Raw genomic sequence first — 68,817 nt, forward strand, 5'->3', positions numbered from 1 at the left:
AGCAGACTAATCAGATCTTGAATTCGAACACTATTTCTATTAATTTACTATTCGTTTTAATATATTTTATGGGTTGACGGGTTTTACCGGCTTATTAAAAATAAAATTTGAATCTACACGTGATGGATGTTGAAGCTTCATCCACAAAAGCAAAAAAAATAGAAAAAAGAGGTCCCTTTATCCGGAACAAAGAAACTGTTATTTTAAGTCTTTGAGATGCCACAACTTTCTAGTTTTGTTTGTCCTATGCAAAAAAACAAAAAAAACAAAATCCAACAGCCCCAAAAGAAAAACAAATCCACTGTTCTTGAACCAATTAACTTTTCTTTCTCATATCCTTCGTCTTTTCTAACATCTATCCTTCTTTGTGATGAGCTTACTGCAAGTAATAGGTGAAGAAAGACAAAAGGGAGGCACCGACCAAACCAACAAGGGGCAAGGTGGCGGTGGCCCCATTGGATGGGCCGGGGGCCGGAGCCGGGACCTCAGAGAAAGCCATTGCCACGCTCATGGAGGTGGCGGCGGCGATGACAACAGCGCAGGAGATCTTCTTGATACCCATGATGATGATGATCGACGACTATTTTATTTTGTTGGAAATGGGGAAACAAATAGACGTTTCCGATCGAGACCCGCCTTGGAGAATAAAGAAACAATCTTGGTTTTCTTTAATCTCTTGCGTTTGCAGGCCTGAGGAATAATGAAGGTGATGGGAGGAATATATATATGCTTCTTTGAGCAAAAAATAGTATGTGATTATTGAGCAAGAGTTTTACGTGTATGGCTTTGCGTGGGGTGAGGATTGCCTATTTTGTGGGGTGCATGCATGTAAATACATGGTCCATATGATTTTATGAATAATTCTGTGGTAGAAACTTTTTTTGCTTTTGTTTTTGTCAAAAACATGTTAGAAAGATGTGATTAAAAAATTAAAAATTCAGGTCTCAATCGATTATCTTGCTATATAAAGATAATCGACATAAAGATAGTGAAGATAGTTACTGCCCAACACTCCTCTGCCACTTTCCACGTTAACACTAATCCAAGCATTTGGGATTAGGTTTCCTGCTTCTAAGACTCCTATCAAAATCCCAAAACCTAACTGAAGCTAGATGTAGGTGGCAAATCCTGCACCGTACCCTGATTTTGACCATAAAGCCAATCCCATTATTATCTTAAATCAATGAGCCAATTGGATAACAGAGCAAATATTAGATCACCGGACACAACTTTTGGTTTGGTTATTAACTTATTATAAAAAGTACCCAAAATCAAAAACCACAATTCCAGACCTTTAAAAGCCTTGGGAAAAAAAAAAGACCGACAAGTATATGAAGATGAAATATCATTGTTTATGTGTTTCACAAAGAGCAGGCACTAGAATATGAATATCAGAATTAATGTGTACTAGAATATATGTTAGGGTTTGGTAAGGAGAGAAAGCAAGAAACTTACATTAAAAGTCCATTAGTGAGGACAGTGGGGCCCGGCATATCATACTTGAAGTTGGAAACAACGGAAATACACAAATTATTCTTCTCGGCCACAGGAGAAACATCAAATAGGATGCACTGAAGAAGACGACGAGGTCGATCACAAACAGTTGTAAATTTTATAATGTAGAATCTTTCCTTCTCCAAATGGAATAAACGAGGAATAGGGAGCGGATCATCATATTCACGATCAGGAAGATCCAGACCTTTAATCCTCCCTGTTAGCCACAAATTCAACTCGAAATCGTACGCCAGCAATTGATAGTCTGTTGTAATCCAATATAAATTATTTCCTACTGCCACAGACCTCCCCATAAAGGGTCCGATAGGAAATTTGCGAAGCTTGCGACGGGCAGGGTCAAGCATTTTCCAAGAACAACTCTGCACTTCGTAGATAAAGAAATTTGCAAAAGAACGAAAATGAGGGTCACGTATTCCACCTTGTGGGTACACTGGAAGTGAAGCAACGAGAATCCTGTTTGGATTCTCAAGAGCTGCAGAGAGAATTTGAAGTCCCATGTAACATGGAGGATCCGGCAAGGCTTCCCATAAATCGGTGATGGGGTCATAAACCTCACCGCCCGGGGCGAAGGGAGAAACGCCGGAAAGAGAAAAATGGAATCCAGATAAGACGTATAATTTACCTCCCAGGACTAAGATGTGAGGGAACATTCTTGGAGAAATCATGGATTTAACAGGGATCCAACTACCGGCGGGATGCCTAATGTTCATCTTATACACATCGTCAATTAAAGATGGAGGCCGATCAGAATCGACGCTTCGGCCACCAACAGAGTATAGATCGGAGCCTAGCAATGCAAAGGTAGAATTAGCCTGTGGAATACGATGTCTCCAAACTTCAGAGATGGACCCCTCAGCACCGTCGACCGCGTCCGCATGAATCTTCATGATATACCACCTTTGGACGCCATCCAGCACCCCCTCCTCAGACAGAGGCATAGAGATGAGGACTTCGTAAGGAGGCGATGATGATGATGATGATGATGATGAAGAACCATCAGTTTTTCTTTTTTTTTCTAGGCGAGATGGAACATCAGTTGATTGAACGACCATAGCTCCCTCCAATTCCATCGAGTATTTGTTATAAGGGCGGTTGGTTGGAACTTGGAAGGTGTAGAGAGAAGAATTTTATGTCAGGCGTGTGAGGCGATTTGGGATTCTAGCAGCGGAGAATTTTAGGGTTTAGAGAATAATGTTAGGCACTCTCTTTTTATCCTCCTAAAATTATCCTAATTAAAGATGATGTGGTTTTTTAAATCACCATTAAATTTTAGATGAATCATGCATATTTGAATTTTGATCTAATGGTAATTTTGAAAGCCACATTAACTGAGAGTACTCGCAGCAGCTTTCCAACCATTTTTCTCTCAATTTAGGGAATAAAAGTATTTTTTTTATTCCCTATAAAAAAACACTTCACAATAAATTCTTTTATTTTTCCTTACATGAATTAAATACTATTTATTTTTATCATTGCAACCAATGAGAGAGAGGAGAGAGGAGAGAAAATTGTAGGGGCATGTGAAAGAGAGAAGAGTGAGAACGAGATGTTTTATAATTTAATAATGCATAAAAAGATGTTTCCCAATGCATTGAAAAACACTGTACCCTTTGATGTTGGTTAAATTTAGGGTTTCTGATGTTGATGCTTTTTTGTAATTTTTTTTTTAATTTTTCATAAACATATAGAAGGAAATTGGCTATAAAGAGTCTACTGCTAGTGCCCTTAGAGGCAATCTCAGATTTTAGGGTTGGATAAGGAGAATTGGGGAATTTGCCAAACTCGTTGGAGTGAGGTGTCGATTGATAAAGATATGCGTAGATAGGTTTTTTTTTTTTTAAGCAAAGAGGGGAAGGGGGAAAGGACTACAAAGGCGGGTCTCTCCCGCTCCTAATCCGAAAGGAGGAGAGAAAAGGAGAACAAGCAGGAATGCTTCCAAACACATTGTGGGAAGCGGCCCATTTAGCAACCGAGTGTGCTCTTGAGTTAGCACATCTTGAAACTTTCGACGCGGTCCAATTAGCAAACCGCAGCAAATGCAAGCGAATATCAGCAATCACGGGGGCACAAAGCCAATCTGAAAAGAGATGATCTTTGTTGATGGCAATGATGCAAAGCTGAGAATCCCCTTCAAGGAGAATAGAGGAACAACCAAAATTAGCAGCAAAACTAACTGCCAAGAGAGCAGCATTGGCTTCCCCAACAGTGGCATCTAGATGGGGTAACTTCTTAGTATAGGCAGCCACGATAAGACCTGTGTGATCACTAAGGACCACAGCTGCAACACTAAACAAGGGGCGAATGGCAACATCAAAATTAGCTTTCAAGAAGCCAAGGGGAGGAGGAGACCAAGCTTCAGGGACAGAAGCTGATTCAAGCCATGCTTTATGATGAGCTTTAACGATGGAGTTAATGGACTTCAAACAAGAAACTGGATCCGGAACAGAGCCATTGTGAATAAGCTTGTTTCTAGCTAACCAAATGCAGTCCATAGTAACTAAAGCAGAAATCTGAAACTCCCAAACTTGATCCGAAGGGATGCCAAGATGAGAGTTAGGATTAATGATAGCTTTAGACCATTCAGCAATAGGCAAATTGGAGAAAACTGAGACGTTGATGGGCCAATCAGTGTTTCTCCAAATGGCCCTAGCAAAAGGGCAATCAAGAAACAAGTGCTGCAAATCTTCAGGAGGACCATTACACATAGGACAAGCAAAAGATTCAGGATCAATGAAATGAGAGAACCTGAAAATGTTTGTTCTGGTGGGGAGGATATTCCAAGAAATCCTCCAAAGGAGATGCTTGAGCCTATGTTGGATTTTAAGATTCCAAATCCCTTGTTAGGTGGGTGAGTTGGTGATTGACGTGCGGACAAGGCTTTTAATTGCAATGTACTCATTTTTACGCAACCAAAATTGTAACAAAATATAGGTAGTTGGGCTTTTTGGCCCAACACGTTTGTGATCCAGTTGTGATCCAGTTGTGAGTGTGTATAAACAGTCCACAATCATACGGTGAAGTGATCATCTCTTGTTACTTGAAATTACTTAGGCTTTTGTCTCCAATGGGTAGTTCAATTAGCTGGAGACCATGCGGTCCACTTCTTATGAAGCAAATGTTACTAGTTTGAATCCCTCCTCTTCCTCTTATGTGAACATATCGAAAAAAAAAAAAAAAAATTACTTACGCTTTTTTGGGTGTGCAATTTTTATTATTCTTTTTAAAATTGTGAATAATGATAATAAAAACAAAAAAGGAATGCAACACGAGCAAGATATAGTATAATTGCAGCAGTTCGGTTCGGAAAAGTCATCTTCCGTCGGTTAATCAAAATTGTCGGTTAAATCGGTTAATTCACTGATTGAATTTCAATAACAAAGTATTTCGAAATTTTCATTAATTTTGGTAGCCGGTTAATTGGTTAACCGTGGGCCTTTTTAATTGGACCAATGCTATTTTTAAATGGGCCAAAAATTGGTTGGTTTAGAAGGCTAAAAAGACGAAAATAACTTATTGAACATGTTTTTTTGGGCTAAATAACAAATTTACTGTACAGACCTAGAGCTTTAACGAAGGTTTTAAATTGGTTTTTTTTTTTTTTTTTTTTTTTTTAGCCCTAAAGTGTAAAGTTATTTTTGTTCTCATGATTTTAAATTGGTATGCAGTTCACAAATTGCTTATAAAAATAGGTAGATTCAGGCAATCCCAATTTCCCAAACCTTGGCAAATGGCAAACTTATAATCCGTCAAAGAATAATAAATAAAGTCTCAACTAAGCCAACTCTAACATGAATTACCTTCAATTCCTTAAATTTTCTTCCTTCAATAATCAAACAAATTAAAACATAAACATAATGATCAATAGAAAAGAGTAAAATACCACAAATAAGTAATACCAAGTAAGAAAGCAATATAAGATGCAAAAAATCTTAATCAAACAACAATCAATCTTCTACCTAATGGTCCTAAACAACCAAAACCTGATACAAACAGAGAAGAAAAACAAGTGCTCAACAACAATACAAATTTCAAGAATAATTACAGCAATTAGCAAATGCTTATCCAAAAGAATAAAATTTATTTGCAGGAAAAATCAAGATAGCGTAAATCAGATCAAGGTTGCGTAAAATACTAAAAATCTATCATTTTTATTCCTAAGTATTCCTAAATCCTAATAATATAAACAAACTCAAAAATAAATGCAAAATCAAAGAATCAAAATCTAAACCCTCAATTAGTTCAAAAAATAAAAATCAAAGAAAATGAAGTAACTCGAAAAATCTATACCTGAAAAGATGGGAGACGAGAGAGAGATACAACGGCTTGCCGCTTGCAACGAGAAAGCAAGGGAGACAATGGTGAAGTTAAGCCACCGGCCACGACAGGAGACGAGAGAGAGACACAACAGCTTGCCGCTTGCAACGAGAGAGCGAGAGAGTCGACAGACAGCCACAGGTGGCGAGAGAGAGAGAGAGGCAACTAGAGAGAGAAGGCAGCGCGGCATGAGAGAGAGAGAGAGAGAGGAGGCAAGGTGTAGGAGACTAGAGAGTGGAGAGGATAGCAAGCTGCGTGAGGAGGCATTCACATCCGACTCAGCAAATATTTGGCTAAATTTTAGCCAAAAGATCATCTTTATCTATTTCAGCTACCCACTTTTTTAAAGCACCCACATCTGGCTCAACATTTTAACTTTTAACTTTTACTATTTTATTTAAATATTATTTCTCTATCATTTAAATATTATTTCTTTATTCATTTTTTTTTTAATTCTTTCTTTCTTTCTTTATTTTTTACGTCAAATAAATTATTAACGCCATACCCTTAAAATTTTTATGCTTACGCTCTTGATGGCTACTGGCTGTGTTTGGCAAAGGGCTGGACCAGATTAGACCAAAAAATCAAAAAAATTATTCTCAAAATCAATTTCAACATTTTTACTTTTTACATCACATCAATAACTTTTTATTACTATTCAAAATAAAAAATCACTACAAAATAAATTTTTTCATTTTTTTATACAAAAGATTCTTAGTTTTTATACAAAAAGGAAATAACCCATTACAACAGGAACAAGAATATATACAATGAAATTAGGATCTGGTCTATATTAATATAATTAAGTGCTTCGGCCCAAGTGGGTAAATTTTTATTTGAAAAATTAGTTATTGGGACAACTATTTTCGCCAAACAACCTACGAAATTTGGGAAGGCGTGACGACGACGGTTCTCGCGTTTAGAAATAGCGCTCAAGTCGAGCCAACGTCGGATGGTGAATGCAGAGAGCAGAGACAACGATGCTGCGACCACCGAGCCATGGATGCGAAACTCTAACACTCAGACCCAATCAGTCTGCAAAGAAGACAGTACCAAGGTCCATCAAATCTTGCGCTTCCAAACAGGACCTTCGAGGCCAATCCGTTGCTGTAAGAGCTTCTCTCTCTTCTGTCTTTGAAGTAGAAAATTGAGTGACTGTGGCAGTATGCATTCTACTATGTAGTGTGTGAAGCGCTTGTATTGTATATATACATATATGTGCATATGTAAATATGATTCAATTAGCCTTTTTTCTGGGTGTGGTTGGGAAGTTTGAAGCATTGGGCAGTTGTAAGAAACAAGTTGGTTTAGTAGATAGGCCTTGTTGTGATAATGAAGTGATGAATTGATGAGATGATGAGTGGGTGACCCAGAAAAGGAGAAATAGACAATGAGTAAGAAATGCATTTGTGACAAAACAAGAAATAGTTTTTAGTAATAATATCAGGTTTAAATCAATAATATCGTCATACAATTGCAAGATTAGCATGCAAAATCAACAAGATGGGATTGGAACTATGTCAAACTAAAAGAGAAATGGACACTGCACACTTTTTTAATTGGAAGTAGAAAAAATTATGAAATATTTCGAAATAACCTTTTGATTTATGTCATGTGGTCCATGAAAGGTAAGCCCATTTTGCTTCCTAGTACGTATTAGCTGGTGTTCTTTGATATATACGTATTAGCTGGTGTTCTTTGATATGCGCGCCTGGGAAGTGATTACATTTACATTGCAGGTTGTTGGTCTGGGAAAATCTGGAAGAGCTGCGGCTAGGCTTGCTCTTGCAAGAGGTGCTTCAGTTCTAGCAATTGACCAGAATGAGAATTTGGGTCTGTTAGAGGTTAATCCATGTCTCCTTCTTAAATATGTATTGTAATTCTCTTGAATTTATGCATAACCTAAACTCTTGTGTGTGTCTAGCTATATTTACAGACGCAAACACACACACACACACATCATAATTTTAATGGCACAACCGTACAATTGCTTGTTGGTTGCAGCAAGATCCTCTTTTTGAGAAGCATAGTGGTCTGAGAACAATCCTTGGAAACTTTGATAGACAGCTATTCAAGGATGTAGATATGGTGGTTGTTTCCCCCGGAGTTCCGCTCGAAAATTACGGTCTTTCCTCGTTGTTGGAAGCAGTAAGTCAATTTTAATAATTTACTCGAGAGATAAAAGAAGACATCATATTTCCTACACTTGAACAAGAAAATGGAAAATGCACTCCCTCCTCTCCACCCCTGGGCAAATAAAAATTGCTTTAAATAGTTATACCATGACACACTTTTGTTACAGTTGTGCACATTGGTTTTCATTTAATAGAATTTGAACCCTGTTAAATACTTCATTACAATGCCGATCATGTAAGAAAATAATCAATGACACTGTTTCTTTTGAAAATTTTGATATGATTTGGTTTACTTATGATGTCATTCTTACCGACTAGGCTAAACTCTCTGCCATGAATATTTTATATTTTATTTTTTTGAATAATTTTGTAATAATCATCTGTTATGCTTTAAAAATGCAGGGAAAGCTCGTGATGTCAGAGCTAGATTTTGCTGCAGAAGTGCTTCCAAAAAGTATCAAGATTTTAGCAGTGACTGGAACTAATGGAAAATCAACTGTTGTTACTTTTGCTGGACAGGTTTTGTATTATGTATTCTCTCTCACTGACTCCCCTGTGCAGCTCCATACGCACACACATATATGCACGTAGGGATTTACATATATATCTATATGTTAGAAAATTATAATTTGAGGTAAATATTTCTTATTCTAATCAATATCAACAGAAATCAGGGCCCATTGCTGCTTATAAAGATATACTTCCATTTTTGGGAGCTAAAAAGAAAGAAAGAAAAAAAAGAGACAAAATGACAAATGAGATAGATGCTAACTTTTTCTATAATTGGTCCAAAGAGTGAAGTGGCCACCAATTTTCGAAGCAGGCGTATGTTCACTATAATGGATGAATAAGCAGCAGCAGAGGTTAAAGATAACAACTATCTATAAAATCACCTTCAACTCTTGTTGGACCAAATAGTCAGTCATTTGTCAATTGATCTTACACATTCCTTTTAAAGCTATCCTGCAATTAAGAGAAATATTATTTGTTATTGCTAGAATACCTTCAGTTCCCTATTATTCTAAATTCATCCTGTTGCAATCTGTATTCATATATTCTTTCATTAATTTATGTTTGTTTGATCATTTGAAGTCAGATGCTTAAGCATTTTGGCATCGAGGCATTTGTTGGGGGAAACCTTGGCAATCCACTCTCGGAGGCTGCATTCCATTCCTTAAAATCACCTTCTATGAAGCCAAACTTTCAAGTAAGTCTAATTGTGCAATTCATTTCACTTACCATTTTTTTTAATGATGCGATTATTTAGAGGCACCATTGGAAAGTGTTTTTTATATATGGATAAGAGACTTGGTCGGACTTTTTTTTTTTTTTCTTCAGGTTGCCGTTGTGGAGGTTAGCAGTTATCAAATGGAGATTCCCAACAAGTACTTTTGCCCTTCAGTGAGTTGGTTTGAAATTACAACTGCCCAAGCAACACTTACAATACTCTCTCAGTCTCTTTTCCTCTCTCAATCTCTTCCCCCCAACACCCCTGTTGTTTTTGTTTAGTGTTAAATGGGCATCTTTGCAGGTTTCCGTGGTGTTAAACCTGGCCCCTGATCATTTAGAGAGGCACAAGACAATGCAAAATTATGCAGGGACTAAGTGTCGTTTAGTTTCTCACATGACCAACACCAAACTGGGACTTCTATGTTTCGGTATGTAATTTGTCATTTCTCAAATAGACATGTTGGATATCATATGTAAACTTATTTCATACCTTTTCTTTTCTGTTTCAATAAGATTAAATTTATTTTAGATTATAGCAAAGTTATCGAGAATTAGAATAGATACAGCTTCAACGTGAGGTGACACCATGTGGAAGTGTGATGATTTGGTTCAGTCCCCATAGAAGTTGTGCCCCTTGAACTAAAAATGAATAAGTGCTTATAATCCTCTTCTATACTGCTTTTGTACTTTGGTTGCACCCTCTTGGCATCTCTAGATGAGTTTATTACTTAAAAAAAGAAAAAAAGAAGTAATATGGGGCCTGATCAAGATTACCTAAACGATGACTTGGAAAATAGTAGTGAGATTTATTATTGAAACTGTTAAAGTAGTTTTATCTTATCATTTCAGTTGTTTAGATTAGCTAGAAGTTATGATTATCTAGGAGTCTCAATTAGCTTTATCTTTGTAATCTGATTTTTATCTCATAGTGTATTCCCTCGATAAATAATCAACAGAAGGTGTGGGTAAAATAACTTTAGAACCCACCATTTCTTTAATTTACTTTATTTTTTCTTTCAGAAACAAACCTTGTTTAAACGAAATACTAAACACAATTGTAAACTTTCTAAAATGATGCTGAAAGATGGACTTGTTTCATAAAATGATCTATGAGATTAATGCTTGAAAGCATCCCAGTGGACACTTGGGTTGAAGGTTGGAAGCAAGATCACAAGCATAGATGGGATAGGTTGGTTTCAACTTCAAGTTCCATAGAGGATGGAAGGACTAAATTGTAAATGGTTGGTTTGAAAAGTTTTAAGCTTCTGCAAGCCAACATACATAAGTTTTCTTATGGGTTTTAAACACCTATTCGCGATTATGAAGCATGACACTTGACTGCTACTGCATAAGACTAAATCAATAAGCAAAGCTGGCAATTCTGAAAGTCATGAGTGTGTGAAAGCCTTATGTAGGGATGGTGAGGTTACTTCCAATTCAGTGTTAAACTTTTATTTTCATGCCATTAGTTTATATTTTAAGTTGAGATCTTAGTAGCCTTTATTTTGTGGTGCATATCATAGTTGGCTTATCTTTTAACTGCTGATATTACAATTCTTTTTAGGAAATCAGCACTTGAATGAAGCAATTAGAGAACATGTCAATGAATTTAATCTTGCTTGGATAGGAGCCTTTCCAGGTGTGAAAGTAAGAAAGTTTTCCCTTCTTATATTTGTAGTTTTCCCTTCTTATATTTGTTAGTAATATTTGTATTCTAAATACTCAGACCTCTTCAAATACCAGATGCACAAGTTTCTAAAAACTATGTATAGGATCCCAATAAAAAATGCCCTAACCTCAGGTAAATGTAGGGTCAAGAGTTTGGAAGATTAGTTGATTTTGGACTGACTGGTGTTGCCATTGTATTGTAGAAATTAAGAGTCTACATTGCAGGGAAAAACCTCTGACCATTTGGCTCAAAAGTCCAAATATTTGTGCTGAAGTTTTGGCATAAAAAATCTCGTACGGGGCGTTTCGCTGTCATTGTGTCATCTGATGTTTGAGAAGCAATGCTGAATTTTTTTTATATTCAAATGCAATTTTGCTTCATTATGTATTTTCCTTTTCCTTTTTTTTTTTTTTTTTCTTTGTTCGTTTTTTTTTTTTTGCTTTCTTTCTATTTTAGTATATATGTCATTGATGGAGGTTACTTATTTCCCAAAGATTGATATGGAGACCAAAATTGCCAGCTTCGAAATTCCTATAATTGGAGTTAAGTCACAACTGCAATTAAGTGCAATGAACGTGATGGGAATGCACAACTACCTTAATGCTGCAGTGGCTGCATTATCGATTCTCGGACTCAATGTTGGGGTTGATGCTGAAGGCATCAGTTCAGCAATTGAAAACTTAAAGGCACCACCTCATCGGATGCAAATTGGTGAGCCAAAGTGGATGGTAATCTCTTTTCATTTTGAGCTGATTCTTGTGTAAGATTTTCTCACAATTCTTGTAACATGATATGCGTATGATCTTGCCATTAAAAAGAAATATGTTTTAAATGATTTTCTATCATCCACAGAAGCTGCTATGTTTTTGTCTTAAATGATCTATGTGGGTGTAAACAATGTAATGTATTGGGTGGAAACTTTTGCTAATTGTGTTGTGTCTGGGGTCTACACCAAATTTTGCAAAAGGTTAACTCATTCTTCTTTAATTTGGGATGGCTAAGTCAATGGTTTGAGCACGCCAGTTCCCTTTAATTTATGCGTGGATATAAAAGTTGATTTTTAATAGTTTAATGTCATTATGCAGTACACAGAGATATCAATGGAGTAATATGGGTGGATGACAGCAAGGCAACAAACGTCCATGCAACATACACAGGACTAATGGGTCTAAAGGGACAAAAGTCCGTGATTCTACTTGGTGGCCTTGCAAAGGTATATGAAATATTGGTGATGAAGTGTACATTCATCTACATGATTGCTTGGTTGGATTTGGCATTTCACTTAATTTACCAAAGGCTACTTTTTCCCTCATTCTGTTACATCAGAAAACTGTGAGAAACTGAATCAGTGGAGTTAAATTTTACTAAACTGATATACGTTATGTGGTTTCAAACATGCTTTTATGTATGTTGAGGTGAATGCAGCTTGTCTCATGTATGATTGAGATTGGCCATTTTGGCTTATGTCAAAAGATTTTCCTTTTGTTCACTTCATTTTTTTTTTTTGTTTTTTTCTGGCAAATTCCCACTGATGGAGAAGTGGTAAATCTTCTTTTAAGAAGACTTTGTAAAGGAAATTTCCTCATTGTAAGTATGTATTTCTGGTGTGGGGATTACTTTCATAGACTCCATTGGTGCATCTCTCATCATTCCTGTGTATTTTGTATCTAATATTCTCTTTACTTTTTAGTAGTGACGTTATATGTATATATTACTGTAAGTCGGTAGGACCTGTAGCCCTTGTGATCCAGTCTATCATTATTTATTTACTGGTATTTTGTGCACATTATTTTCTGCATATCCATCGTGTGTAAATTCTTGCAGTGTGTTTCTCAATAGCATTGACTTTTTTCCCATTTTTTTTTTTTTTTGGTTGGGCAGGGGATTTTACGTGCTATAATATTATTCTTTTTCTATTTTTTTACAGGTCATATGTGGACTAGAAACTGGTGGATTTGAACGATTGATAGATCCACTAAAGTATCATAGATGTGTAATCACTGTATGTTGTCTATTCTTTCTTGGTGTTTGCTTGTGTTTCTAAGTTTTGATTAGTTTCCAAATTGAAATATTGGTCTGTCAGTGGTTTTTTTAAATTATTTGACAGAAAATGATATATGTTCATAAATGTATCCAAGTTTGGATCTTCAGGAATGCTGATTCAGAAGACATTATTTAAGAATGGTCTTAGCATCCCCTGTATTAGAGCTGCAACTATGAAGGATGCCATCAACTGTGCCAGGAGGATGGCAAAATTTGGTTAGTCATCTTCAGTGCATGAAATTGCTGGAAGAAAATATGTTATTCTGTTTTTCATTTGCTTATCAGCACCTGATGTTGCAAGTAGTGGCTCCACATCAGGATGTTATGTGTAGTTCTAGCCTTCTAGGAGCATTGCTATTACATGTTTGAGGGTGCTCCTTTTAAAAGCGTTGAATTATTCTAATAAATTGTATCAAAGTTTGTCAGTTTGATGTATAAGCCTATCCTAGGACCTTTTCTAGAAGCCATGCTGCCATAAGGATGCTTCCATCCGCACCCATAACGTTGTAATTTCACCTTCAATTATTTTACCAATGGTGTATCTATAAGTTAACCAAGAATGTTGATTTTAGGATTTGTGACTCGTAGACGCTAAGCTCATCTACTACTTGTCATGAATGTAGGGGATGCTATCGTGCTTAGTCCAGGTTGTGCGAGCTTTGATGAATTCAAGAATTTTGAGCACAGAGGGATGGTTTTTCAGGAGCTTTCCTCTTCATCATAGTATGTTCTCATTCTTGAAGCATTCAATACTACCATCATCTGTTGTTGTGAAAGTGCCGTTCATTGCATTGAAAAAAAATGTACTGAAAATTGTTTCCAATGATTATGCAAGGTGGTAGCATGGAAATCAGCTTGTAAAATGTGAACTAGGGCAACAGACATGCGTCTCTTCCTGTTAGAGAAGGTGTAAAACTGTAAACCAGCTTCAGCCAAGATTTTTTGGGCACTCCCACTATGATGACAAATTGATCATATGAATTTGGTGGTCATTGAAGCATATTGCTGTACTTTGATTTGGTCTTCTATCAACAATAATCTCCGAGGCGCAGATAGGTTTATGGAGATAAATCGCTTTCCAGAAGAAGGTTGATTTTATAGGACATGAATCCATGATATTGCAAACTTTTTTAAGGATGAAAAAGCAGTGGAGGGCATTGAACTGATGGGCCTATGTAATTGACAATTGCAGATCTCAGTCATAGTTTATAGAGACAATGAGGATTCTGGTGGCAGAATTTTCATCTGAGAATGGATGTAGAAATTATGATAAGAAAATCAGATTTCAGTGTAATCAAATTACTGTAATTTTTTTTTTCGACAAAAATAGAAATTTCTTTTCAATTTTCCTTGTTTTCCTTGTTCTTTATTATTATTATTATTATTATTATTATGTTTTACTTGTTCTTACAATATAACAAAAGTGGAGAATAGCACAATTCAAAATTGATGAAAAGACGGCACTGTAGACGGGTCAGAATTGAAATTGAAATTCCTTGTAGACTATAAATTAAATATTGGAAGCAGACCGGCCAGATCCTGAATTCGAACATTGTTTTTATCAATTTACTATTTGTTTCAATATATTTTATGGGTTGACGGATTTCGCTAGCTTATTAAAAATAAAGTTTGAATCAACACATGAACATGAAGGGAGGTTGAATCTTCATCCACAAAAGTAAAAAAGAACAGAAAAAAGAGGTCCCTTTATCCGGAACAAAGAAACTGTTATTTTAAGTCTTTGAGATGCCACAACTTTCTGGTTTTGTTTGTCCTGTGCAAAAAAACAAAAAAAAAACAAAATCCAACAGCCCCAAAAGAAAAACAAATTCACTGTTCTTGAACCACTTTAACTTTTCTTTCTCATGTCCTTCATCTTTTCTAACATCTATCCTTCTTTGTGATGAGCTTACTGCAAGTAATAGGTGAAGAAAGACAAAAGGGAGGCACCGACCAAAGACCCAACAAGGGGCAAGGTGGCGGTGGACCCGCTGGATGGGCCGGGGGCTGGAGCCGGGACCTCAGAGAAAGCCATTGCCGCGCTCATGGAGGCGGCGGCGGCGATGACAACAGCGCAGGAGATCTTCTTGATACCCATGATGATGATATGACTATTTCTTTTTGTTGGAAATGGGGAAACAAATAGACGTTTCCGATCGAGACCCGCCTTGGAGAATAAAGAAACAATCTTAATTTGATTTCTTTAATCTCTTGCGTTTGCAGGCCTGAGGAATAATGAAGGTGATGGGAGGAATATATATATGCTTCTTTGAGCCAAAAATAGTATGTGACTATTGAGCAAGACTTTTACGTGTATGGCTTTGCGTGGGGTGAGGATTGCCTATTTTGTGGGATGCATGCATGTAAATACATGGTCCATATGATTTTATGAATAATTCTGTGGTAGAAACTTTTTTTGTTTTTGTTTTTGTCAAAAACATGAGTTTTTCTAATATGTAAGAATGATTGGGTACAACTGAATCAAATTTTTCATTTTGATTAATTGTCGGACGGCTGTAGGTTTTGCACGACTCGAGGGATGAAGGTATACAAGTAATGTTTGGTACTACATTTTTACGACGCTCATTAAAATGTAATAACAATAATAATAAATAAATAAATAAAAACGTCGGCTCTTATTTTATGGGCCGGGGCATGTATGCCGGTTCAAGACATGTTGGTGTAAAAGACAAGTACCAGTAAATTTTTTTTTATAATTATTATTAGCGCGTATTTTTTACACAATTGCTTGCTAATAATTTTTTTTTGTCAACAGTGGAGTAAGATCCAGGTGGACAGTAAATTGAATGCCGAGAATTTGAATTTTTTTTATTAATTAAGAGAGAGAGGAAAATAATAAATAAATAAAAGAGAAGGTGAGGTGAATAGGTGGTGAGTCACTGAGTCTACATTAAAAATGGGTTTATTGATGTTTGATTACCCGATAAATAAATAAATTAGCATCACCATCATCAGCACCTTCCCAATTCCAATTGTTGGGAAATTAAACTGCCTGGCTAATCCCAGATAACCGCGGGCTCATGAAATAGGGACAAAGTAGTGGGCCAGGAAGGAAAGACCTTCGTAGCCTTTTTTAGGTCTCAAGAAGCCCAACCCACAAAGAAGAAGAGGAAGGTACCGAGGCTACCAAACTCAGCCCGACACTAAGGATCGCCCGAGCATCCCCTTGTCCACGTCCAAGCCTTATGGCAAACTAGCCCCTGATTTGCGGTAATTGACTCCCGTCTTCTTTAAGAACTTTCAATGTTTAAAAAGTGACACTTTAACTCTCTAAAGTATCTGATATTGATACTTGATTCTCATGAAGTATTTTGAATTGATACTTTATTCCCCAAAACTTAGTTATTTTGGAGGGTAAAGTATCAATTCAAAATATTTCAGAGGATAAAGCGTATTTCATGAGAATCAAGTATCAATGTCAAATACTTTAGAAGAGTAAAGTGTCATTTTTTTTAACATTTAAGTTTAAAGTGTAGGTGGATAGTTATTTTCTCCATCCAATATAGACATGGAAAGATACAACCACGACCCCCAATCCAACTCAAGCTCTAAGACTGAATGGAGGTAGAAGATGGAGTCCCAATGGGACACCACTAATCAACCTATAAATAGGCAAAGCACCCAATATAATACTGGACTGAAATATTGAGAGCATCCGCATTCTTTTTTCACAAGAACAAACTGAGCGTCCTTATTTGTTCTTTCAAATTTGATCTCAAAAGGTGTGTTTCAGTGTTTGCACCATACCGAAAACTGTACTAACACCAAACTTGAACATGATACTGAGGTTGTCTCGTTCGGCTCTGTTTGGTAAACGACTAACTTTTTTCACTTTTTATATCACATCAACATTAAAATATTTTAACTTTTTTTACATTTTATATCAAATTATTTATTTTTTATTATTATTTAAATAAAAAAATCACTACAAAACAAAACATTTCACTTTTCTATACCATTTTTTTCTTTTTTTTAATACAAAACATTTTTACCTTTTTTTTTTTTTTTTTTTCACATCAATGTATAATATTTAGGACAACTCATTTATCAAACACCATCAAAAGATCATCCAACCCTCGATGAATGTGATGAATGTGTGGCTTCGATTTCATTTCCTAATCAATTTTACAGTGTCTGTATATTCTCTCAAACATCACTACTTCACTATTTACCAAGTCCCTTCAAAAAAAAAAAAAATGTTACAAAGATTGTAAAAAATTAAAAAATTAAAAATTCAGGTCTCAATCGAATTGTATCAAGTCAATAATTTATGTGCTTCTTTATAGCTTTTAAAATATAAAAAGAGAAATTCACATCCTTTTAAATTTAAAAAGGAAAAAATAAAATCCACGTGCTACCATCTCTCAGCTCTCTGCTACCTTCTGTTCTTGCTCCAAGTGAACAGCCTTTTACAAGGGATTAGGGGAACTTCAAAGTTACAAATCTTAATACGAATCAAAAAGACGCGGCTTATATCTCAATCTAAAACTCTTTGCTTCTCTACTATGATTCTCTTCTATTCTTTCTAAGTGCTCGTGGGTTTTTTTCTTTTGGGGTAAGTTCAACATAGAAAACTTTTGCAGGTATTCTAATTCTTTGCTTCAAGACCCTTCTTCGCTCTTCTAGAATCCTCCCAAGTATAGCTTTTCTCCGCAGTAATTTGCTGTTGCACGTGTTTCCCTTTCTGGGTTTTCCACACAGATTACAAATCACTCGCCATTTCAGAATTCAACAGGTTTGGTTCCCTTTATCCGCCCGATTTCAACATGTACACCTTCTATCTATGTTTACTTGTTATTGTTTATTCATACTTATTGCAATTTGAAGCATTTGATAGTGGACAATGTAAACATTGAATTCCAATTTTTTTTTTGGTTCTAACTTGCTCATTGACACAAAAATAGCCTCTTTATTTTATATTTTTCCTGGGTATTGTGGTTGTTAAGGGATAATGCTTAACTAGTATCAATTTGAGTTTGTACTCTCAAATTGAACAATGATTCACAATTTTTTTTGACTGGTAATTTACTTGTTCTTATGGGGTTTGGCGGTGTCTTTTGCGCTAGAGCTCATTAGCAATTGAATGATAGTTTTCAATGGCATTGAGATCAATACTTTGCAGCTTTTTCCGAAGGAAGTATTAGATTTAAGGGCTCTCTTCACAGCCAGACTGAGTAAACAAGGATTTCTTTCTGAATTAGTTTTGCCATAGCAACTTCTTGATATGGTGGTTCAAATAATTCTTGTTATTCATGATCATGGCTAAAATTAATGATACTAGGGTCGTAGGGTTTCCTTTTAGGGTTAGTTTGTGAAATTGCCTCAAGGATTTGGCTGGTAATGTTGTGAATCCTATAAATTAGTAAATTACTATGCTTGTCATCAAAACCTGGGCAGGCTTGTAGTCTTTAAAGAGTGGACTTGTGGGGTTTTCCAAGTTTTTCGACTTCTATTTGCTATTAATGTTGCAGGTAAGCAATGAATTTTTCAGTTGAAATAATTTAAGTGGTAGTTGAGGAGCATAACAGCAGGAGCTTTTGAGGTATTGGAGATTTCATTGACTAGTTCAAGTTGGTGTCTTTACGTTTTTGAGTTTCACGAATGTGCTTCACTTAATTTTGTTTCATCCTTCTCTTTGCCAGATTTCATTGACAGAACCTCAGTAGTTAGCTGTTTCTCTTTCCTTTTTGTTTCATTTGGTAGGTTCATCTTGTGTATAACCTAGAGCTTTTCTTTTTTCTGCTTCCAATAATGAAACTTTTTATTTATTTAATCAATTTTAGGGCAGTTTATAATCAAATGGAAAATAATTACTTGGCAAGCATGCTCAACCGTTTCAAGTAATTGAAGTCTTCTCATTTGTTAGTTTTGGACCTGATTGGACGCATAAGTATCAGGCAATTTTCGATTCTCTTGTTTGGCTTAGGTAGATTCAAAGCTGATTGGTAATGGTGTTAAAATTTGTGGTCAGAAGGTTGTCAGTTTAAGAACCTGAAGAAATATATTTCTTGTCACATAGTTTAGTCAATTTTAGGGTAGTTTATAATCAAAATGGAAAAATAAGTGCCCAGGTGTTCCAAATAATAAGCATAGGGATGTGTAAACTGGAATCTTCTCATATGTTAGTTTGGACCTGATAGGATGCTTAAGTATGATACAAGTCTAGATTCTCGTGGGATAAATAGGGAAAAAGACCATCATGTTTGGTTTGGGTAGTTTTGAAGCTAATTGCTAATGATGTTAAAATTTATGGTCCAAGATTACGGACCTGTGTATGAAGCTGGAAAAAGAGGGCATTAATCTATTTTTTTGTGTATGCACGTTAATGTTTCACTTAATGCATCTTATGTTCCATGTTTGAATGTTTTTTTTGAGATAAATCTATATGATACATAATTGAGTGGTGGGAGGATCTCAACTAAAATGAAATGCCTTAAAGGTTAGTATTAATACAATATGATGTTATAGGCTACTTCTAGGCTTGTTGCCTGGTTCTTAGTTTGGGGGATTTTAGTCTTGTTGTATAGGGTCAACAAACCTCAATCAAACCATGAATTTAAGGCATCAAGTTGTGGATGAACCAATCTGAACTACAAATTAAATTACTCTCTGGCTTGAATGTTCAGGTTTCCGTGAAACCTAGTAACCATGACTTTAGGGCATCAATTTGAGTATCAACATGAACCAAACCCCCAAACAAATCCATTCATAAGAAGCCTTAAATCTAAAATTCTGGCCTAATCATAGTATGCAAAGATAAACGAATAATTGGTTGGTGCTATGGAATGCAATCTGCTAGGAATGCTGGCCAATAATGCATTCCACTTGTGCCTCAGGTGGTGCCAATATGATTGTATGTTCTCCCATCAGTACGTCTGCTAAAAATGTTGTCTACCTGAGTGCCCGTGTTCCATCAGAGATGGGCAGCAATATCTGTGCTGCAGTCTCCCGCAGACCATCAGGTTCATGTTCTTTCTTTTTGTACCCTGGGCATTCAAAAACAAGCTGTGGTAGCTCGTCTGTCTCCAGGACAGTATCTTCTCCTTCCTTTACTAGCCAAACATTTCAGGGGAGCTGTTTTCGATCTTGCTTCTCTAGTCAGAGGGGAAACTTGCAAGTTAAATGTGTTGGTAGTGCTAAAGGACCTCAGAGGAAACACCTTGATATTTCATTGGCATGCCAAAATTTAAATATGAGGCTTTTGGTCCCAAAACAAGGAATGCTCCCTAGAATCAAGTGTAACGTGGGGCCGGTATCTTGGCCACAAGGTTGTGCTTCGGCTGGTTTAATTTTTGGGTTGCTGGTCTGTTATTCAAGTTCTGAACCAGCACATGCTGAAGCAGCTCGGCCCGCTCGGGTAAAGGGGGATAAGGAAGATGATTGTCATTTGTCACATGTTAAATTCTCACATGGGAAGAAAGTCTACACTAACTACTCTGTTATCGGTGAGCATCAATTTTTCGTGTAGCTTATATATGTTTCATTGTTTTGTCAATATTATAGATGGTTTCTGGTGCATCAAACTCTGCATTTGAAACTGCTTGTGTATATTGTTTTACTTCAATTGGATGTGTCAGTGTAGATAACTGCTCAATTCTCTCCAGGGATACCTGGAGATGGGAGATGTCTGTTCCGTTCTGTTGCTCATGGGGCTTGTGTACAATCTGGGAAGCCAGCTCCAAGTGAGAGCCTTCAGAGAGAATTAGCAGATGACCTACGGGCTAGGGTATGTGTTTATGCTCCTTCACTATGATGACAATAGGTTTGAATTTTTCTTTCCTTTATTTTTACTATTTTAAGCCTAAAAAGCATAGTTTGCTTCAAAGCCGCTGCGGTGACTGCATTGATTTCATTAAGTCACTGCACATCTACTCATTACTGGGTAGATGTGCTTTTTGTTTGTTTTCTTTTTGTAAGAAAATCTGAATGCTGCAAAAGTAATAATGGGCTTCTAATACATAACTGACCACTTGGGTACCAACCTTCACCAAATGCGGCCGCTTAGTTTTCTCAATGCTCAATGCAGGCTTATGTTGTTTGCGATATTATTAGTTTAATGGAACCCTTACGTGTGCTGGTCTTTTTACTTCAGGTTGCTGATGAGTTTATCAAAAGGAGGACAGAGACAGAATGGTAGCTTTTCGAGTTGTATACTTCTCTCATTCTGAGAACTTTGTATGCCAATTGTGTTAGTCTGTTATGCTCAGTGAAGATATTTGTTTTGTATTTTACCAAAACTCTTATTAATAATTAATTAAAACAGAAAAGAAGTTTCACCTAACTAATTTATATGCCACGTTGCCATGAATGAAATCTCAGTGTTTTTGAGCATGATGTGTTAACGTTTAGCAACTTTAGTTAACTTGATATGTGGAGGGTATACCTTGTAATTCTTGCTGATGTGGCTTATATTTGATGGCTTCACGATGTCAACAGGTTTGTCGAAGGAGATTTTGACACATATGTTTCACAAATACGGAAGCCCCATGTATGGGGAGGTGAGCCTGAACTATTCATGGCTTCGCATGTTCTCAAGTAACTCTCTCTCTCTCTCTCTTTCTCTTTGTGTGTGTGTGTGTCGGGTGATGGTATTGTTATATGTTCTCTTTCCCTTTGTGTGTTTGTGTGTGTGGGGTAATGGTATTGTTATTGGGTTGTGGGGGATTTAGTTATATGTTCTAAGAGTGCTCAACTCCCAGAGGTATCAATAGACAGATGAGTGTGCTCTAATAGGAATAATGCTATTTAGTAGATTATTTTTGTAGTGATGATAGTGCTATTGGGTTGTGGGGGATTGCGTTATTTGCCCTAGGGGTGCTTAACTCCTAGAGGTATAAATATACAGACTAGTGTACTATAAAAGTAATGTTATTTAACGAATGACATACAATTTGATGATGTAGTAGTGAAAATATTATCAAGTCTTTTAACCGATAGAGGTTAACTTCAGGATGCCAATTACAGTCTACATGTACGATAAAGATGCCGGTGGCTTGATATCCATTGCCGAGTATGGCCAAGAGTACGGCAACGAAAATCCAATTAGGGTTCTCTACCATGGTTCTGGTCACTATGATGCACTGCAGATTCCTGGAAAGAAGGGTGGTGGTAGATCAAGATTTTAGTTTTTTATACTTGACTGACAGAAAAGTGGATGTTTTCTTCTTTCTTTTTACTCTACATATTGTAGTCATTGAGTTTCCAAAACAAAGCCGAGAATAAATATTTTTTTTTCCTGGGCAACAGGAATTAATCCTTGGCTCTTCTAAATTCTAATAACAGTTACCTTTCCTGTGCAATCTACTTTGTACTCTGACATGGCAATATGTGATTGGTTTAGAGATTTGTAGAAAAACAGATTGCATCATTATAAGAATATTTAGCAGGAAAATATAAATCGAGTGCAGTAAGTAAACTGTTCGTATGGCATGAAATATAAAATAACTTATAAAGAAAAAAGCAGTGGGAGTGTGGTCCTCGCAGCTCAGGTTACTGGGTCCCACACTCCCACTATACCATCTCACATGACAATCAATTTCTACCCATGCTAGTGCAGCTTGTGAATCTTGTGATTGATAGGTGGTGGGGTTGGAAGCAAATATTTATTTGCTGGAGGGAGAGACCTTGGCAGCTTTAGGAGGTGGTTTATGTAATTTGAGTAGTTGACGAGGTAAGGAACAATTAAGGGCACCGGCATCCTCGTCTGAAAGGATAGGTCTGACTTGTAATTAGTCTTTTGTTTTTTTTATTGGACTCATTTTGAAATGACTTGTAACCTTTGCCAGTGGTCGGAGCAACTTTAAGGCGGGCCCCAAGCCGTCCTTAAAGTATAATCGGCCTGGTGGAAATTGGGGTATCTTTTTTGGCCTTCCTCTGTTGTCATATAGTAGTGGCACTCGACTACTCACTGCTCAGGTGGTCGTCGAGGGTCTTCGAGATTCGCATTTCACCATTATCTCCATTCTTCTTCTTCTTTTTATACTGTTTAATTTCAGCCTCAAATCCTCGCCGTCCAGAGGGCGGAAAAGATACTTGAATTGCTGCAATAATTTACCCCCCCCCCCCCAACCCAAAACTGTTATTAATTGGTATAATAATTATAATAATCTATAATTCAATGATTTGAAGTGAAATTAGAGTAATCATCGCAATTAAATTTTACCCATCTACTATTATCTATGTTGCCACTGAGTTATCGTAAGTTTTATCCCAGAGTGCATGTAGATTCACACTCCTAATTCAAATCGATATGCCGGGAACTCGCCGGGGCTGGGAAAGTAGACGGTAAAACAAAACGGGAAGCAGTTGGTATGTAACAGTAACGGTAGGTGTCTGTCTGAGAGATGCGATTTCCTAATCTCCAACCAAGCCACCTGCTTCATTTTTTGAATTATTTCTCAAAGACATTCAAATTTTTTCAACCCAAACAACTAACAACTTACTAAATTTGCAAAATAATAATAATAATAATAATAATGCACAAAACGGTTCTTGTTAACGTTTTTTTATTTATTTATTTTTTTTTTTTAGTGGTTGACATTATAAGCTATTTAAAACACTCATGTCAGTCGATATGATAAATTTGTGTGAGAAGTAGCATTATTTATGATATTAAAGTATAAATTTAAGTTTTTAGTGTTTTAAATTGTTTGTTAATATTTTTTTAAATAAATAAAAGGAAGAAAATAATTTAAGAGACAAAGCTATGTGTCGTCCAAGAATTCGAATCATCTCTATTCAAATGAACTCAAGAAGAGTTGGTTCTTTATAGTTGAAGAGCATTTAAAAACAAACAAGGAATTGACAAAAATACCTATCAACTATAAAGAACTATTTGGGAGAAACTTCACTTATCTCCATAATTGTCAACCCTTTTGTAATGTTCCATAACGTTCAAAACCTCTCAATTTAGTGTATCAAATTTTTTATTTTTTATCAATGTCCTCCGTTAGGATTTTTCGTTAAATTATAAAATAAAATTCCCAAAATACCCTTTTTAGATTTTTTTTTTTGCAAAGATTGAGGCATGTGTAATTTTTCCTTCTTTTTTTTTCTTCCTAAAACAAATGAGGTATTTTGAAAAAAAGGTTAACGGAGAGAGTAAAATTGCAAAAAATTAAATGATAAATACATTAAATTGAGAGAAATCGAACAATAAAAAAGACATTATATAAAAGTAATGACAATTTAGGAAATTAAATAAAGTTCCTCTGAACTAATTGAACTAAAAAAATCATGTTCCGTCGTCCAAAGGTCACAAACGTCATTAGTGGAAATAAATTTGTTAAATACATTAAATTGAGAGAAATTGAACAATAAAAAAAAGACATTATATAAAAGTAATGACAATTTAAGAAATTAAATAAAGTTCCTCTGAACTAATTGAACTAAAAAAATCATGTTCCGTCGTCCAAAGGTCACAAACGTCATTAGTGGGAACAAATTTGTCGATTAGGGAGAAGTTACAAAACTAGGTTGTCCCAATTAGTGACAGCACAAGGTCGTTTAATGTTTTACACAAAGCATGAATTGTCATTTTAAAGAGACAAAACGAACTCCTGTCAAAGCATGGATGGATTTATGCGACATGGACACACAATTTTCGCTCGTCTTTTCTCCTTTCAATTTGAACCAAAAAAATCTCAGTTACATTTACTTAAATAGCCTTGTAGTGAAGTATGGGAACTGGAAAAGTGGGACTCATCTCGCAACATGTGTGATGTGTCCTTGTTGAATGATTTTCTGACATAAAGATCTCTGTATAGACTGTATATACGTATGAAGCGCAGAACACGCTTAATTACAGAAGTTGTCCCTACGTACCGCTTTTTATGGGCACCTTTATGCTTCTCCTTTTCTTTTTTTCTTTTTTTTTTTCATTTTTTAATAGATTAAAATTAGTAAAACAAAAACTTTATTATATATATATATGCTTCTCATTGTTCCAACCACATAATGAAAGAAGAAAAATCTTTTTTCTTTATAAGTCTAAGGAAAAAGTCTGTCCAACCCTTTGTGATAAGTCCCCAATCTTTCACAGCCCTCCTTTCCGTGGGAAAATCATGACTTTACACGTATCCAAATAAAAAATTTTATTATCAACTTTGGGGGATGTTGTATTCGAATTGATAATCATTTAAAATAAACGGCTAAAAATCGTATACAAAAAAGGGTGGTTTGGGTATTATTGCAATCCAAAAAGAAGAATAAAGTGCCTGAAACGTATTAACTAATAAAACCAACCAACAATGGATAATATGAAATAATAAACTAAAAATTAATAATAATCTTCGGATTATATTTATATAGGCTGGACTTTCACTCTCAATTTCAAATTTGATTGGAGGACTTTGTTTAATTAGTTTATTGCCTTGTGTTTTAGTTTGAAATAATTTTATATAATTTCCAAAAAAGACAGGTGTCTTCTTTTAAATCGCCGGTCAGAAAAATTCAAACAACAGTATCCCCACGTGGCTAACCAGTTACCACCTCGAGATCAGCTTCTCACCGAAGTTCAAACTTCAAACTCAGAAAACCCTTCTTCTTCTTCTTCTTCTCTCAGACAGAGCTCACTCACTCTCTCTCTCTCTCTCTCTGCAACTCCTCGTTGCGAAACGCAGACAAACGACATGAACCATTAGAGAGTGGCACTTATCGATTCCCTTCCAAACACAAAGAAAGAAGAGAATAAAGAAAATGCTTCTTCACCTCCATTTCCATTTAGTCTCATTTCTAACATTCCTGTTCCTCTCTAGTGCTCCGCTCTCTTCCTCTCTCACCCCCGACGGCCTCACCCTCCTCGCTCTCAAAGCCGCCATAGACTTCGACCCGACCCGCGTACTCGAGTCCTGGTCTGAGTCCGACCCGACCCCCTGCCACTGGCCCGGCATTGCTTGTGCTCACAACCGCGTCACGGGTCTCGCTCTACCCAACAAGGGCCTCTCCGGCTACATCCCCTCCGAGCTCGGCCTCCTCGACTCCCTCAAGCGACTCTCTCTCGCCCACAACAACTTCTCCAAGCCCATCCCTTCCCGTCTCTTCAACGCCACCGGACTCATCTCTCTCGATCTCTCTCACAACTCTCTCTCCGGCCCCATCCCGCCCCAAATCGCTGCCCTCACAACCCTCAGACACCTCGACTTGTCCTCCAACTTACTCAATGGGTCTCTCCCCGAAAGTCTCTGCCAGCTCGGGAACCTCTCCGGAACCCTTAACTTGTCGTACAATGGATTCTCCGGCGGAGTTCCGGCGGAGTATGGACGGCTCCCAGTGATGCTGAGCCTGGATCTCCAGCACAACAATCTCACCGGGAAGATTCCTCAGGTGGGGTCGCTGTTAAACCAGGGCCCCACGGCTTTCTCTGAGAACCCTAGCCTCTGTGGGTTTCCGCTGCAGACTCCATGCCCGGAAGCCCAAAACCCGAACGTTTTCAGAAGCGCCGAGGAGCCTCAGAACCCCGGAGACCATAACCATGACCCTCGGTTACCAAATGGCGGTGTGGAGAGAGGGAGAGAGAAAGGTGGGTCGGTCGCCGTACGGGTCATCTCGGGCATTTCGGTGGTGGTGGCGGCCGTTTCGGTCTCAGTATGGCTGTTTCGGAGACAGTTGAGGAGGAGGAAGGGTGGCGAGGGCAAAACGGGGAAAGAGAAAGTGGAGAGTGAGGTGGAAGAGGAAGGGCAAAAGGGTAAATTCGTGGCGGTGGACGAGGGATTTAATCTGGAACTAGAGGATTTGTTGAGGGCATCGGCGTACGTGGTGGGGAAGAGCAGGAGTGGGATACTGTACAAGGTGGTGGCCGGGAGGGGATCCGGTGCGGCGGCATCTACGGTTGTTGCGGTCAGGCGGTTGAGTGAAGATGATACCACGTGGCGGTTCAAGGATTTCGAGTCCGAGGTGGGGGCCATCGGGAGGGTCCACCACCCCAACATCGTGCGGTTGAGAGCTTATTACTACGCCAATGATGAGAAACTGCTGGTCACGGATTACATTCGCAATGGGAGCTTGTACACTGCACTGCATGGTAACTGTCCCCTTTCATCATTGCTGCGTTGACAGCTTTTTTCACTCTTTCGGCGTCTCCAAAAATGGGACTGTTTTTTTCAAGCAGGTCAAATAGAATTCTGCAGAAAGAATGCACGTGATTTAACCTACCTTTTTTATAAAAAAACAAATACATACGTCTTTTTTTAATAGCATGTGATTTGATTTGAACTTAAAAAGCTGCTTTGGAATCAGATCCTAAGAGTTTGGCTATGTATTGATACTGTATTGAATTTGCTTGGTCTTGACGGCATGTAGCTTATGTTTTGATCTTTTAGGCTACACTTATGTCACGCAACTAGGATGTCACGTCTAAAAATTTGCAGTCCTTTTTGTTTTTACGGTTGCTGATTTAATGGTTGATTTTACTGCCGCATTATTTAGTTGTATAGTAATATTAAAACTTTACTAAATAGCATAACTCATAGCAATATACTTTTGGTAACCTCTCATACATATAGGCTCCATTGAATGGAAAGCTAGCAATTAGATACTAAGATAACTTGCATAATAGAGATGATCAGCTGTGTATGTTCTATACAAAAGCTGCAGTCAATAATTTGATATTGCAGTGGTAACCATGACCTGCTTGATCATGTTAAAGAAATGTTCATTCATGAAACAACTCTCGAGTCAATCAACAATGTCAATTTTGCTCGACTCTAAACTATCTAAAACATTGAGTTAATGGGTCTCAAATTACATAGGCTTAATTAGATGCAATTGAACAGAATTATTCCGCTTACTGAATGCCATTCAGTTGATTTTTTTTCCCCATTTTCTATAGCATTTGAAATAGGGTTTATTTTCTTGCATGAGTACAAAACCTATAATATTTTTGTTCAATGGCATCATAGTGACTTGTTACCATCATCTGTGAAGGTGTGTTCATTTTTAACATGATTCCATCTCAATTCGGGCGGAGTTGCATTAGAACCACATAATTATACTTCACGTGTCTGAAATAAAAGTTGATTAGCAAGGGGTCAAGAGCAGTTGTTGTTTGTTTGTTTGTTTTTTTTTTTTTTTTTTTTTTTTTTTTTCCTTCTAGTCGGTATTTTCCTTTCTCCTCGTCTCTTCTCCTTTTGAGTTAATGAAAAACATTGCAGATGTTTCTGGGTCTTTCAGATTGTTTTGTCTCCTTTGGGTCAGTAATAACATGTTTCTGGTACACCAATTTGACATTTCTTTTGTATTCTTCCTAATGTTCTCTGACACTTCATTAAATCTCCTGTCGTCGTATATTCATGTTTATTTCAGAACTTGTACCGATTGGTGTGGTCCTATTGATCTGCCATTTCAGTGATTTCACTTCTTTCGCCAATGCATACAAGACCTAATTTATTTTCATCATTCTCATGTTTTTGCATGCAACAATATTGACCATGGGCAACAGTTGTCTTCTTGTGTTTTAAGCTGTGTATTTCACAGGACTGCTGTAAGCTATCCTGTTTGGTCTCCGATTAATGAAGCATTTTGTCTGATATAATAACATGTTAGATGTTATTGGTAGCTGAAATTTGCATCTTATATTGCAAATATGACGAGCAATGTTAATGTAATCTAATTCTAATCAAATATCTTCACTTAGGATAAACAAATTCTCATTTATCACAAAAGATTTCTATCCTTATCATATACTCTAACGAGCAATTATCGTGTCTTTGTTAAGAGCTCTTAAACTCCAATTTTTTGTGAGCATCATATTGACCATGTTGTTAAATTGCTGCAGGGGGTGTTTCCAATTCTCTGCCGCCACTGCCATGGGCAGCAAGGTTAAAAATTGCTCAAGGAACTGCAAGGGGTTTAATGTACATACACGAGTTCAGCCCCAAAAAATATGTTCACGGCAACGTAAAATCAACGAAAATTCTTCTCGATGATGACCTCCAGCCTTACATTTCTGGTTTTGGACTCAACCGTCTTGTTTCGAGCACCTCTAGACTTACCAATTCAGCATCCAAAAAGCTGAACTCGAACCAAACCATCTTTGCCTCTACAACGGATTCAAGCATTTCAGCTCCCTCTACCGTTTACATGGCACCCGAGGTTCGAGTTTCCAGCAGCAAGTTCTCTCAGAAATGCGATGTTTACTCTTTCGGTATCGTGCTCTTGGAGATGTTGACCGGCCGGCTGCCAGACGCAGGACCAGAAAATGATGGGAAGACACTAGAGAGTTTTGTAAGGAAAGCGTTTCGGGAGGAGCAGCCGCTGTCGGAGATTATAGACCCGGCACTTCTGCCTGAGGTTTATGCAAAGAAGCAAGTTGTTGCAGCGTTTCATGTTGCACTCAGTTGTACTGAACTTGATCAAGAGGTGCGGCCTAGGATGGCAACAGTGTCTGAGAGTCTTGATCGCATCAAATCACAATGAGAAAAGAAAAGAACCGAGTTCCTGTTCTTGGTTTTGAATTTTGATGCTGAAGCCGTTTTGGTTTGTTTGAAATCCTTGGTTGGAGGTGCTTCTTCTGTATGTATGTTTTCTTGGATACTTTATTGTAAGCCAAGCCATTCTCTTCAAGTATGTCTAAGATTCCTTGTGCTGAATGAGTATTATGGATGGAGATTTCCTGATATTAGGCTGCTTGATCATGGGATTATCCTAATCAGTGTATAATTGATGTTTAAGAAAAATCAACCCTTTTATCTCATATGATTGAATTTCCTTAGTGCTTGTTGTTTAGCCAAGAAACTGAAAGGATAGAGCGTACAAAATCTTAAACAAGTTAAACGTTACCATTTTCATTTCCTATTATATATATATTTTTTTAACGGAAATCATAAAGTATAAAGTTCTGCAAAAATTATAGCCACATGTTATGATGTTACAAAGTCATAGATACAAACAAAATTTTTTGCAATCAGGTGTTATCTATGACTTAAATTTTTCGCTTACTTATGTACAAATATAGCTAAAGAGCAGATATGTTTCGAGCAGACTAAATCTAAGACATGGGTAGTCAAATTTCCTAAAAAAATTTATTTGAATCGGCCGTGAGAGATAATCTCTCATACCTGTGAGAAATAATTCATTACACCTAATTATTCCTCATCACTCATGAGGGCAGATTTAGAAAAAAAAACATCTTATTCAAAACAAAAACATAAATATATAACTAGCAAGCAGCAACGGCCGAAGGAGATGAACGGCAGAATACGATGGAAGGTGGATGAATGTATATCGGAGAGGCTGAAGTTGCTGATCTGGTCGAAGAACACCTACAAACATAAAGAAAGAAGAAGAAAAAAAAGGTGAGGAGGGAGAGGGTTGGAGCGGGGAGTAGAATGAGAAGGGGAGAGGAGGAGGGAGATCTCCCTCCTCTCATAACTGTTTTCTGGGGAGAAGGGCCGAGAGATGGCTTGTAGTTCATTTCCTTTTTTCTCCATTTTCTTTTTCATTTTTTTAATCTATTTTTATCACATCATAAATATGTGAAAATTAATGACAAATTAGAAGATTTAATGCATAAATCAAAATTCTAAAAGGAACATTACAAGTAATCCTATGTTTATGGTGAATCAGACCCAAAAAAGCAAAAATGTTTGGGCCAGTCAGCCAGCCAGTAGGCCCAAGTTCCTTCATATACCCAAAACAAAATCTCTATGGATCAGCTGAGGTTCTGACCAGGAGAAAAGACAGGGTGGGTCCAACTGAATTATGTCACAATAATTTAAAAAGAAAGTCAATTTCTGGAAGCTCAAAAAAACCATCAGAAATTAGAAGAAAAAGTCAGCTAGTTTGCAAAGAGCCAATTAGAATATGTAAAGAATCGATCCTCCATGTAGTAGAATAGCATCTACATTCTACACCTAATCTAGTAATCTTTTTGAAACCCCAAAATAGAAAATTAAAATTGTACGAAAAGAATTCAGAAAATCAGGAACAGAACCAAAGAGTCAAAGGGAGGATGACTTTCCCGAATTCGTCGTTTATTAAAATTAAGAAGAAAATGTAGTTTATCCCATGATGTTTCAAGAATTTTTTAATTTTAATTTTAAAGTTTAAAAATTGGCAATTTATTTCTTGAAGTTTTAAAAATTGACAATTTAAATTCTTTGTTTAATTTTTTCGACAAAATGGACAAAAATTTATAAAATTATATCATTATCCTTAGGCTTTTTTTTTAAAAAAAAAAATTGTCCAATTTAACGGAAAAATTAAACGGAAAGTTTAAATTGCCAATTTTTGAAACTTCAGGAGGGGTAAATTGCCAATTTTTGAACTTTGTGGTTAAAATTGAAAAATCTCTGAAACTTCAGAGGAATAAACTGCATTTTCTCCTAAAATTAAGCTTGACCCATCATTCATATTTTTGGTCCCAATAAAAAATATTTGTTTTTAATTATTTTAGTAATTATGAATTGTAACGTCAATTTATATAATAATTAAAAAAAAAATGGCAAAGCCATTGAAGCAAATGCGAGCTCACGTGTCTCTGTTTCCCTCCACAGAAACCCAGCGCCTACTTTTTTCGGAGGAGAGAAAGCATTGTCTTGTTAGTATCTCTCACTCTCACTATCAATTTTCATTGAGACTTTTAGTTTTTTGTTTACTTTCTACCGTTGTCACATGCGGCACGTGGGAAATGAGGGGACCACATGGCGTAATTCTAGTGGATTAAATCCACTAGAATTCAACCTTCATTAATTTGACTTTTACAAAGATCCTTGATTACGTTAATTAAATTAATTTTAAATGGGATTAATTTGATCTTGATGATATCAATTTTGGAATCAAAGGGATGCTGTGTAATTGTGTTTGACTCCAGGCTCTCTCACCTTTAAGGACCACTAGATTCGAATCTATGTAGTCTAATACGCTTGCCGAGGCCGTAATTAGGTGGGGCTAGGCCAAAACAAGAAAGGGATGATATTATATTAATATACTAAGTAATATTCCATATATAGTCACGGGATAATATATCTCGTTTTAATTATTTAAAAAAGAAGAAAAACAAATAGATGAAGTGGATAATTGTAAACCACAAACTCATATATTAAAAAAAAAAAAAAAAAGATTTGGGTGGAATATATTGTATTTTTGACAATGAGAAGTCGTAACCACATTTGGATAACATATCTCTTGTTCAATAATTAAAAGAATAAAAAAAAAGAAAAGAATAATGTAACGATTATCTTTTATAATCAATCCGCTTTATAATTGAGGTGTACAATTGACGCTCTGAAATATCACATGTAACGATTTAAGAAGAGCGCTAGTCATATCTATCAATCTAAAAGCGATTGATAATTCTAATTTCTAAGTCTCACATAATAAGGAACCAATGTAAAACTTAGTAACCATAATTTTTTTTTTTTAATCTATCTACTTTATATGAATTATTTATATAAAATTAGAGTGTTACAGATAAACTAGGCAAGTGTACACCACAAACTCATATAAAAAGAATAAGTGCATACAAATTATGGAGTCATATAAGAAATCCTAACAATGTTTTGAGAACAAAAGGATGAAGTGGATAAGTGTAAGCTATGAACTCATATCAAGAGGATAAATATAAAACCATACATACAAATCACGAAGCCATATAAAAAGAGAAATAATAAATTCATTCTTTAAACTATCTCTATAAAGTGAATTGATGAATCTATCATTAAATTTGTATGTGACACATATAAATAATTGTGTTACATGCCTCATATAAAAAGCTATAACATTGTTTTGACAATGAGATTTAGTAGATAAGTATCATTGGAAACATTGAAGCATCACAATTAAGTTTTGAAAATAACAATTCCCTTGCCTATTAGTGATTTCTATTACATCCACGTTATAAGAATGTTGACATGTTATCAAGAAGGGAGGGATCATGTGTTTATTCCCTTAATCAATACAAGATTAGGAGAGAGAAAACAATGCAAAACATATAATTTTTTGACACGGGTTAACATGTGATTAGAAGGTGTTAAATGCTTACAACTTTCGGCTACAATGACATGTAAATGCATGTCAAAAATTATAAAGGATTCGGGAAGCAACCCACTTGCTATTGTCAAACTGAAATAAGCATTTGATATGGGTATGTGAAATAGAATCAAAATGGTGGGTAGAAGTGGATTTGAAGCTAAATGGCAAGCACTATGTAAGAGTGTATGGTTCATAATTGGAGTCTTATCATTTTTGGTGTTATCAAGAACACAAAATCAACCTTTAATTTACCAAGCTTCCTTTCAAAGAATAATATAAATTCACCATTGTTTTCTTTAGAAGAATAAAATTTATTCTTATCTCATGTGGGAATAAAATGATTCACCTCCTTTTTCTTTTTATCTTTATTTATTTATTTTTAAATTTTCTTACTCACTGGCCATTCCAATAATGTCGTAGATCATTCTGGTTAATGGTGTGGATATTCCAAGGTTTGAAGCCCAAGCAATTTTGAACAAAATATGAAATGGCAACTTAGTTAATATGAAGAAAGATATGGGCAATAGTATAATTGGGCTACTTGAAAGACGGCGCTTGTGATCTCATGAGAAAGTGAAAGTGAAAACGACGGAGGAGAATCAGATACGGCGTGAATCTGGTGCTCGCGCGAGTAACGGTGACGTGAAAGCATATCACGGCCCAATCCCTATAATTTTAGGCTGTTATTAACATTATGCCTATATGCTTATCAATTATGGCACTATTCCCTAGGCATAACGCTGTCTGTTAACATTATCTTTCACAGTTTGCTATAATAACAGGAGGCTGTAAAAAAAAGGTTCTGTCCATTTATCAAAGTATTCTATAATTAATAAGGAATCTTCTCTTGTCAATAAAAGGAAGAAAAAAAAAAAAAAAACTTCATCACTATATGGATTTGATCTTTTATAAAAGAATTCTATAGGATTAATGTAAAATTGATCCTTAAAGTTATCTATTATCATTATCAGATAATTAATTCCCTTGGTCCAGTTATGTTAACTCGTTTTACAAAATGCCTATATGTCAACTACTTTCTAATAACTTTTTGTGACGTGTATACATTGTATAATTAGCTTCACTACGTCAAACACATAATACGGTGAATCATCACGCCAATTATATGAAAGCCAAGTCATAAAATGCCATGCCATTAGAAAACAATGCCACATCGACAAATTCCTAAATCTCGCGTTTAACATAAAAAGTGAGCGAGGGATGAGGTGGTGGCCGCAAGCCGTAAGGCCATATGTTGTTTCATAGCAAAAGATTGGCCACTCACTCACTTTTCTTTACATTAGATTTAGTGATTTGTTGACTGGGTAATTTTTTAATGACATAATTTTTTTAATGATATTTCATTGATGTGTCGATCTACCGTGGTATGTATGTAACATTGTGAAGTTGATTCAATAAAACTATTAAGTACGACTTGACATTCTGTCAAATAACTTAATAAAAGTTGGACGGAGAGAGTAATTTGATAACGGTTAAACCTTAAATATTTATTTGTTCAGTTTTGCATCGACCCTAAAGAGTGATTTTATAAGAGGTCAAATCATAAAGAAAAAAAAAATGGTGGAATTAGCTAATAAAATTTAGGGTTTTGTATTAGGTTTACATTAATCTTAAAGTTTCAATTCTATCAATATTGACTTTATAATTTCAAATTCATTGCAATTTTAATTCTTAATGTGGCTTTTATCAATTAAAACCAAGATAATTTTTATAATTCCCATGGGTAAGGTTGTTTCTGCCCCTATTTATAATTCAATAGTTCTGAAACTACTACACGGTCAATTATTTTTATTTTTTTACATGTCTGCACAAAGGAGGGGAAGAAGGGAGGTGAATTCGAATTAGTCACATCCGCTTTATGATACATGGTCTCTAACTAATTGAGCTATCCTCTTGAGAATATAGGATAATTATTGATACACTTAAAACTTTTAAGTATTAATTTCAAGGAAAAAAAAGAAGTTTTTAAGTATTAATTTGAAACCAGCATCAAACTCTATGATATTCTGTGTATCTCAGGCAAAATAAACAAAATGGTATCATAAATGCTTGTAAAGCTGAGGAGTTTAGAACCCTACCAATCAGAATTGGGGTGAAAAGCAAGACTGATTGAAACTTATTTTTATTATATTAGTCTTTTATGCATACACATAATAAGTAGTGTACAATACATGATCATTTTTAGTATATTATAATTAGCTTTTTCAAAAAGATAAGTATCAAAACAAAGAAGCATATAATAATACTGTAAAGTCGATGAGTATTATTGTAAATCATATTATAAATAACAAAACAGCCATTTTTAATAAATAGGATTTGTGTTGTATTATGTGATATGTAGAGAATGATATAAATAAAATTATATGAAATTGTCAATTATATTCATTGAAAGTAAAGTTTTTAGCCCTTGGTTCATGAATGCAAAGGATATGTTCTTAGTATATGTTTGTTTTGATTTAAAATTTTTTCCGGAAAAGATTTTATTATTTTTCAGTGTTTAGTACAACCTAAAATCTTTGTCAAACTATAAATATTTTTGGTTGACGGGAAAGATCTTCTTTAAGCTTTCATAAAATAGTTTTTTTTTTTTTTTTTGGGTAAACCATTTTATGAGTTTGAACTCTTCATTCTCACACACACACACTCTCTTTCGCAGTTCATTTTCTACCACTGCCGGAGGTCGCCAGCAGTCATCGCTGATTTTTTGTACAAACCAAACACATAAAAAAGGAGTGTTTTCAAGTTAAAAATGTTTTTCAATAACAAAATATTTTACGTCAAAACAAACAGAGTTCTAATAACGAAAGGAGAATCATAGTTATGGTATAATATTTCATTGAAATAGTGAACATATGTTCTTTAGAAAAGAATACACTCGACCTAAAAACTTGAAGTAATAAATTTGAATTCAACTGTGTTGATTAGAAAACAAAAAAGAAATCAATTGAATTATATTAATCATTCATTTTTATAATATAATTTAAATATTCACGTGTATATTCTGAACACCTAAAAATCCCAACCTCATTTGTCTTCATATTTAATGGACTTACTATATGAAAAGAAAACGCAGAGAATTTGTTGTAAGATAGAGGGGGACACCATCGTTGTAGATGGACTGAGTCACTCAAATGATGATAAAAATAAAAAATAAAATAGAAAAGAAAAAGGGAATCTCACGGGAATGGTTGTTCGGTAATTTTTAGGAGTTATGAGCGATGGCTTTCTGTAGTTCACGTTTGGCTGCACTTGCACACGAAGAAGAAGATAAATATTGCATCCTTTCTTGCTCTGTCTCTGTCTCTCTGTCATAAACTCCACCAACAACACCTCCACACTCTCTTTCTCTCTCTCTCTAGCTGAAGATCTTCCTTGCTTTCGGTGCTTTGAAAAGCAAATCTAAGGCTGCACTTCATCCTCTCTCTATCTCTCTTTTTCCCCTGCTTTCGCAAATACGCTCTCTTTCTCTCTCTCTGTCTTTTCACTTGGATCTCTATTCTCTCGGTAAAACACAGACCTCAAAGTTCCGTTTATTTACGGGCTATCATTATCTTCTAGCTAGGGTTTATTATGGTTTTTGTTTCCCAGTCCCAGTAGCTTATGCTTTGGTTAAGCTTTTTCCCTTGGTTGCTTCCTTCTCAAGATCTTATCCAAGTCTGCTTAGAATTCAAGCTGAAATTTTCCCAAGAAAGTGAAAGAAAAATTCCACAGAATTTTCTGTGTAAAGCAGTGAGCGATTTGTATATTAGTTCCCTAGCATCAAACAGTGCCATGAGCCTTGAATTGTAGTCCACTCTCCAGGAGCTTTGGAAAAGTAACAGAGCAAAAACAGAGGAAAACAGAGGAGTGTTCCATGGATTCAAAGTCCCAGCATGATTATGAACACCAAAATCAGCAACCCAATTCTGGGTTGTTACGTTTTCGCTCTGCCCCGAGCTCGCTTCTCTCCAATTTCATCGAAGGAGGTGTTGTTGCTTCCGGTGCCAATAAGGGCAATTTCACAGAGGGCTCTGAATCAGAGATACTTTCCAGATTCCTAAATTACGCTGGCAGTGCTGATACAGCTTCGCCGACCGAGGCGGCTGTGAACCGTGTGAGCTCTCAGCAGGGCTATTCTGGGGGTTTGCCGCCCCATTATCCGAGATATGGCCCGGCTGCTACTAATTCTTCTCCTATGGATGGCTCATATGGGTTGGTGGGTTCAATGGCAACGGATCACCACGTTCAAGCGAAAGCAGATAATTCCAATATTCTCAGGCAAAGTAGCTCGCCTGCGGGGCTTTTCTCCCATATCTCTATCCCGAATGGTATTGTTCTTGTTCTTATTGCTCATCTTATAGGATTGCTTTGAGTTATTATTTTTTTATTTTTTTTATTATTGCTTTGTGGTTTGCACAATTCCTTTGGCTCAGAAACTAGAAAATTTACTTCTTCATGTTAGAAACTGATTTAGAAAGCTCATGTGTCAATTGAGTTAGGCCAAAGGAAACAAACAAAAAGGAGAAAACCCATTTTTGAAATAATTCTTTCATGGTTAGTTGTTCGGTTGCAATACTGAAGATTTCTTGGCAAGTTGAGGGCTAACTAAAATGTGGGGTGCAGAAAATATCATTATGGGGGAGTGCAATATAGGAGTGGTCTGAACAATTTTTACCTCATGGCCATATATAATCATTATGGAAACTTTCATTACCCATGAATTAGATGAAACCTAGTGAATACTATTTTCTTGTAACCCTCAGAGATGTGGAGGAAATGTAGGAAAAGAAAAAATTTCCTGGGTTTCCATGTAAAGCCTAACATAGAACGGATATTTCAAAGCTGAGGAATTGAGTTTAATCAGACGATTTGGAATTTTTTTGTAGATCCTTTAATATAGGCTTATCTGAGGTGCTCATATTGTTGGGGAAGAATCCTTTCAAACAATTGAGCTCTGACAACGAGATATTTTAATATGATCATACACTAGAATGATTTATTAAAATATTTCTCAGTAAATTGCAGGCTATGCCACCATGAAAGGTGTTGGAAACTACGGTGGGGTGAATGGTACTAATGGAGATATTAGTCCATCTACGAACAGATTGAAGAGTCAAAGTAGTTTCTCACCAAGACTTCCTTCTTCCCTAGGTGTGTTGTCGCAGATCTCTGATATAGGGACTGAAAGTGTTGGGGCAAATAGTCCTGGTGATGGAAAGCTCGGAAATGGCAATGGTGATGTTCGATTTTATGGCCCTGGGTTCCCATATGGTTCTTGGAACGATTCATCGCATTTTGCAGAGAATTTCACTGGCATGAAAAGGGAACAAGATGATGATGGGAAACTATTTTCTAATACTCAGGTATCAAATTTTGCCTCTTAGGTTTGGTGTTCTCCATATCTTCTTGTTTCTTTGATTTATTCTAAATTCTTGACTATAATTAGAATGGAGGACTTGGAACTCAAGGTCATTTATTATCCCACCACTTGAGTTTGCCGAAGACTTCATCAGAGATGTTTGCCATGGAAAAATACCTGCAATTTCAAGATTCTGTTCCTTGTAAAATTAGAGCAAAGCGCGGTTGTGCCACTCATCCTCGAAGCATTGCAGAAAGAGTAGGACTTATACTCTGTCACCTTATCAATTTGATCATTTTAGATATAGATATTTGGCTTAAACGATACAAATAGTTGTCGTTTTATGGTGAATAATGAATAAGTTCAATCGCTGTAAGCATGATTAATCATTAGGATAACACTACTTTCAGGTAAGAAGAACCCGGATTAGCGAACGAATGAGAAAACTCCAAGAACTTGTCCCAAACATGGACAAGGTAGGTCTTTACCCATATGTATCTTTAGCCTGAAATCGTTATCTACTGTTCCTGGAAAAGTCAAGATAATTTATGTTTCTTATTGGCAGCAAACAAACACAGCCGACATGTTGGACCTGGCTGTCGAATATATTAAAGAACTTCAGGAACAGTCCAAGGTATCAAAGCAAATTTTGAACTTAAATTGCTTACATCTTGCCAAATAGTATTCATTTTTCATTCACGAATTTATGTACTTTTGCAGACTCTTAGGGAAAATCGAGCCAACTGCAAGTGTTAAGTATGCAGAACCCAAGTCTCAAATCAAATTGCTTAAACTTGCTGATGTACAGAAAATAAGAGTAATGGAAAGTTGATAGAAACCAGATCTCATTTCATTTATGTGCTGAGCAATAAGTGGAAGAAGCTTAAGATATTTTCTTTCTAGTGTATGTGGCATAGAAGCAGGTGGTAGAGTTTTCTGTTTTTCACCACAAGTTTTGGGTCCTGTAAGCTAACAAGGCTTCCAATCACACGATATATGAAATAAAGAGAGAAAGTTGTACAGGACATGTTCAAATAGTGCAATCCTTGTTTTGTGTGATATAGCTTCTTCTTCTTAATACTTAATAGTATCTTTGTAAGCAAATTTTCTCTATTTCAATTTTGGTGCCATGGAGAGGAGAGTAATTTACCAATTCAATTCAAACATCTTTGATCACTGAAAGCTGACCTTATTTATGGCCATAAATAGAAACCCTTGTCTTCTATAATTTATTTTCATGTGCTTTATAATTCTTTTCTGTCTCAACATGGGAGTTGGCACTATTCACCAGGATGCCTAGAATTCCTATCAATGAATTACGCAATCATGTTTGATTTTATGCAGAAAGTCTCTCAGTTTTCAAGCCATTTATGGAGGAGCCAATTATTGAGGCAAGTCAATTATCTCCCATGAAGGCAACATTTATGGCTTGAACTACTTAAGTTGACCTTTATGCCTTTGTCGTTCTTCTTTTATTGTGTGGTACCATTGAATGCATGCAAGAATACTCATCAGTTTCCTTGCTGTTCTGGGAAAGGAATGGGTTGAAAACCTTTTTTTTTTTTTTTTTTTTTTTTTTTTTTCTTTTTTGGTTTTGTTTTGTTTGGCTGCCCCCCAATAATTCAGAAATTCGGGTTGTTCAAGAGAGGAGGTTTCAGGGCCTACGTGTCGTGCATCTTACGTTGCTTGGGTCAGGTGGACTTTTCAATCCCTTCTCTTAGATTGTTCGTATTTTTGTGTTATTTAGAGCATCTTAATAATAAGAGAAAGTCTAAACATCATTCTCCAGTCTTTTTCTCATATAATTTTTTTTTTTTTTAAAAAAAAAAATAAGCCATTAAATTTATAGCACCCATATGAGTGAAAGTGTGGATGTTATAAATCTATAATAAATAAAAATTAAAAAAAAAAAAAAAAAAAAGACAGTTTCTTCAAAAAAAAAATTTAAAAAAAAAAAGAAAAAGACAAATAGTAATTCTCTAGTAACAATGATCCTTTTCCATTATTTGCATGCATTTTAGGCAAAGTAACGCCGGTCACCATAATTAGGCGGGGACCACCGTTAAAGGGGGAGCAGCTTCCATCCCTTTTGAAAGCTCAACTTTTCCTTCCATATTTAGATATAAAAGACGTCTTAAAAATGACATCCAACCATCAATATTTTGGCCTGTAATAAGAACTTATTCTCTAATAAAATTGACGTTAAAGGTCATCAGATTCAAAGGGTAAAGCATTCAGCTCCTCAAATTAGCTTTTTTTATTTTATTTTATTTTTAAAAAAAAATCATAAAAATAAGGGAAAAATGCAGTTTACCCCTTGAAGTTTTAGGAGTTTTTTAATTTTAACCCCAAAGTTCAAAAATTGGCAATCTACTATAATGAAGTTTCAAAAATTGGCAATTTAAACTCTCCGTTTAATTTTTCCGTCTAAATGGACGAAAATCTATGAAATTACATCATTACCCTTAGGCTTTTTTTAAAAAAAATTTCGTCCAATTTAATGAAAATTAGTAACGGAATGTTTAAATTGCCAATTTTTTAAACTTCAGGGGGGTAGATTGCCATTTTTTGAACTTTTGGGTTAAAATTGAAAACACTCTTGAAACTTCAGGGGATAAACTGCATTTTCCCCTAAAAATAATTATTTAACAAGCTCTTTAATCAATTTCTAATAGGGATAAATGTAAAGTTGGTTCCTATGGTTGGCCTAAATTACAAATTACTCCATGTGGTATAAAAAATAATTTATAGGTCCATGTAGTGTGCCTAAATTACAAATTACTCAATGTGGTATAAAAAATAATTTATAGGTCCCTGTAGTTGGCCTAAATTACGAATTACTTCCTGTGGTATAAAAAATAACACCCCACCTCAATGACACACAGTATTGTCCACTTTTGGCTCCCCCAAACCAGACTTTCCAAATGGTCACTCATCCTGGTACTATTCTCGCAGAAGCACGCTTAACTTCAGAGTTCTGATGGAATCATAATCATCATGACTTTAAAACGCGTTGTTGTCATTAAAGATGTAGTATACATTTATGCACATCCCCATCTCCATATCCAGGCGATGTGGGATGTCACATCATGGTATGCCAAAATAACAGTTTACTCCTTAAAATCAATTTTCATGCTCTAAACACAAATGTCAGTTTAATAAAAAGAGTAACTCAATTTTCTCCAACTTAATTTGAAGGAAAACTTTGTCACGATTTATTAACTTGAATGTTGTTTTTATTTATTTTTCAATGGTTAAAAGATGTGGCAGTCAAATTCTCACGAAATACTCTTAAATTGTGGCGAGGAATGTGAAAATGAAATAGGGTTACACACATAGTAAAATTTTGGGATAGAAGAGATTATGTTAATTTACTGAAGTAATATGACTTTGATTGGAAGCTAATGTGTAATCTTAGCTGATGTCCTAAAATGATGTGAAAAATCATTTTTGTCATTTTTTAAAGTAAAAAATTAATAATAACTTGTGTCGCGTTTTTGTTAGGTATGACGTGACAAAGTAATGGATTTTGTTAAGTTACTTAACGAAAATTGATTTCAGAGAGTAAACTGTTATTTTGGCTTACCTTAAGGACCTATAAATTATTTTTTATACCACAAGGAGTGATTTGTAATTTAGGCCAACTATAAAGACCTATAAATTATTTTTTATACCACAGGAAGTGATTTGTAATTTAGGCAAACCACATTGACCAATTTTGCATTTATCCCTTTCAAATATAACTTTTGTTAGACAATCTCTTCGATATCAAATGCCAAAAAGTGAAATTTATTTAGTTTTCTAAACTTATATATTCACTTATCATCGTTCTCATCTACTAAGAGCAAAGAAAGAATTAAAATAATAATAATAATAATAATAATAATATTTAACTAAATAGATAAAGATGTAAAAATTTTGATGTGTTACATGTGTAGTTTATTTTAGAAGTTTTTCTCCAAATTAAAAAAATAAATAAATAAATAAATAAATAGTTCTCTTCAAATTTAACTGTTACCGTTAGTTCTAAATTTATTTTGTAGTGACAAAGACAAAAGCATATTTCAAACCAATTCCAGCGAAGTGCTAACAAAATTCCTCAAATGATTTTGTTACGCGATTTAATGCAAGCAAGCATGTAACACATTATAAATTAGGGATAGATGTAAAATTGGTTCTTTTGTGGTTAACATAAATTACTTATCACTCAATGTGCTATAAAAAATAATTTATAAGTCCCTGTATGTAGTTGACCTAAATTACAAATCACTCACTGTGGTATAAAAAATAATTTATAAGTTCTTAGGGTACGCCAAAATAACAGTTTACTCAATGAAATTAATTTACATGCTATAAAGACAAATGTCAGTTTAATAAAAAGAGTAACCTAATTTTTTACCAACTTAATTTGAAGAAAAATTTTGTCACAATATATTAACTTGAATGTTGTTTTTATTTATTTTTCAATAGTAAGAAGAAGTGACTGTCAAATTTTGGCAAAATGCTCCCAAATTATGGCGAAGAAGATGAAAATGAGAGAGGGTTATGCACAGAGTACAATTTTGGGGATATAATATATTATGTTAATTTAATGAATTAGTATGACTTGAAATGTGGGTTGATGCATAATCTTAGCTGGTGTCTTAAAATGATGTGAACAATTATAGTTGTCCTTTTTTTAAAGTCAGAAATTAATAATAACACGTGTCACATTTTTATTGGGTATAACGTGACAAAGTAATGGATTCTGTTAATTTGTTTAATAGAAATTTATTTTCAGAGAGTAAACTATTATTTTAGCCTACTCCAGGGACCTATAAATTATTTTTTACACCAGAATGAGTTATTTGTAATTTAAGCCAACTACATGTACCTATAAATTATTTTTTATACTACAAAATAGTGATTTATAATTTAGGCCAACCGCATAAACTAATTTTACATTTATTCCTATAAATTATTAGTTAATATATCTATTAGTTTAATTTATAGAGTTAGGGCTTTATGTACTATTTTTCGAAAGAGAAAATAAAGAATTGAAAATTATGATAATAAAGATTTTGATCAATGATTAAAGGCTTAGAATCAAGCAAGAAAGCTAAATTTATAATGGATCCTCATCAGATCTACCAATATCCTTTTGTTGTGGATACCGTAATGCCGTGTACCCGCAACACAGCTAAACAATTTCCCCTACTGAAAAAACCGTTAAATGGTTCCCGCGTTGGCCGTTGGTCTTCCCTGACTCTCTCTATACACAGACCTTCAAACAAAATCTGCCAATGTCCAATAATTCCTGATCTTAATTTCCCTCTCAAGCCATAACCCTAATTCTCAATCCCCATTCTCTCGTCCCAGCCAATCCCCATTAATTTCCTAAATTCATGTTGAAATCCAAGCTTCGGATCCTATACAATGAGAGTATATGCATATGATTGATCCCAAAAAGATTCGCATCACAGTGTACGGAGATTATATGTCCGAATCTGTGGAACGTTCGAGAGGCAATTGAGAATGTCGAACTTGTACGGAGATTACAACCAGAAGATCGACTACGTGTTCAAGGTGGTGCTGATCGGAGATTCGGCGGTGGGGAAGACTCAGTTGCTGGCTCGGTTTGCCAGGAACGAGTTCAGCGTGGATTCGAAGGCTACAATTGGGGTCGAGTTCCAAACGAAGACGCTCGTCATCGACAACAAGACGGTCAAGGCTCAGATATGGGACACTGCCGGCCAAGAGAGGTACGCCGCCATGGCCTTAATGATTATATGTGGCTATGATTGGCTTTTTATTTTTTATTTTTTATTGGTAATAGTCGTAGAAATTAATACCCTTTTCGAGTAATACAAATATAATAATATCTAATTTTAATTTTTTGTTTGCTTGGGGATAATGGGATTGTTTAATTGATCGTCAGCATCTTCTTCATTAAATAAGTCTGTTGGCATTGAGGTATGAGAGGTTTGGATTAGTCTCTGTTTTGGTTTCTTAACCAAGAACAGAGAAGAGTCGTATATATATAGCCAAAGGGCTAGTGTGTCTACAAGAGAAAGAAAGTACACAATGTGTATGTAAAAATACATAGCAGAAAAGGAAGAGGAAAATAAGGAGCAATTGTGTGCTGAATTGAGATGTTGTAAGTCAGCAGAAGACATGAGCAACAGACGTGCTGAAATACTGGAGATCAGGCGACATGCAGCTGGCATTGAGGTGTATGAGAGGTGGCTGTTGTCAGGAGCAGAACCAGCTGAGGTTGTGGTCTTGTGTGGGCTACTGGTTGAGAAGCAGAGAGAGCGTGAAAGCTGGAGTGATTTGGAGGATCTTCTTCTGGTTGCAGATGGGCTGGTTGGTTGGCATCTTGGAGTGAGTTGCTGAAGCACTTGTTGGAATGTTATCCTTAACAATGGGTACTGGTGGTGGAGACACAAAGAGAGGAGATATCCCGTTAGAACTTAATAATCCCAGAATTCCTTAAACCTCATATCAATTGTCTATGTTAGATTCCCCCTTTTCACTCCTTCAACCATAGCAACTAATTAAGCTCCGTGGATCAACCTTGAACTTTTATTAAGAATGCTCTGCCTGATCTAACTGAAATTCTTTCTGTATCAGCTACCCAACCTAACACACGCATAGATTTTTGGTGTTATTGGACAATGTAAATTTATCCAATACGTTGATAAAGAATATTACAGTGAAGATAAATGTTCACACACACACACACACAAAATATATATGTGTGTATATGTACATATGTATACATACGTGTATATATATATACACACATACATGAAGGATATTATTTTTTCAGCATCTTTCATGATTTTTATAAAATGATAGAAAGCTAGTTTTTCATTCCATTGGGCAACTGACTAGGCATGCAGATGAAGCTGTTTTTTTCATCTCTTGTGATCCAATGTGGAATGCTTAAAATTTCATTCTAATCTAAAATTTTTTGATGCTAAATTTAATTCATTTTCTTTCTCAAATGTCTAGACTATCCGGCGTATGAATGATTATGTTTAACTTCAAAATTGAAAGCAAGCAACTTTGCTGGAGCAACACTTTTATTTTTTTGGTTCTGTTGACTATAAGGATGAACTTGTTTGGAGAAGCGTAGTCAGGCTCAAGTTTTGCATCAAGTAGTGGATAGTAAATCACTATATAAACCCTATAGCTGGTATCTTTCTTCTTGTTAGTTGTGCATGCTTTTCATTAAATGAAATCTTTGGCCACATCTTTTTGCTCTTATGTTTGTGGGTTTTGCTTTAATTATGATCAAAGCCAGAGATAACATATATAGGCAACTTCATTGCAAGCTCTTGCATGCATTGTTTCTGTATAAGAAAATATAGGATTCTGAAGCTTTTATTTACTCAAAGTTCATGGTCTTTTCATCAAGTCATATCCTTTTTTTTCTTTCTTTCTTTAGGTACAGAGCAGTCACAAGTGCATACTACCGAGGTGCAGTTGGGGCAATGTTAGTATTTGACATGACTAAGCGTCAATCATTTGACCACATGGCAAGATGGTTGGAAGAACTGAGGGGGCATGCTGACAAGAATATCGTTATTATGATAATAGGCAACAAGTGTGACTTGGGAAGTCTTCGAGCTGTGCCAACTGAAGATGCCCAGGAGTTTGCTCAAAGAGAGAACCTATTCTTTATGGAGACATCAGCTCTTGAGGCCACCAACGTTGAAACTGCATTTTTTACTATTCTAACAGAGATATACCGGATTTTGAGTAAGAAGAAACTTGCTGCCAATGAAGAGCTAGATTCCACGGGGAATTCGGGGCTTCTCAAGGGAACCAAGATCAATGTTCCTTGCCAAGAACAGGAACCCAGCAGGAAAAGCTGCTGCTTTTCCTCCTAATTTAGCTTTGAACTCCTCTTGTCATTTATTTAGTTGTTTGTCTTTTATTGTTCTAAATGTTTTCGTTTAGGTTCCATTCTTTTCAACAAAAACACACATTTTGTAGGAGGAGGATATATATATTCATGTTGTTGGGCGAGGGCATCAGTTAAACTGATGATGTCCATATGTATGTTATTGAAATGTTTGTTGGTTTTGAGATGTTCTTCCTCTGTATGGAAAGGGAAGCTGCTTCCTTTGTTGAGAGTTTGTTAATACAAAAGCTTCATTCTTCGGAAATTTAATCCAAGGTTCCTGGCCCGTAGGGACAATGGCTAATGTGTTCCTCTAAAGAAAAACTTTTCTATTAAGATGTGGTATAAAACCTTTTTTACCGCTTTTAATTAATAAGAATGACGATTAAAAAAAAAATTAAAAAAATTAATAAGAATGACACGTCATACATCAACTAAAAGTATCGAATACAGTGAAAATGAAAACACCAAATCTTTAAACCAAACTAATTCAATAAACTTTTCTTATTCATTCTATATATATCCCTACCACCGAAGAGAAATTCTTGAAAAGGGAAGAACTATCTTCTTATTGGGGGCTTCTTATGGGGTGGCTGCCGGCCACTCGCAATTAGATTTTTTTTTTTTTTCCTGTTAAACAAAAAAAAAAAAAAAACAAAACAAAATTGAAAAAAAAAAGGGGATATTTTGGGTAATTTTGAAATATTATTGGGTCAATTTTGGCAAATATGGTGCTTAAAGGCCACGTGTGTGGCATGTGTCCTGCCTATCGTCCAAAAATATAGAATTTATAAATGGAATGACCACATTGCGCACACAAAAAAAAAAAAAAAAAAAAAGATAAAAAAAAAAAAACTTCATAGGGATACATTGTTAAATTTTAAACATTGGAGGTAGAATAAAAAAAAGCGTACAATTTCGAGGTGTACTGTTATTTCCCCAAAAAGAAATGAAAGAATACCATGTCTCAAACTTAAAAGAGAGTCAGAGAAAGTGATTTCCTTTTTTCCAATTTGTTGTGATTTTGCTTCATGTTTAGTAAGGCTTTAGGGCTTTTCTTGGCTTTTTCTATAACAAAAATTGATTGACGTGGAAAAAAATAAAATTTTTGGTATGAAAAAAATAATTGATGTGATATAAAAAATAAAAATATTGGAAGTTAAATTTTTTAGGAGTAGTATCGGTGCCAAACAAACCCAAAGAGAGTGAGAAGAGAAAAAGAAACAAATGGCTATACAAGAAAAGAGAAAATTGTCTACGAAAAGAGAGAGGGAGCGAGACATATAATAGACAAAGTCACAACAGACAGGCTTGTTAACAATACATCTTGCATAACACTATTCACAAATGAATGACAAATGTAAAATGCATTTTGTTTACATGATTAAGTGGATGATATTTTTAGTGATTTTAGTTAGCTATTTTAGCTAAAATGAGAAAATGATTAACCCTTTGGAAAATCGGTTTTATTTTGCGCATTTGGTGGATGAGTTATGCTAGAGGGAGGATTAAAGTCCTTCCAAATGCGATGCGACTTTTTTTTTTTTGAAAAATCGTGACTTTCATTACTATCATTAAGTTGAAACAACTATCTAGAACCCACCAGGTTCTAAATGGGAAGATCATGGAGCTCTAAATTCACAATAGGAACAATACAATTTGGGGGCTCATCCACCCATATCCTCTCGGCAGAGTATTGAAGTCCCACCTTTGCCAAGCTGTGCGCTGCTTGATTGGCTAGCCTTCTGACATGTCGCACCATCCAACTCTTTCGTGTCCCAAGTAGAGTCCAGGCATCATCTATAATGTGCCCAAAAGGTCTCGAGCTATGATCATTTTCCTTCAAAGTCTGAAACACCTGCATAGAATCACCTTCAAGAATAATATCCTGGATATCTCTTTCCTTGCTAAGCTCCACTGCCGCCAATACTACCATTGCTTCCTCCACTGCTGGCTCTTGGATACCATTAACCCTTTCACACTTCGCAGCATATACATGGCCATAGTGATTTCGTATGATAATCCCAAAACCCATACATTGGAGGTTCTTATCAATAGCTACGTCCCAATTCACCTTAAAATGCACAAACGAAGACCGTTCCCATTTCACCTGAACATTTTCCCGACTCTGGACAATCCCATTCTCCTTCTCCTCAGGAATGGGTTTAATACACTGCAAGAGCACTTCCACCTCTCTGACAATACTATTCGGGGAGCTGAAGACACCCCCATGCACCACTACATTTCTACTTTCCCATATCTTCTTAACAACCAATACTGCTTGTTGTAGCTTCTGCCTCTTACATTGATCCATCAGAGCAGCCACTACCTCCAAGAACGAGTTGAGGGTTCCATGGCTCTTTTGAATGCTTCGACCACATGCACTCCAAACATCAGCTGCAGTCAGGCATTCCTACAGTGCATGTAGCACAGTTTCAGCTTCTCTATTGCAGAAAATACACCTATCTTCCTTAAGAATACCCCTCTTCTAAAGGTTATCCTTAGTAGGTAATATATTCTTGCACACCCTCCATAAAAAAACCTTTGCTGCATTTGGGATTTCTAGACCCCACAAATCTTTCCACAAAGGAGTAAACCCCGACCTTGTAGATCCTTCCCCGTATTTCCGTGTCTGCTGCTCCTTCTCCAAGTGATAGGCACTTCGTACTATGAAGACACCTGTGGCAGATGGTCTCCAAATCAGCCTACCGGGTTGCCCATATTAACTAATTGGTATATTGCATATGATTGCAGCTTCTTCTGCTTGGAAAACACTTCTGATCAATGAGATCTCCCATTCGCCCATGCTCAGGTTGATGAGGTCACACACCTTTGCTGCACGTGAGAGTTGGGTACATGCAGATTGCAATTCATAAGTAGTTGGCCTAGGCATCCATTTGTCTCCCCAGATCTTGATCAATTTTCCATCGCCCACTCTCCATAACATACCTTCTTGAAGAAACTCACGGGCTGCATATAAACTCCACCATGCAAAAGATGGTCTACTTCCAATTCTTGCCTCTAGAAAATTAACCTGTCGTGGGAAAATGTTTTGCTTTAAAAATTCTCCCCAATAGACTCTCAGGCTGTTGCACCAACCTCCAGCACTGTTTAGCTAAAAGTGCCTTATTAAAGGAATGGAGGTCCCTGAAACCCATTTCACCACTTGCTTTTGCAAAGCTCATTTTTTCCTAACTCATCTAGTGTATTTTCCGATCATTCTCCTTGTGTCCCCATCAGAACTTCTGCATGATAGAATTTATTTCCCGGCATAACTCTTTTGGAAGTAAAAAGATACTCATACAATAGGTTGGGATAGCCTGGATCACGGCTTTCAACATGATCTCCTTTCCTGCCTAAGATAGGAATTTATTTTTCCAGTCATTCACCCGCTTTCGAACCCTATCAGTGATGTGCTAAAACTCCCGAATCTGAGACTTGCCCACTAGAGCAGGCAGTCTCAAATATTGATCATAGCGTTTGGCAGCTGGAACGCCTATCAATTGCAACATTTCATTACGAGAGCTATGACTGGAATTTCTGCTAAAGAAAACCGACGTCTTTTCTTTATTAAGCCTTTGTCCTAAGGCCTTTTCATATGTTTCAAGCAATCCATACATAATCAGCCATTCAGTCAAATTAGCCTTGCAAAAGAGTAAACAATTATCAACAAAAAATAGATGAGTCAAACGTGGCCCCCTTGGAGAAGTGGGAACACCCCGTATTTGACCTGTTCTCTCTACTTGCTGTAATTGTGAGCTTAAGACTTCAGCATAGAGGAGAAAAAGATAAGGGGATAGAGGGTCCCCCTGTCTTATTCCTTTAGATGGGCGGATACACCCCACCGGCTGCCCATTAACAATGATTGAATACTTGACAGTGGTAATACACGCCATAATTAAGTCAACCCATCTAGGAGCAAAGCCGATACGTACCATCACTGCTTTTAGGAAATTCCATTCCACACGATCATATGCCTTGCTCATATCAAGCTTAACGGCCATAAAACCCTCATTTTTCCACATCTGACACTGCATGGTATGTAGGGTCTCATAAGCAATCAAGATATTGTGTAAGATGAGTCTCCCTAGTATAAAAGCACTTTGATTGCTAGAAATAATCATGTGCAGTATGGGTTTCAACCTATTAGCCAGTACTTTGGAATAAAATTTTATAAAGTACATTACAAAGACTAATAAGTCGATATTCGGACACCCAAGTAGGAATATTGACTTTAGGAATCAAAGTAATATACGTGTGATTAATATCCTCATCCATAATTCCAGTCTTAAAAAAATTGAGAGCGGCCTTACATACCTCATTCCCCACCGCCTCGCAATTGTTTTGATAAAAGGACACTAGAAAGCCATCTGGGTCCGGAGACTTAAATGATGCCATTTGTTGGAGAGTTGCAGTCACTTTATCTTTGGTGAACTCACTAAGTAAAAATTCATTCATCTTCGAGGTAACTCGCCGAGGAAGTGTTTCCAAGCTTTCTTCAATACCACTCGGATTGGAGGTCATAAAAATCCTCTGGAAATACAGAATAAATGCCTACTCAACTCCGTCTGGGGAAGAGTGTAGTAAGCCTTCCTCGTCATGAATAGAGTGAATTTCGTTTGTTCTCCTACGTTGGTTGATACATGCATGAAAGTATTTGGAATTCCTATCTCCAGAGTTCAACCACACCACCTTTGCACGCTGCCTAAGGTGAGTGTCAACCTGTTCAATTAAACCATTCACTTCACGTTGGAGTTGGCCTATTTTCACTAAATCCAGAACACCTTCTTCCCTCTGAAGTTGTTGGAGCTTACGCATTTTGGAAGAAATGAGCCTATCAATAGGATATTTATTAGCATCTGCCAATCTTTCCAACTCAGCCTTACTCTCTACCAGCTTTTGCCGAACTGCTCTCCACACCCCTACACCCGATGTTTTGATTTTCACACCTGATTGATAATATTCCGGCACTCATTTTCCGAATTCCATTCAGCTTCAAACCTGTATTTCTTCTTCCATCTCCACTGTCTCCGAATAGATTTACTAAATGTTACCAACAAAGGAGCATGGTTAGAACTACGATTTGCCAGAAGTTCCACATGCCTTACAGGATAAACATCCCTCCAGCCATTACTAGCCGTCGCTCTGTCTAATCTTTCCTTCACCAAGTTCACTCCCTGTTGCATGTTGCACCAAGTATATCTCGCACAAGAAAATCCCAGATCATGCAATTGACAATAGTTTAAGGTATCTCTAAACGCTTGCATCTGCCATCTGGGTTTAGGGACCTCATCGAATTTTTCTGCATCCTCGGTGATTTTATTAAAATCACCAACACAAAGCCAAGCCTCCGAAGAAAAAGAATAAAGATGACGTAGAAGATGCCACGGCTCTTGCTGCTTCCCCACCTCGGGATGGCCATAAAACCCAGTAAACTTCCATTTAATCCAATTCACTTCCAATTGTACAATAGCATTTATATGGCGTCTGCTATAATTTTGAATTTCTACTCAGATATCCGCACTCCACATGAGTGCCAAACCACCATTGCGCCCTACGTTGTCCACCACAAAAATGCTATTAAAACCAGCTTGTACTTTGATAATCTCCATACGTTGTGTCGGTAGCTTGGTTTCCATCAAGAAAACCAGTTTGAGTCTTTTTTCCTTCACCATACAACAAAGGTCCTGAACTGCCCGGGGGTTCCCAAGCCCCCGACAATTCCAACTTAGGAGACTCATAATGAGCAGTAGGGCTAGTCATCAACCACCGCCAATAAATCATAACCAGTTTTAGAGTTACTGCCTTCTTTTCTCCCTTTCTTCCATTTCCCATCCTGCTCTCTCGAGCTAGCATCGTCCTTAGCCAGTCTCTCGGAAATCACATTTTCTGCTGAATTGTCCCGCTGTCGTTTCTTCGTTGGAAGTTCCTCGATTCGCGTTGATATGTGTTGGGCCAGGAGGGCTGCTAGGTCTGCAACTTTTGGACCAACCTGGCCCAATTTTTTTACCTCCATTCACCTTCTAGCCAGTTTTAACATATCCACGTGGAACTCTTTGGGCTCCCTTCTTTGGGTGTGGACAAACCACAGCTGTCATATCTTTTTGGCTCTTAAAAGTAACGCCACCAGTACTAAATAGGAAGCCATTGTCATTAAGGAAAGAATTCTCATTTTCAAAAATTGACTTTGCCCCCTTAACTCCCCCAGCTGTTGGGATGATACCCCGTGATCCCCATCAATATTCTTTCCCAAAACATTCTTCCCTTTCCCAGCTCCCCTAACGCTCCCAGTCTGTTTTCCAAAAAGTAATCCGCCATGTTCCCAGCTTTCCTTCCTCATCTTGACAGGATCCCGTGATTGAGGAGAAAATTGCGCAAATTCTGGATATTCCTTACGTGGCTGGTCGCCATGCAAAAATGTATCACCGGTGTTACTCCGATCACCATCGCCGTTGAATGCACCCCACCGAGAGCCCCACCAATGTCGTCTAGCTTCTCTCCTATCCCACTCTTCCTGTGGATAACTTTTCCCACCCCTTCTTCCTCTTTCCCTCTCCATCCCCCTGTCCAGGGGAGGTTGCACGTAGCCATGGACCATACTCAAAAATAGTTTCTTCCCCTTGTTTCCTCCTTACTTCTTTGCGTTCACATCCATCCTTCCCATGACAAATCAATCCACACCGAAAGCAGTATTTAGGTATTTTCTCATATTGAAAGGGAATCCAAATCTCCTTCTCCTTCATCCGCAGCATACGTCCCCTAGCAAGAGGTTTCAAGGTACTAATTTTGATCTTCACCCTAAGATATTCACCCCAACCTTACCCATCTTCATTCACATCCACGTCTTCTACCTTTCCCACGAAAGCCCCAAGTCTCTGGCCCATCTCTTTCCCCATACAGACGAGTGGTAGCTTATACATACGTACCTAGAAAGCTGCCCGTGAAAAATCTATGTCGGTTGGGTGAGTGCTACCATTGAAATCTTCAACCGAGAATAGAGTTCCCTCAAATATCCATGACCTGCCTTCCAAAACGCGACTTTTATCTTCACTCTTCTCAAACTTCAAGAGAAAAAGGTTTTCACCCAAAACCTTAAAAGCCATTGGGCTCTTTGGTTTGCATCCCCGTATCAGCTTAGATCGAATTGTCTCCTTGCTTACTACATGATCTGAGAGGAGTTTTCCAACTAAACATGATTGGCCCTTTTGAACAAGTCCCTCAAAGGCTTCCTCATGAAAGTCCACTCCTAAGGTTTCCTCCTCCGAGAGGGAAATCTTCCCCCACATATCCGCTAGATCATCCGCCATTACCACGGTACATGTTCCTTTACACATGATTCATTGATTAGATACGCACAAACCAAATGTGCAATACTCCTTCTCCTCTAGTTCAGAGAAACTCTAGAGAGAACATCACCCAGCTTTCAGATTGTTTCAGCTTGGGTTTATCTTTTGTGATATGACTTTTAAAATCATAAATAGATCAACATTCAATAATGATTATCTTAAATTCAATGAATATTTTAAAAGGTATATCATATTTGGAAGGACTCAAGGAAAACTCTAACCCTCTTTCTAACATTACTTTTTGGTGGACATGTTTTTAATCGAAATGAATAAAAGATTTTAAAAACAAATATTTTAATAAAATAGAGAAGAAATGAGATAAATAGTTAGATGTAAACTTTGAAAAGTGATTAGCTTAAAAAAAAAAAAAGATTTTTAATTAGTCATTTTACATAAAAATATATAGATTAAGGTTTATAGTTTATAGATGCTCTTATTGTGGGACAAAAATGTAAAATGATAAAATCCGATCAAAGTCATTAAATTCCAATTACAGGGGCAATGTTGCCATTTCCATTCACAAACGATTTCCTACCCCGCTCTTGGGGAAAATTCGAAATTTGGCAGCGAAAGATGATCGTACACGTGTCAAAAAATTTTCACTGGTTTTCTATAATACCGCCCATTTTTCATTTTGAAAAATTTGCCAATTTCGACTCTCTCAATCGAAGAACCTCTTGCTCCTCTTCTTGTTTTTATACCTTCAATAGGGAACCCAAACCCCTCAGAAACCCTAGCAAAGCAATCTCAACACAAGGTAAATGCATTGTCTTTCTCGGATCGATTCGTACTCGAAACCACCGACTTGGGCCGCCGCTTGAATCTCGTTTCATTTTCTTGCGGAAATCTCATTTTCCTGGGATTTGCGCGTCTCTAATTTTCTTTCTTTGCGCGTTTTCATCTGATTCGTACTTTGTTTGTGTTTCTGGTGCAGTGTGAAAAAATGCCGGAATCCAGGGATAGGCTTCCTAGGCCGGTCGACTACGCTGCCGTGTTCGCTCAACGGAGAGTGGCTGGTACTGGAGGCATTCTGGAGGACCAGGGGACGGGTCCGATCTTGTTCGAAACCCCGATCAGGCGGGTGACGACTGGCGCGACGCCGGCGACACGTGGACTAACTGCTTTGGGTACAGCACGAGGTGGTGGGCTCGGAAGAGGTGGATTCGGAACTCCAAGAACTATGCGTAGACGTGTTCTGCACGGGTCTCCGGCTACGGGTCGGGCCAACACTCCTACTACTTTGAGGGGATCAGGTCGGGGCAGACCCAGTGGCAGTTTGCTACCTTCTTGGTACCCGAGAGTCCCTCTTCAAGATATTACTTGGGTTGTGCGGGTAATGATTTACATTTTCTTCAGCCTTTTGATTTGCTACTATTTGGAATTTTTTTGGGTTCGATCTCTTGATTGAGCTAGTTGGTTAAATCAGAGACTTCGTAGATTTTCATGGTTTTATCGTTGTTTTGTGGAATTCGAGGCTTCTTGCTTTTGATCGATTACGTAGGGATATTAGATGGGTTTTTATGCTGAATCTTGCGTAGTTGAGATGAAGAGTAAGGGCATTTAATATGCCTTTTTTCTTCAAATTTTAATTTTAATTTTTTGCGTGCTATGAATTTTGAGGAATAGAAGTTAAGTTCAGTTGCTTTCAGTTCTATCATTGCCACTGTTCTTAAATTGTTACTCTAATTTATTGTTTCCAATTTTGGTTGTGATGATGTTGTGGGCTACGATTTTGAGAAATTAGTGCAGTATGTTAGTTTCTTGAATCAGCACTTATGTTAGTTTCTCTGTTCGGTACAAAACAACTTGTTTCTCTCTCTCTCTCTCTCTCTCTCTCTCTCTCACTTTCATTTATTTCTTATTGTTGTGGTTGTGACAAATCCGATTTCAATGGTTCTGCTCTTGATGATTGGTAGCTTTCTTCGACTGCGTTGATGTTCTTGAAAACGAATGTTCGGTATTCTAAGGTTCTGTCTGATTGATATAGACTTGTTCTTTTTGTTCCTTGTTTAATTGTTTATTTTCATATGTTAATGATTCTCTTTTTCTTTCCGGAAGTTGTAATTCTTGTGTTTTTGATGTTACATTTTACCTTTGTTCATTATTTTGGCCTTTTTTTGTTTGTTTGTTTTAAATTACTTTCATTAATTTTGAGCTTAATCTATTTGTTTTGGTTTTTGAAAGCTATTCTCTCTAGTTGTTTTCTTGCTGGTAATGTTAAGGGATCTAAAGATAACATACTTTATGAAAGATTTTAAAAAATTTTAAATTAATTTTTTTGAGACACCCTAATGGGAAACGAGATGAAGTTGTGGTTTTAATTTACTATTTCTGTAAGAGTTGTCTACATGATAAATATTCTTTCTAACAACACCGACCCCTCCTCTCCAATTGCATGGAGCCTACCTTCCCTTCTTTAATCTCCCTTTGTTACGTTTGAATGTTTGACAATGTATTTTATACAATCTAGATGGTTATATTGTGAAACTTCGGGATCAAATTGGTGGATTCTCCATCAACGTCATTCTTCCTGTTTGCTTGAGTTTGTCCTTCAACAATTTGTGTTTAGTTGAATAATGTTCATGCCAACTTATGTTAATATTGTTCACTTTTATTTGTTTATATATATTTCCCTGAGAAATTAGGTCAGAAAATGTAAACTTTTCTTTCCTGTCAACAATATTAATCAAACTCAGGCCCTCCCTCTCTAGTTGTTTTCTTGCTGGTAATGTTAAGGGATCTAAAGATAACATACTTTATGAAAGATTTTAAAAAATTTTAAATTAATTTTTTTGAGACACCCTAATGGGAAACGAGATGAAGTTGTGGTTTTAATTTACTATTTCTGTAAGAGTTGTCTACATGATAAATATTCTTTCTAACAACACCGACCCCTCCTCTCCAATTGCATGGAGCCTACCTTCCCTTCTTTAATCTCCCTTTGTTACGTTTGAATGTTTGACAATGTATTTTATACAATCTAGATGGTTATATTGTGAAACTTCGGGATCAAATTGGTGGATTCTCCATCAAGGTCATTCTTCCTGTTTGCTTGAGTTTGTCCTTCAACAATTTGTGTTTAGTTGAATAATGTTCATGCCAACTTATGTTAATATTGTTCACTTTTATTTGTTTATATATATTTCCCTGAGAAATTAGGTCAGAAAATGTAAACTTTTCTTTCCTGTCAACAATATTAATCAAACTCAGGACCTCCCTCTCTAGTTGTTTTCTTGCTGGTAATGTTAAGGGATCTAAAGATAACATACTTTATGAAAGATTTTAAAAAATTTTAAATTAATTTTTTTGAGACACCCTAATGGGAAACGAGATGAAGTTGTGGTTTTAATTTACTATTTCTGTAAGAGTTGTCTACATGATAAATATTCTTTCTAACAACACCGACCCCTCCTCTCCAATTGCATGGAGCCTACCTTCCCTTCTTTAATCTCCCTTTGTTACGTTTGAATGTTTGACAATGTATTTTATACAATCTAGATGGTTATATTGTGAAACTTCGGGATCAAATTGGTGGATTCTCCATCAAGGTCATTCTTCCTGTTTGCTTGAGTTTGTCCTTCAACAATTTGTGTTTAGTTGAATAATGTTCATGCCAACTTATGTTAATATTGTTCACTTTTATTTGTTTATATATATTTCCCTGAGAAATTAGGTCAGAAAATGTAAACTTTTCTTTCCTGTCAACAATATTAATCAAACTCAGGACCATCCCTGCTCTTGCATCCCTTACCACAGTGTTAACAGAATTGGCAAAGTTTTTGGCTATTTAATTATTTTCCTCATGCCACTCCCTTTTCCTTTGATCAAAGGATGTGGGTGATATATATCTTCTCTAAACCAAATTTGAGAGCCACCCAATACAGTTGATCATTTGGTTTGATTTTCCTTGCCTCTTTCAGATGCTTCACTTGAGCATCTAAATCAAATGGCTACCAAGGAATCCTTCGCTACTGCCTGTAGCCCAAGTACCAAGGAAACTTCACTACTCTAAACCTTTTGAAGAAACAAGATCTTAATTGGGATTCATTTCCCTTTTGATATTGTACTTTTGCATTTGGTAGTTGTTTGGAGGTGTTTCCTTGGTAACTGATAAACTTAATTCTGGATATACTCTATTTTTTAGGCAATGCAAAGGAGAAGAGCTCGGTTGGGAATTGTCGAAGGCCTACAATTTGAGAGTCCCGTTCCTGTGGGCCAAAGGATTCTTGATCCTTCTGAACTAGTGTCAGGTGCTCAACTCGAGCACGATCTCTCTTTCATCTCTCCAAGGTCAGCAGTAGCTGTCAAGACTAAAACATCTGCTGTGGGTAAAGTTCCAAAGATCTTGCTTGGGGTCACTAACCAGAATGCGGGAGAATCAGAGCTTCTCACACCGCAGAAGAAACTCTTGAACTCAATCGACATAGTTGAGAAAGAGGTGATGGAGGAGTTGCAGAAACTGGAGACAACCCCTAGTGCTAAAAAGGTGGAGAGAGAAAAAAGAGTTCGTACTTTGATGTCTATGCGTTGATTCAGTTCAACCTCACATTAGTTAAAGCACAAGACAAACCAGGGCACCCAGATCATCGAATGACAAAAGAAGGGACAAGAAGCCTGTGCGGTGAGATTGATCATCACTTGATGATATTAGGGACTCTTGAAGTAGATTTAGATATATCTCATATTTTCTCTACTTGTTTGGATTTGATGTATATAATGACCATATCTCATTTTCTGTTTCATTACTTCATAAAGGCCTTTGCTAATGTACCATTACTTTTCGAGTATTATAAGGAAGAAACATCAGGTTTATCAAAGGGAGTTTTCTGTTTAATAATCTCTTCTATTTTCTATTGCGTTTATTTAGGAGAAATTTCCACTTCAGTTTTATGTTTAGGAGAAATCACATCCATGCAGACTGTAGTTGTAGAAGAGCATGGGTTTAACATAAAAAGCGACTTTCAGGATTTTGAATGCCCATCTCCACAGCAAATTGAGCGCATGATGCTGCGCATCCATTATGGTGGCCATGGCTCGGAGGAGACAGGGCCGGGGGCTTTCAGAAAGGAAAGACGTAAGGCTGTAATCAAAATTTTCTCCATTGCAGGCCAACCACAAGGCCCAAAGATCCTCGGCTCAGTGCAAGTAAAAGTCCAGTTTTATATGGAAATGAACCTTCTTTGCTGTGGTAGGATGGTTACCTTTTTTTCCTTTCTTTATTTTTATTTTTATTTTTATTTTAATAATATCCCAAGGTCAATAGGACACTAAAAGAGCACATAACATTATATATATATATATATATATATATATATATATATTAACAATTTGAATAATGTTATAAATTATATTTTTATCCTAGTTTCCATTAATATTTGGATTGAGTATTATTTAGCTGACATTTTTATTTATTTGTTTCTTTTGAACGAATTATCTTTTCATTGATATAACAATTAAATGAGGCAAAATGTTTCGTACAATGTCGAAGATATAATTTGAAATTTTCACAACTCAAACATTATTTATGATAATATGTATAAAATGTCATCGTCTCAATTAATTTTAGATCTACAGCAAATTATGGCGAATCATATCTTTATCCATTGCTAGGTCTTTGATTCTCTGGCTTTTTTTATTTTATTTTATATTTTTTTTATCTTCGCTACTAGTGCTTTATCAATCGCAATCTCTTTTGCTGCTTTTACCATAATGACAATTATTCTTTATACTTGATAATTCTTCCGTCTTTGGTCTATGGTTTACTTTCAGAAAATGAACCATAAGAAAACAAAAGATTGACCGAAAACCAATTTCGTTATTCTTAAGGGTTCGTGAAAATAAAACCTAAGAAAACGAATAAAATTTCACTCCATAGATCGCTACTAAAAATAGATCGAGAGAGAATACATTATTATTTAAAAACAACGAAAAATACAATAACAAAAACCCAACACACCCTCACGCGTTCCATGCACCACTACCGACCAGCCACGTATCACTAAAAAGTATCCCGATACTATTGACACACGCACCCTAATCGATCTACGGTGGAGGCGGGAAAAGGGAGGAGGAAGGGGGGAAGAGCAAGGGAAGAGTTGGAAATGACATATCAACATTGTAGGATAGTTGTGAGATAAAAATATAATTTTTAACATTACTTTTTGGTTTTTTGCTTGAGTATTGCAGTATTTCACATAACTATATTACTATGTTGATGTGGCATCGCCAATTAAGCCTTATTTTTTTTTTTTTTTTATTATTATTATTTTTTTATAGTGGAGGCAGGAAAAGGGAGGAGGAAGGGGGAAGAGCAAGGAAAAAGTTGGAAATGACATATTAACATTGTAGGATAATTGTGAGATAAAAATATACATTACTTTTTGTTTTTTTTGCATGAGTATTGCAGTATTTCACATAACTATATTACTATGCTGATGTGGCATTGCCAATCAAGCTTTTTTTTTTGTTTTTTTTTTTTTTTGGGGGCTGCTTTAAGGATAATGAGATAGTGGTAGACATAGGCACAATGCGAACCACAAAAATTGGTGTCCAATTTTTTCTGTCTTTGTTTTTATTTAAACATATTTATAATAGAATCAACGTACTTGGGATTTGGGAATCCCATAGAATGATATCTAATGGCTTCAATAATGCACGAGGACCACATTACATCAGAAAAAGAAGAGACCCATACAAATTATATGTAAATCTAAATTCGTACAAAACTTGAGGACTCCACCATATTCGGCCGAGATTTGATGCATAAATTATTGATGCATTCATGGATTCATATGAATGAAATGTAATGGTCTATTTCAAGCCTTCGATAATGCATGAGGACCACACAACATAAGAACAGACCCATACATTATGTAAATCTAAATCCGTACGTTGGATAAAAAAATATACCAATATTGATGTAACTTGGAAACATATATCATAACAAAAGTGATAGTGATAAATGATAAAATCCTATCCCATCTAGTAAGTAATTTCAGGTGGTCATGGATCAATGTTCATTTGTTGACTTGGTCATATCCTAGGACCACGGGCGGGCTTAAAACGTCATCTCTCACGGGTCACTATATATGGATTTTTTTTTAGAGGCATCGGAATCAAGATGGAAAGAAATGAAGTCATGCATGATGTTTATTTAAGTTTTTAAAAATATTGTATCACAATTAATTTATGACTAATCCTATTATTAATTAACAAGTACACAAGAAGAAAAAAAAAAAAAAAAAAAAAACTCAATTGTAAGGAAAATTGACATATTTCCGTATAAGAGATGTGCAAATTTATCATTGAAGATGAAAATAAGGAAGAGTTGGTTGCCAAACGGTGATGATCGACCTGAGTTGAGTATGCTACCAGAGACAAGTAGGGATGCTCACATGGCCGCGGCTTGGAAAAAAAGGATTAAGCTATCAATTGTTTAATATAATTTTGGAGCAATTGTATTTAACGAAATGATGATGGATTTGGAACATTTAAACAAGGACATCTAATTATGAGCTATTCAAACCTCTTCATGAACATTTAATGTTTGTTATATATATTAATCAAAACTTGGGAATCTGTACGTCATCCATGTAAATAGAGCTCCAAAGAAAATATGTATCTGCCTAATTTCTCTATGATTTATTTTGATTCTTACATAATCACAAATGTTTAGTCATTTCATCAATTATACATGGACGGTTATGTCAAATTTGTTAGAAACTTATAGTAGAAGTTATAATATTCCTAATAGTACTGATCCACTAAGGGCCTGTTTGAGATTGCGTTTGAGCGGCTTAAAAGTGCTTTTAACACTCAAAAAGTCCGTTTGAAGAAAAAAGTACTTGTTTGGTAAAAAATTAAAAACGTTTTTAAGAGTCCAAAAAAATAGCCAAAACGTACTTTTAGCAAAAACTTAAAAATGAAGCTTTTGCCAAAAAGTTTTTTTTGGCTTGAAATGTTTATTTTTTAAACATAATCCCAAACAGATTCTAAGAAAACCATGAATAATACGGAGAAAAGAAAAGAAAATCTTAGATTGTTTTTAATAACTAAATAATTGATTGATAATATATTCCCTTGGAGGTTAGTTCATCCCCTTATTTATAGTAATCTTAGACTCATTTAATATAGGAGAAATTAATAGGTTAATTAATTTAATTTTTTTCAATAATTAATTAATAAACTTAAAATTTCCTACATCATATAATTCGTCTGTCGTCTCGAGCCTTGGTTGATTATTTGCTAGATTTCGATCGTGATCTTCATGCTGTCATGCTGCTCCAAGTATTCCAGTGTCCCCACATAATCCTCCCTTCAAAAAAAGTCAAAATGTTACATCAAATGAATAGATTTGGTTAGAAAAAAAGAAAAGAAAAGAAAAAAAAGAATAGTTTTGGTGCTACCTCTCGCACTGGTTATATAGCTACGCAGATTACAAGTTCATGTCTCAATTGCAGAGCACAAGATGTTGTACTACTTCCTGTTTTTCATTTGGTTCGCCACTGCTTTCCTTGTCCACTCCTTCATCAAATCTTGCTTTAAACCCCAGCCACCGGGGATCCAAAGCCCTCCGAGCCCGCCGGCCCTGCCCTTCATCGGCCACCTCCACCTAATCGGCTCAGTCCTACCCAAGTCCTTCCAAAACCTTGCCCGCCGCTATGGCCCGCTTATGCAGATCCGCATGGGCGCCTCAACGTGCGTTGTGGTTTCCAACGCTGCTGTTGCCAAAGAAATCTTCAAAACCCAAGATCTCAATTTCTCTTCCCGGCCTGAATTCGGCTCCTCCGAATACTTCATCTATAGGGGCTCCCGGTTTGTCATGTCCCAGTACGACGACTACTGGCGGTTCATGAAGAAGCTCTGCATGACTAGGCTCCTCGCAGTCCCGCAGCTCGACCACACTGTCGACATCCGCGAACAAGAGGTTTGTTAAATCACTATTTGTTCTCAAAATTGATAAGAAAAAAAAAATTTAATCATCTTAATTAATTAAGAAAAATTTTATTTATGTACATCTCAAGCGGTTTTGCAATCATGATTTGAAAGACAAGATTTGAACTCTCTAGTACAATGTTAAATTATTATTTATTTAAAAAAAATTTAAGTTTATAAAAACTAATAAATTTAATAATTTAACTGATATTCAAACAGATTGCGAAGCTTGTGGAACGGGTAACGCAGAGCTGTAGGGAAGGAAAGCCATGCGATTTGAGTAGCGAGCTGACGACGTTGACGAACAACACGGTGTGTAGAATGGCAATGAGCACGCGGTGCTCCGGGAGTGAGAATGAGGCTGAGGAGATTCACGAGTTGGTTAAAATGTGTTTGGAGCTGGCCGGGAAGTTGAGTGTCGGGGATGTATTGGGTCCTCTGATGAAGGTGTTTGATTTCTCTGGCAATGGGAAAAAGCTTGTGTCGGCGTTGCAACGGTTCGATCGGTTGGTGGAGAGGATCATAGAGGAACATGAAGCAAAGGTGATCGACGGTGGAGCCGGAGACCAGAAGACTGATCTGATGGATATATTGTTGGAGACATATCGAGACCCAACTGCTGAAGTTAAGCTAACTAAAAAAGACATCAAATCCTTCTTGCTTGTGAGTTAATTTATTTATTTAATTTTTTATAGAAATTCTACTTAGTAACTACTATAAGAGTATTATATAATAAAAAATAGATAATTTTATAAGTCTTTCTTATGTCACTCAAAAAATGAGATGACTTTTAAAATTATCATTTGATCAAAATTCAATAGCCTCCAGTGGAGGTTATTGAATTCGAAAAATTTGATCAAAATTCAATAGCTTGTGAAAAATAATCGAAGTCGAAAAATTGTCGGCTATTTTCAGTAACCTCCAGTGGAGGTTGGCAAACCCCAACAGTGGTTCAGTTGTGGTCCGGCCATTTTCCAGTAATTTGAGTTTGTTTGAGAAGGAAAAACTCAAACTTAACTTTTTTTTTTTTACAAAATTTAAAAACAAAAATCACTTTTGGAAACTAATTAAAGAAGTTTTTTGATGCACCAAACACCTGAAGATGCACAAAACATTTTCTAAAAAATATTTTACATTAAAACAAGGTGAGCTTAAAATTCAAGAGGTAATAATATATATTCTTCTCATTTTTCACGTAGGAGAAAAATATCATAACTCATAGCACTATTATTAATGTTGTTGTTACAATTATTATTATTATTATTATTATTATTATTATTGTAGCTATGATTTATTACTTTTGTTATATCACTTTGATCGTTGTTAGTATTATTATTAATTATTTACTAATCTCTAATATTGTGGTTAGGATATTTTCATGGCGGGTACGGATACATCATCAGCAGCCATGCAGTGGGCCATGGGAGAACTGATGAACAATCCACAGGCGTTCAAGACGCTTAGGGAGGAGATCAATTTGGTGGTGGGGCCCGACAGGCTAGTCAAAGAATCAGACATCCCAAATCTCCCTTATTTACGAGCTGTCATCAAGGAAACCCTAAGACTCCACCCTTCAGCGCCGTTGATCATCAGGGAATGTGCTGAAGATTGCAACGTCAACGGCTCCATTGTCAAGGCTAAAACCCGGGTCCTCGTCAACGTCTACACCATCATGCGGGACCCGGATTCATGGACGGATCCCGAGGAGTTCATACCGGAGAGGTTTTTGGAAAGCTCCGGCGAGAGAGTCGGCGAGCACCAGATGGAGTTTAAGGGACAGAATTTTCGTTACCTTCCGTTTGGTAGCGGGAGAAGAGGATGCCCTGGTGCATCCCTTGCCATGTTGGTGATGCACCCGGCGATCGGAGCCTTGGTCCAACGGTTTGATTGGAAAGGGACGGATGGGGAGAAGATTGATTTAAGGCAAGGGTCAGGATTTGCTGCTGAAATGGCGAAACCACTTGTTTGTTACCCTATTCCAACTAAATTAATTAATCCCATCAAATTGCATGTAGCTAATTGGTGTGGGATTAATGGGCCACGTGTGTGATTGCATGGTTTTAATGTTGTTTTAAGCTTATGTTCTTTTTTTTTTTTTTTTTTTTTTCTAATATTTTAAGCTTATGTTCGTCTTTGTAAGAAATGTGTCTTAATGGTTGATAGGTTTGTCCCTGTTATGATGACACGTATGTGTGATCAACTTATGATATTTTTAAATATTTTGTGTGCAGTTTATATATATCTCATTTATAGTCCCTAACCAAGATGCCTTTGACAACGCAATTCAACTCATTATTATTTTCAAAAGCTCTTAGTCCTAGCGGATATTATTTTATAAAAAACCAAAAAGATAATTATTCTCATTTTATTCACTTAGTTTTTATAAAATAATATTAGGACTAGGAGAACACAAAGAAAACATTAGGCCAAGAAAGTACCTACCGTTTTCCTTTTCAAAATAGTTTTACGAATTAAGAAATATAACATTTAAATACATCAAATTACTATTTTGTGTGAAAAAAGCTACTCCATTAGCGTTGATGTGGAAAAGAGCGAGTGATAATTTGGGTGACGCATATGCGGTTCTTCGTGGGGTGGCATTTTGAGATGGATTTAGGAGGTACTGGGAGTGGCCCTGGTCCCCCACCCCCAAATTACAAGAAAAAAAATTAATGGCAAAAAAAAAAAAAAAAAATTTAAAGTTTTTTTTGCCAAATGAGCCCTCCCAAAAAACAATTGACCATTAGTCCCTCTCCAAATTGAAAGCGGGTTCAGTCTCTTGTGGCATTCCCGGCCCTTGGGATTAGGTTATGGTGAAATCAGGTGGTGATGATGAAGGACTCATAAATTTTACTTTTACTCTTTTGTTTTTTTATTTACCTTGCTAACGTGGAGATGGGGGACATGGTGTAGGGACATGGAGAAAAAAGGGAGCTAATATGGAGTGTATTGTATTTTTTATTGGTGACTTGTCAAGTCTACTTATTTTTGGAGTGATTAAGCAAAGCCAACACTTGCTATTTGTTGACATGTCAAGTTAACATAGTCCATTAGTAGGAACCAATTTATTTACTTTGGCTTACTTTAAGGAGTAATTAATATTTTTTTACAAATTCAGGAAGAGTTATATGTTAACACTTCAAACCACATAGACCTAAAATACATTTTATCCCTATATTTAAAGAAAATGACATCGGCCAATCGTTTTTCACCGCTTAAATGCCTCTGATCGATCGAAATAGGATTTTCTTTATTTCAAATTTCAAACAAAATATATAGTATCTATTTTATGATTAAAGTTAGTGCCTATATCATAACTGGCTGTATCACTACATTAGTTACAATAGCATCACTAATATATCAATTATCAAGTAACTCTAGTATATATATATAAAGTAATTTTCAGTTAATTAACTACAATCAACATTCCCTTAATAATTCTTAATGGACCACATTTTAATTGTTTTCAGTTCTTAACCAAATTGAAAAATTATGCTCAACCGAACACATTTACAATGACAAATGGTGCATGCATGTGGTACTTCATTGCACATGCACGACATGGCAGCTGTTGGGACAAGCAGCCACTCTTCACGAGGACTTGCCTGTCATGTCGTGAGAGAAATATTTTGTTGATTATTGTCACCAAAATAAAAAATAAAAATAAAAATTGGCTAAAGTACTACTCATTGAGACAATTTCCTTGCACCTGCATCATAATTGTATTAATGGTGGCATATATATTAAAACAATATATAGAACTAGTACTATGTTCATTAATCAAAAAAAAAAAAAGAAAAAAAGAAAAGAAAAGAAAAGAAAGTACTATGTTCATTAATATTAGATTGAATTAAATCACATTACCCTTCACTTTGTCATGCTCTACGAACATGATCTTTTGCTTATCTTTGCTCTCAACAATTGACATCATCATACTGTGTGTTATTATATAAAACATGTAACATATATACCTTTTTTTCCCTCTTGGAATTTTGGGAAAAAAGAAAAAAAGAAAAAAAAGAAACTGAGTTGAAGAAACTTTAATTTTCAACTTAATCTATAAAAATGTTATATATTCTTTAACATATGAAAACACTTGTTTTTTAAATAATATGTGAGAAGTAAATTTTTTTTTCATAAAATCTATTTCAGCTTTTTTCTTGTTAATAAAAAAAAAAATATGTACTGAATTAGAGGAAGTTTGTCTAATCTAAGTTGCAAGAAACCTCTATCCCGAAGCTAGAAAAAAAAAAGTCTCCGTTGACATTAGGTTAGATCTACAAACTAATTTGGAATATTAAGGTACAGACTTATTTATTACTGTATTATTGTACAACTTAGAACAATATATGAAAATGTATTTTTGTAAGTGCCAGCAGCAGCAGACATGGGATGGGTGCGTGCATAAATATATATTATACACCGGAGTCCGCCTCCCCCGGCCGTACTAGAATTGCTTCACACGCAATTCTAGGGCTTGGAAATCTAGTAAGTCAATTGCTTGATTGGATGCAAAGTAGCTCAGTGAATTACCTAATCTCCATCAAGCTAGATATCCACGGGTTACCCCCGCAACCCGAGGTCTCCTTTGTACAAAATATAATTGATATATGTATATATGCACATAATATGTACTAGATTTAATAAAAAAATTAATCCGATCAATAATCGGATTCTCTTTCAAATAATCAATTAAGTTTTACTCGCAACCTATTGACCTAGGGAGTCTAGCAAGTCAATAGCTAGCGAGTATTAAAATGAAACTACCCTAAACTATCTCAGGTGTGTGTTGCATACGATTGTCAGGTGTGATACATATATAAAATATCTAGCTTTGGTAACTCAGCTAGGTATATTAGGAATATCATACGACTACTTTTATGATCATATCTCTCTATTAATAAATTTTGTTTTTTTCTTAAAGCAAGATAATCATAATAATAAAAGAAAATAAAATTACAAAATGAGAGGTGGGGGACCCAAACAAACATCCCAAAATAGGCATAGTAGGGCATAAAATTAAGATTAAAAATAAAATTTGAGAATGGATCCAAACGAATTAGTTCCATAATTCTTTGTCCAAAAGGTCAACAAGAAGCTGCCTTGATGGCGGAATGACATCTAGTCTAATGGGAGATGGCTCACGGCCACCTCGATCCCATGAGTGCTATTGATCGTGCACCGCCACTCCCACCATAGAGGATGGAACGAACCCCTGTGACCACAAGTCACCCCTCTATTTGGTGGTTCAAGACAACTCCCTTTATTAGGGGTGGCCACGAGCCATCCCCAAAAGAGAGGTGGTCATGAGCCTATATATCCTTCGTTAGTGAAGATGATCTCGAGTTATTTTCTTTGTTAGTTGATTATTTTATTTTATTTTAATATGTTTTTTCAGATAAAAAAAATTATAATTTTATATGGACTTGTCAACAAAATTGATGAAAGCTATACCCAATTGGATGGAAGGATCGACTTCTTAGTAACGACAAAACTCAAGGATCGTTGCAAGATAAAAATAAAAACTCAAGCACCGATTTGATAGAGGCTCAAAACTTAGGGAGTGAATCAATAATTTTTCCATTAATGGTAATATACAAATAGTACTCAAATGACAAAACTTGAATTATATAATTTCAAAACATTACTCTAATTAATTATATGCATGGTATTTCTCATGCACACGCTATAAATGCTAGCTTTAAGTGTCACTTCTCGCAGACCAAAACCAGAAGAAAGAAATCAATCTTCCATTTGCTGCATCAAATCTCATGGCCCCCCTTATCACCTCTAATTTTGTGGATTACTGCTTCTTGTTTTTCATTTGGATTGTCTCAAATCTCATGGTGCGTTTCTTGATCAAAACATGCACCAATTCTCGAGCCACAGCTCGTAACCCACCGAGCCCACTCGCTCTGCCGATTATCGGTCACCTCCATCTTCTAAGCCATTCGTTGCCAAAGTCATTGCAAAACTTAGCTCGACGCCACGGCCCCCTCATGCAGATACGTTTTGGCGCGACAACTTTCATCATCGCTTCCAACGCCGCCGTCGCAAGAGAAATGTTGAAAACCCATGACGTTGATTTTGCTTCCAGATTTGAATTTGGCCCCTCCAACTATAATATTTACAGTGGGGCCGGTTTTGTTACCTGCGCTAACAGCAGCTATTGGCGGTTCATGAAGAAGCTGTGCATGACAAAGCTTTTCGCGGGGCCCCAGTTGGACCGTTTCAACAGCATCCGAGTGGAAGAGGTTGAGAAGCTGTTGAAATCGCTGCTGAAGAGCTCCGGAGAAGGAGAGGCGTGCGATTTGGAGGCGGAGTTGACGACCTTGACGAACAATTTGATGTGCAGAATGGCTCTGAGCAAGAGGTGTTCGGCCGACGACGCCACG

General features: G+C 36.2%; 11 protein-coding genes across 17 annotated transcripts in view; 8 read left to right on the plus strand and 3 right to left on the minus strand.

Annotated features, from left to right (window-relative positions):
• Positions 1-263: 263 nt before the first annotated feature.
• LOC148583273 (uncharacterized) lies at positions 264-674 on the minus strand. Its single transcript, XM_088511469.1, has one exon. It carries the CDS (start codon positions 560-562, stop codon positions 377-379), a length of 186 nt encoding a protein of 61 aa, XP_088367595.1. The 5' UTR covers positions 563-674; the 3' UTR covers positions 264-376.
• A 2,706-nt stretch (positions 675-3,380) lies between these two features.
• LOC132172957 (uncharacterized) lies at positions 3,381-4,220 on the minus strand. The gene has a single exon (XM_059584525.2). It carries the CDS (start codon positions 4,218-4,220, stop codon positions 3,381-3,383), a length of 840 nt encoding a protein of 279 aa, XP_059440508.2.
• Positions 4,221-6,749: 2,529 nt separating this feature from the next.
• LOC132161797 (uncharacterized) lies at positions 6,750-14,220 on the plus strand. 3 transcript variants are annotated; one of them, XM_059571989.2, is made up of 14 exons: positions 6,750-6,938; positions 7,569-7,673; positions 7,834-7,977; positions 8,367-8,483; positions 9,061-9,171; positions 9,303-9,365; positions 9,496-9,622; positions 10,759-10,841; positions 11,358-11,574; positions 11,949-12,076; positions 12,791-12,865; positions 13,002-13,122; positions 13,530-13,629; positions 13,742-14,220. In XM_059571989.2, coding segments are annotated over exons 1-14 (1,542 nt in total). In that variant the 5' UTR covers positions 6,750-6,788; the 3' UTR covers positions 13,743-14,220. The 3 variants fall into 3 exon arrangements, with proteins under 3 accessions (XP_059427972.2, XP_088367399.1, XP_059427973.2); XM_088511273.1 differs by lacking the exon at positions 13,742-14,220 and having other exon boundaries at positions 13,530-13,630; XM_059571990.2 differs by lacking the exons at positions 13,530-13,629; positions 13,742-14,220 and having other exon boundaries at positions 13,015-13,106.
• A 398-nt stretch (positions 14,221-14,618) lies between these two features.
• On the minus strand, positions 14,619-15,114 carry LOC148583274 (uncharacterized). The gene has a single exon (XM_088511466.1). The coding sequence runs from the start codon at positions 15,002-15,004 to the stop codon at positions 14,816-14,818; it is 189 nt and encodes a 62-aa protein (XP_088367592.1). The 5' UTR covers positions 15,005-15,114; the 3' UTR covers positions 14,619-14,815.
• A 2,155-nt stretch (positions 15,115-17,269) lies between these two features.
• Positions 17,270-22,226, plus strand: LOC132192305 (Cysteine proteinases superfamily protein). Of its 5 annotated transcripts, XM_059607596.2 has the most exons (8): positions 17,270-17,662; positions 18,399-18,469; positions 18,570-18,626; positions 19,764-20,372; positions 20,532-20,653; positions 21,020-21,060; positions 21,364-21,462; positions 21,878-22,226. In XM_059607596.2, the coding sequence occupies exons 4-8, from the start codon at positions 19,775-19,777 to the stop codon at positions 22,050-22,052; spliced, it is 1,035 nt and encodes a 344-aa protein (XP_059463579.2). In that variant the 5' UTR covers positions 17,270-17,662; positions 18,399-18,469; positions 18,570-18,626; positions 19,764-19,774; the 3' UTR covers positions 22,053-22,226. The 5 variants fall into 5 exon arrangements, with proteins under 5 accessions (XP_059463579.2, XP_059463578.2, XP_059463580.2 ...); XM_059607595.2 differs by lacking the exons at positions 18,399-18,469; positions 18,570-18,626; XM_059607597.2 differs by lacking the exons at positions 17,270-17,662; positions 18,399-18,469; positions 18,570-18,626 and having other exon boundaries at positions 18,634-20,372; positions 21,892-21,995.
• Positions 22,227-25,452: 3,226 nt separating this feature from the next.
• LOC132161763 (receptor protein kinase-like protein ZAR1) lies at positions 25,453-29,635 on the plus strand. Its single transcript, XM_059571945.2, has 2 exons — positions 25,453-26,947; positions 28,700-29,635. The coding sequence occupies exons 1-2, from the start codon at positions 25,624-25,626 to the stop codon at positions 29,338-29,340; spliced, it is 1,965 nt and encodes a 654-aa protein (XP_059427928.2). The 5' UTR covers positions 25,453-25,623; the 3' UTR covers positions 29,341-29,635.
• Positions 29,636-36,106: 6,471 nt separating this feature from the next.
• On the plus strand, positions 36,107-39,310 carry LOC132191842 (transcription factor bHLH130). The gene is made up of 6 exons (XM_059606956.2): positions 36,107-37,220; positions 37,918-38,255; positions 38,339-38,509; positions 38,662-38,727; positions 38,817-38,885; positions 38,972-39,310. Exons 1-6 carry the CDS (start codon positions 36,767-36,769, stop codon positions 39,005-39,007), a joined length of 1,134 nt encoding a protein of 377 aa, XP_059462939.2. The 5' UTR covers positions 36,107-36,766; the 3' UTR covers positions 39,008-39,310.
• Positions 39,311-43,527: 4,217 nt separating this feature from the next.
• RABA4D (RAB GTPase homolog A4D) lies at positions 43,528-46,263 on the plus strand. The gene is made up of 2 exons (XM_059607135.2): positions 43,528-43,992; positions 45,684-46,263. Exons 1-2 carry the CDS (start codon positions 43,766-43,768, stop codon positions 46,126-46,128), a joined length of 672 nt encoding a protein of 223 aa, XP_059463118.1. The 5' UTR covers positions 43,528-43,765; the 3' UTR covers positions 46,129-46,263.
• A 7,877-nt stretch (positions 46,264-54,140) lies between these two features.
• On the plus strand, positions 54,141-58,304 carry LOC132161605 (protein POLYCHOME). The gene is made up of 3 exons (XM_059571764.2): positions 54,141-54,245; positions 54,423-54,821; positions 57,633-58,304. The coding sequence occupies exons 2-3, from the start codon at positions 54,432-54,434 to the stop codon at positions 58,017-58,019; spliced, it is 777 nt and encodes a 258-aa protein (XP_059427747.2). The 5' UTR covers positions 54,141-54,245; positions 54,423-54,431; the 3' UTR covers positions 58,020-58,304.
• Positions 58,305-61,955: 3,651 nt separating this feature from the next.
• Positions 61,956-64,472, plus strand: LOC132191787 (3,9-dihydroxypterocarpan 6A-monooxygenase). The gene is made up of 3 exons (XM_059606885.2): positions 61,956-62,414; positions 62,642-63,085; positions 63,792-64,472. The coding sequence occupies exons 1-3, from the start codon at positions 61,956-61,958 to the stop codon at positions 64,470-64,472; spliced, it is 1,584 nt and encodes a 527-aa protein (XP_059462868.2).
• Positions 64,473-68,193: 3,721 nt separating this feature from the next.
• Positions 68,194-68,817, plus strand: part of LOC132162191 (3,9-dihydroxypterocarpan 6A-monooxygenase-like) — a 2,683-nt gene continuing 2,059 nt past the window's right edge. The window contains exon 1 of the mRNA XM_059572457.2: positions 68,194-68,817. This exon is cut by the window's right edge and continues 309 nt beyond it. Within this exon, the coding sequence (XP_059428440.2) occupies positions 68,194-68,817 (624 nt within the window).

The sequence above is a fragment of the Corylus avellana genome, chromosome 10 (assembly GCF_965113065.1).
Source record: "Corylus avellana chromosome 10, dhCorAvel1.hap1.2, whole genome shotgun sequence".
Lineage (NCBI taxonomy): Eukaryota > Viridiplantae > Streptophyta > Magnoliopsida > Fagales > Betulaceae > Corylus > Corylus avellana.

Excerpts from the sequence above, each read along its gene's own strand:
- LOC148583274 (XM_088511466.1), bottom strand. The coding sequence starts at position 15,004 with ATGGGTATCAAGAAGATCTCCTGCGCTGTTGTCATCGCCGCCGCCGCC.
- RABA4D (XM_059607135.2), top strand. The coding sequence starts at position 43,766 with ATGTCGAACTTGTACGGAGATTACAACCAGAAGATCGACTACGTGTTC. Across the intron at positions 43,993-45,683 it reads GACACTGCCGGCCAAGAGAG|GTACAGAGCAGTCACAAGTG; the intron begins GTACGCCGCCAT and ends TTCTTTCTTTAG.
- LOC132161797 (XM_059571989.2), top strand. The coding sequence starts at position 6,789 with ATGCAGAGAGCAGAGACAACGATGCTGCGACCACCGAGCCATGGATGC. Across the intron at positions 11,575-11,948 it reads ACCTCATCGGATGCAAATTG|TACACAGAGATATCAATGGA; the intron begins GTGAGCCAAAGT and ends GTCATTATGCAG. Across the intron at positions 12,077-12,790 it reads TACTTGGTGGCCTTGCAAAG|GTCATATGTGGACTAGAAAC; the intron begins GTATATGAAATA and ends ATTTTTTTACAG.
- LOC132161605 (XM_059571764.2), top strand. The coding sequence starts at position 54,432 with ATGCCGGAATCCAGGGATAGGCTTCCTAGGCCGGTCGACTACGCTGCC. Across the intron at positions 54,822-57,632 it reads ATATTACTTGGGTTGTGCGG|GCAATGCAAAGGAGAAGAGC; the intron begins GTAATGATTTAC and ends TCTATTTTTTAG.
- LOC132191787 (XM_059606885.2), top strand. The coding sequence starts at position 61,956 with ATGTTGTACTACTTCCTGTTTTTCATTTGGTTCGCCACTGCTTTCCTT. Across the intron at positions 62,415-62,641 it reads TCGACATCCGCGAACAAGAG|ATTGCGAAGCTTGTGGAACG; the intron begins GTTTGTTAAATC and ends ATATTCAAACAG. Across the intron at positions 63,086-63,791 it reads ACATCAAATCCTTCTTGCTT|GATATTTTCATGGCGGGTAC; the intron begins GTGAGTTAATTT and ends TATTGTGGTTAG.
- LOC132172957 (XM_059584525.2), bottom strand. The coding sequence starts at position 4,220 with ATGTGTAATGGTCCTCCTGAAGATTTGCAGCACTTGTTTCTTGATTGC.
- LOC148583273 (XM_088511469.1), bottom strand. The coding sequence starts at position 562 with ATGGGTATCAAGAAGATCTCCTGCGCTGTTGTCATCGCCGCCGCCACC.
- LOC132192305 (XM_059607594.2), top strand. The coding sequence starts at position 19,742 with ATGCATTCCACTTGTGCCTCAGGTGGTGCCAATATGATTGTATGTTCT. Across the intron at positions 20,373-20,531 it reads CACTAACTACTCTGTTATCG|GGATACCTGGAGATGGGAGA; the intron begins GTGAGCATCAAT and ends AATTCTCTCCAG. Across the intron at positions 21,061-21,363 it reads AGGAGGACAGAGACAGAATG|GTTTGTCGAAGGAGATTTTG; the intron begins GTAGCTTTTCGA and ends CGATGTCAACAG.
- LOC132191842 (XM_059606956.2), top strand. The coding sequence starts at position 36,767 with ATGGATTCAAAGTCCCAGCATGATTATGAACACCAAAATCAGCAACCC. Across the intron at positions 38,256-38,338 it reads AACTATTTTCTAATACTCAG|AATGGAGGACTTGGAACTCA; the intron begins GTATCAAATTTT and ends GACTATAATTAG. Across the intron at positions 38,728-38,816 it reads TTGTCCCAAACATGGACAAG|CAAACAAACACAGCCGACAT; the intron begins GTAGGTCTTTAC and ends TCTTATTGGCAG.
- LOC132161763 (XM_059571945.2), top strand. The coding sequence starts at position 25,624 with ATGCTTCTTCACCTCCATTTCCATTTAGTCTCATTTCTAACATTCCTG. Across the intron at positions 26,948-28,699 it reads CTTGTACACTGCACTGCATG|GGGGTGTTTCCAATTCTCTG; the intron begins GTAACTGTCCCC and ends AAATTGCTGCAG.